Here is a 70,262-nt window from a genome sequence, read left to right as displayed (position 1 = left end):
AGATCTACCACAGTTTTTCACTGTATAAAGTACGGAAACTTTCTTTTAACCGATTAACAGGTTTCCACCGCAGCATTTTTACAGTATTTTACCTTTAAATCGAGATCATTGTTTACAGTGATCGCTCTCATGAACCCGAGCTCTCCCGCGCTCACACTGGGACAGTTCTTCACACAAGGGTCTTTATTTTGGGTTTGTAGCGACAGTGACCTTCTTATCATGTAGAAGTGTTGTGGGATTAGAGATCCACACACGACGCTTCCAGTCCTGAGGGCTGTTCCATAAAACAAGATTAGAATACAAGCCAGGCTTATTTTGGTTAGTCAGACTTATTGTCGGTGATTTCTGTTTCATAAAGCAAACTTAAAATAGTTCAAACTCAGTTACCCTGGCAACTTATGCTGGGAAACTAGCCTGGTCCAGGGCAGGCTAACGGTCAGGCTAAGCCTCTGCTGTTACACAGATCCTCTAACACTGACCGACACTCTCTCACCATTATTGGACTTTATTAACCACTATTAGTCCAAAAATAAATACAGTATACAGAAAATCAACTTAAATAAGGCTACAGTGATAAATTAGACAATATAGACCATATATATATATATACAGGCCTAAATACAATATATATACTACAGGTTTTCTTTTTTTACTGGCTGAATGTTTTGTGCCCAAGATTTAATTAGATTGTTTTAAAGATTTATGAATACATTTCTCTCTGGTTTTGTTTGGCAGCTGTAGTGCATGTTTATGATTAGAAGAACATTAGAACACAATCTAAAAAAAAGCTTTGTAATGTGTAATGCAGAAGTTAAAATCACAAAATTAAAAATAAGTAATTACAAAAGCACAGTATAAATTTTAACTGGTAAGATGATTTATTATGTACTTTATGTCTTTCAATTCAAACACATTTAACACAATTATACAAATTGACAGTTCATCAATACATCATATTTTCCCCCATTAAATATTCCTTATTTTTCCTTCTACTTTTTTTCTTTTGTGATAATACCCACCAACACACATGATTAGAACAATAACCAAAAAGTACATAGTTAGACAATTTTACATATGATTTAAGGGGTAAAAGACAAAAAACAATAAATAAATATATATAAAAATTTAACATTCACATATTTATATCAAACTCTTATAATGACACATAATTCCTAATAGTTGTTCAAGTAATATTATTTGAATATCAAATATTCAATATTAAATAAGTCAATAAATAAAATAACAAATAACTAGAAATAAAAGGGAGGGAGGGTTATATAAAAAATGTAGTTAATGTAGGCTAATATATAATATATTCCTGTAGCCCTCAAACCGTATTCACTTTATAGCCCTTAATTCTGTAATTGTGGACAAATGTGGGCACAGAGGACTCAGATGTGATCCTATTTTTTATTTATTATAAATGTTATATCACTGTCTTCGATAAAATTTTGTCTATCCATTTATGGTGTGTTTTTTTATTTTGGGGGTATTTTTGAATTTATTTACTTCAAAAAGTACCATATTTTTTTTTTGAGTGTGAGTTTTTGCCATGATGAGAATGTTGTACAGGATCAGCCCTTCATTTGTGTGTATGTTAGATATGCATTGTATTGGATCTATTGATTTATTTTTACAAAAAAACAAGAAGAATGCTCTAAATTACAGTTTTTCCCATTCATTTCTATGGGTGCCCATTTTTGACCCAAATACAAGATTAAGGAGTTTGTTTTTTTCACCCACTTAACATTGTAGAATTGAGTCAAAAAAATTGTGTGTGTTCAGGAGGCAAACTTAGGAAAAGTAGCCAAGTCTTGTACCGTTCAGATCAAGGGAAGTATTTTTTTAAAATAAATCAAAATTATTTTGCCCACATTTGTCCAGAATTCGGTTTTAGGGTTATTTTATGGAATATTCTTTGATTTTAGAGTTGCACATATCTTTTCAAAATGAATACATTTGCTCTTAATTTCATGTTATCCTCTCCATAATGTACTTTAGAAACTAAATCTACTCATTTAAAACTGGGGATTCTTGCTTTCTCCATAAGATTATTGCATTAAAAGCTGTAATTCTCAGCATTCTAAATAAGTATACATCATCTTTATTAAGTAGCATAGGTCCTATACCCAAAACTATATTTTGTATCTTTATATATTTAGTTTCTTAAAATAATCTTCCCTGAATTAGGCTACTTCTGTTGACTGAAGTACTTCTGTTCGCTAGAAGTTCACTGCAACTTATCCAACATCCTAAAGATAAATTATTATAATTAGAAGATATTTCTAGTGTTATAAAATATCGCATATTAATTTTCCAAGAAAAATGTATTTTAGTCAGAATTATTGCGCTCCTATTTGGCGCGCATGCGCGCAGCAGCGCTCGTTCAATATGAAGATTAGCAGTAAAATGGATACATTTGCATGACTTTCTAACATTTACAGATGGAGAATATAACTGTAAAATGTAAGTTCTGCACTGAGGGGAAAAAAACATGTTACAAACGCATAAAACAGCACAAAATATACGCTGTTTGATGGTGGATCGATTTGATCCACGATCGACCTCTAGGGCTGCTTAAGAAACGCGTGCACACGCAATTATCTAGACTTGATAAACCTGGATCAAATTAGTGAGATTGCGTGAACTTCAATTACCTTTTATGGAACCACTTTAGCCCCAACTTATTTGTTAGGCTCATTCAAGTCCGGTTTTGGAGTTTAATCCCCGCTTTTCTAAGCGTCTTTTATGGAACAACCCCCTGGGGTCCGTTCTTCGTACGTCGCTAACTCAGTTAGCTGGATTAGATTGTTGGCGATTTGGCATGATCTTGGATTGTTTGGTTCTTCAACGCTCATCCTGGACTTGCTGTCATAGCAACATGTGCGCAAATTTAAACCTAATAACGTGCCCCTGGGGACGTTACTGCAGTAACTGTAACATCGGGCATATTTTGTAGCCTAGTATTAAACACATATTTACACCGACTTCATCAGGCTCCGAAAATTCTTCACAAAGAACACAAAGAATGGCCTTCTCAGCTGCCATAGTTGCAACTCTTGCGTCATCAGAACAGTGTGTTCAACGCATCACCGTTTCTGTTTAAAAAACGTTGTGCAACGTTTTGTCGGGGCTGAACGCAGCCCTGTTAACCCCACACTCCCCCCAGTGTCCAACAGTGGCACTGCAACACATCATACAGAGCAGCATCATGGCTCTCACAGGGTTATTAAAATAAACTCTCACACTCACTCATACACACGCACACACACACACGCACAGACGCGCGCACGCACACACATACACACACACATACACACTGTCCGGTGTGTAACCTGTGTTTGTTTCTGTTTTACACTTCGTTTTTGCTCTGTTAATAACCCTGACCATTATTGTCATGTTGTTGGTTTTGATTATTTTTTAAGAAAACATTTTTAGTTTTCCCCTCATTACAGTTTTTTCCAATTGCTAACACACAATTTTGCAAACTAGGGTGGTTTTATCAAAACACTGAACACAATTCACTAAACCACACACACGTACACACACAAACTGCAGAACGCCTCATATATCCTGCAGAATGAAGCACTGCAACCACAACTACACACAGCATTATCACAATCACACTTTTGCAGGACATGACACACACTTCATTCATATCAGCAGAGTTTTGTCTATCCGACTACACACTGTTGCACAGCACTCTCATCGTCAGTGTGCTTTAGCATAATACTAAAATAGTTCAAACTGTAGTGCAACATATGCAGAAATATTTACATCATTCTGAATGGCAGAGTTTTGAAATGTCAAACATGACGTTATGTCAGATTGTGTGTGTTATGCAGAACCGTGTTCAGTGTGTTTAAGAAGAGCCATTTTTGAACTGCAAAATGTGTGAGAAGAGGTTTTGCTCTGTGTGTGAGTTAATAACTGTGCTGTGTGTGTCAGTTTAGTGTGTTAGCAACTGGGGAAAAAAAAGTAAAATATGTAAACTCATGATGAACGGAAGCTGCGCTGGTCTCTTCTGTCGTATATCCGAGTGAAACACTTCTGGAACAAGAACAAATAATGAACATTAATGATGTGCATCAATAAATAATGTAGGCCTGCAATAAAGACTGCAATATTCCATTAAAAAAAATAGGAAGTGTAAATTTTGATTTCATAAGAGTGATCTGAAGATGATGGTGTTCTCCAGCAGGAGGCGCTATAGACACACAGTTGAACTTCTGATGATCATAATCACTCAGATGATGCGCAGTCTCTCAGAACCAACACACACACCCCGGAACTCAGACATGTGGTGTTCGGAACACAACACGCTCGGAGCGGGACTGTGTGTTTACAGTCTGTGTGTTTACAGTCTGTCCTTGACCTCTTCAGGCGTTATGAATATGAATATGAGCACTTAACGAACACTCGGTGTCCATGGAAACCTGCTCACTCACAGCGCTGTCTGGGTGCGAGGGAGAGAAGAGGTTACGCGCGCGCGCGAGTGTTTTCACGGACACGAGACCAGGGCCACTGGTTGCTAAGCAACAGTCAATGCGAGAGAGAGCAGACAGAAGTTGATCTTCAGATATCAGATTTTCATTATATTCATAATGCAGAAACACTGCAGACAACAACAAACACATCAGATATTCCTGTGAGGAAAGCGATCATGCGTGAACACTAACATCTGTAAGTAAGGAATAATTGACGACAGGCCGTTGAATTATTAGAAAAATAATGCACACCCGAGGTGGTAATGCGGTCACGACGCGAAGCGGAGTGGCCGTTCACCTCGGGTGTGCATTATTTTTCTAATAATTCAACGGCCTGAAGTCAATTATTCCGCTTATACTACAGTTACCACACCTCGAAACATTGTTCAGATTATGTATTTCAAGACGTTTGTAAAGTTTTTGTCATTAAAACGCTCTTGTATGTAGGACTAATTTCTTACGCATCTAGTCCAATGCCTCCGTTGCTAATTCCAAAACGTCATTTTAGAGTTAGTAACGGAGGTTTGAGCCACTGATAGCAGACTAAAGCTGGGGACACACGACTAGCTGACACATTCTCTGACTGTTTTCATCGACTGCAGCAGATTTTAAACACCGACTTTGAACACAGACTGAACGCGCTGAACGCGCGTTTGGGCATTATCAGTCATAAGTATCAAATTGCATTCATAACCGGCCTTAAAGTGTGTCCCCGGCTTTATGCAGTTATTAATGCAGTTATTAGAGAGAGATGTTGCAATAATGAGACAGAAAAGCATGTGCGTCAGTATTATTAGCCTATTTATTTATTAATTTAATTCGTTTTAATTAATTCGTTCATTCTTTTTTCTTTTTTTTTTTTTTTTCATTGACAGATGACAGTAGACTATAGCCAAATAAAAGAAACACAAAGCCCTTTTAACAAGTGGGCCTATAAATAATTATTTATTTATTATTATCTGCAATAAAAATCCGTACTGCAGGACTATCCATTTATTTAGCCTATATTCAGTTTAATTTTCTATTGATTATAATATAGACAGGACTATATACTTTATTTATTAAAATTAAACTGCATGTTTCCATTGATTGTGAAGCTAGACATTGAAAATTGCAGATCAAGCGCATGGGGCTAAATGCTTTTTCTTGTTATGAATTGTATCCTATTTTCCGTTATTACCGTTAACTACGCGAAGTGATTTGGAACTGTAATGCGGTCAAGACCTGCCTGGAACTACTTTAGCCGTGCGTTTCCCTGAAAATAATGCACACCTTAGAACGTTCGTCAACCAATCAGATTCAAGCATTCAACGGCCCTGTAGTATAACATCTTTTAAATGTTACTACTTGTTTGAGAACGTTCAGTTCAGAGAACATTCAAAAGTAACATTCACATAATGTTTGAATGATACAATGGAATGTATCGTTAACGTTCACATAACCAAGAAAAAAAACATTTTAAAAAACGGGTCGTTCATAAATAACGTTATGGGGAACATTAGCAGATTTTCTTAGAACATGTTGTCTTAGCTGGTTAGTTACCCAGCATGCATTACAGCGCAAAGAACTTGTGCATTTGCGTGTTCATTCATATTTAAAGTCATAAGTCAACATTTTCCAATTCATCATTGCATGTCAGATATGTGTGGAATAATAGCTCATGTTTACTGTAATAGCTGTGGATCGTTTTGCATGTAAGGACTTGTTTTGGTTGAGACGAGTTCAGCACTTGTAATTAGCCCTCTCTGCACACATGTGAAAACACATTGTTTAAGTAGTCAATCATTTTATCCCTTAAAACTCATCTTTGATCTCCAAAATTACATATTTAAACTTTTTCCTTGAAAAAAATAATTCATGCCTTAAAATATCTCGACACCCTCGCCTCATTTAGTATGCGCGGTTCTATGAATATGCAAATGAGCCCCGCCTCCACGCACTCCCTCAGCTCAGAGATCCACTGGTTGACGATCACACGTTGATCTGATTGGTTACAAGGTAGTTTGTGACGTCAGAAACACCAGCGATTTCAAAGCGTGTTTTTGAGACTGTCTTTGGTTCACTGCAGTTTTAAGGAGGAAATACTCAGCAATGGAGTCGACTTATGAATTTACACATGGTTTGTCTTAAAGCGTATTAAAAACACCACATAGACACATAAACAACATTAAAGCTGGATTTACACCACAGGGAGACTTTAAATGAAAAGAAAGTAAAATCTGATGTGAACAAGAAACTTGTTCAAACTTGCTCAAAAAATACAGAGATTTGAAATTTAACTCATTTATGAATTAAGCCAAAAACTACTTTGGCATTAAATTGCCTAAATTACCCAAAGTTCATGATGCATTATCAGAGGTGGACAAAGTACACAACTTCCTTACTTGAGTGAAAGTACAGATACTACTGGTCAAATATTACTCCGTTACAAGTAAAAGTTGTAAAGACCGATTCTTACTTAAGTAAAAGTACAGAAGTACTCGTTTTTAAAAGTACTTAAGTATCAAAAGTAAAAAGTAAATGTCAATGCATTGTTTTATTATTGTTGCATTGTTGAATACTTGCAGTACCTTATGCCTCTGAATCTACGCCTGCATACCCTCATATCAATATCACATTTATTTCTAGAGCACAGTTCCAGTAGTGGGACTGAATGTGGGATTGAATAAGTCACTCAATAACGTCTACAATGGTTTCGGACACCCAAATGGCTGTTCCCTCAAATATTGCCCTTGGCTTAGTTTTTTGGCTTTGACGTCAACCCGACTTTCATTTCCAAACCAAAATCATCCCCTGACTGACGTTGCTACTTTTTACTCAAGGACCTTGACAGAAATATAGTGGAGTAAAAAGTATGATATTTGTCTTTCAAATGTAGTGAAGTTAAAGTAAAAAGTTTCCAGAAAAGATAATACTCAAGTAAAGTACAGAAACTCAAAAAGTGTACTTAAGTACAGTACTCAATTATGATATTCTCTCGTCATGCTGCAGATAAATGTTATGAGTCATGAAGATGAGAAACACTCACTGTCCCTCAAAGAGTGTCAGATCTCTCCAGCTCTGCAGGATCTGTGTGAAATACTGAAGCGAGAGATGCGTGTTCATGAGAGACACGAGAACAACACAGGTTTCAGAAGGAGGTTTCACGGCGATGCCATCTAGAAGAACCATTTCTGCACAGTAAAAAACACTGGGTTATTTTTTTTAACCCAACCGTTGGGTTACACTGTTGGGTCACTATGTTGGGTTATTTTCCATAAATGTTAAATGTTAAAATCATTGGGTCATTTCTAGTAATAACCCGGCTGTTGGGTTAAATACCTATGTTGTATGTACACTTGTGTGTTTTGAATTTATGTACACAATTATGTATATTTACATTCAATTCTAGACTCTCCAATATTTAGTTTGTCATTTAAAAATATTTTTGTAGAGACATATTTATTGTTTTATACAAATAAACAGACTGTATTTAAAAAAAACAAGTCTGTCATATCGGCTACATAAAATTATAATAAGAACATTATAATTGTGTGTTTGGAAGTGGCTTTTAATGGTGAAACTTTTGTTTTTGTAATTAGGCTTTTAAAAATTATATCAAAATTTGGATTTAGATTTATCTGCCAATATATCGGTTATCGGCTTTCAGATATAAAGAATTATCGGTTATCGGTCTCGGACAAAATTTGCATATCCGTGCATCCCTACACTCTAAAAAATACTGGGTTGTTTTAACCCAATTTTGGGTCAAATATGGACAAACCCAAACATGCGGTTAAAAATGTATTTGACAAATGTAACCCAATGGCTGGGTTTGTCCATAGTTGACCCAATTTTGGGTTGAAACAACCCAGCATTTTTTAGAGTGTATAGTCTCCCCAGCACTGTAGGACGCAGACACACTCTGCCCGTTTATATCTAAAAACACATCTCTTTAACCTGGCACACACATAACACATTATCAATTTCTATAATTGAAATCAGTTAAATGATTGTTAGGCTGCATAAACTAGTTCATCCGGAACCGGGAACAGATCCTATAACGCCTGATGTACTCGATACATCAATGGCGTCTACACTAACTTGACTGTTAATTTGCATATATTCGACCCGGACAGGTTTAGTGTGAGTTGTTGCTGGAGTCGCTCAGGTTCGAGTGTGTGTAAGACTCATTCACACTCTCAGCAGGATCACACACTCCTCTGTGTCAGCTTTATCAGCAGTGTCCTCCCACACACACTCAGTATTCAGTGTGACCGCCGCTGATCTGCTATTGTTTTCTCAGAACCTCAGAGAGAAGATAGAGAACATCCATGAGTCTCTCACTGCACAAACGCTTATTAAAATGTTCTTCACACTACGACAAATGCTTCTTTTGAGAACAGACCACTGAAAGGCTCTTTGGGAGACCACTCACTCAATAATGCTGGGTTAAAAGCCATCTGGGTTAAAAATAACCCAACAGTTACGTTAACAATTTATTTTTATTTATGACATTATTTTAATTAATAAAATACACTTTGTTTTTGTTTTTTTAAATACAGATTGTTTATTTGTATAAAACAATAAATATGTCTCTACAAAAATATTTTTAAATGACAAACTAAATATTGGAGAGTCTAGAATTTAATGTAAATATACATAATTGTGTACATAAATTCAAAACACACAAGTGTACATACAACATAGGTATTTAACCCAACAGCCGGGTTATTACTAGAAATGACCCAACGATTTTAACATTTATGGAAAATAACCCAACATAGTGACCCAATATGTGTATGGTTTAAAAAAATAACCCAACGTTTTTTACTGTGCACTATATTTCCTTAATGATCCGTTTAATTTGTATACTTTATAAATAATAATAATTATTTATTAAACAAATATCTCTTTAGAAGTTGTATTATAATTGCACCTAGATTTGTTTCCCACATCGTTTCCCCTATTTTTAATGAAATAATGCGCGTACAGATAATATCACATAATTTTAACTGAAGTCAAACAGTGAGTCACTGTATGTGAGTGTGCTCTGGCTCTGGCTCCTGTGCGCGCGGCCCTGGTGTGTCTCTGGCCCCTCCCACCTCTATCGTCATCATCATCCGTGAGCGCGCGCGCTGAACTCGCTCATAAATGCTGAAGATTCGCTCACGCGCACAGACGAAACACATCCTAAACGCGCTCACAAATCCATCGACACACTCTCACACGCTCACACACACACACACACATATATATCTATCTATCACGAGCTGCGAATATCAGCGCCATCGGTCGATATCAGGAGTGTAATCGATCGATCAGAGGAATAAAACAAACCGCGGAATTACTTCACCTATTTCTGCGGGAACTCAACAGGTTAGTAGCATTAAACCGATCAATTCTACATTATTTTCAATATCAGCCATTAACACGATTTACAGACAGCAGTTTGATTCTGTTCATTCTACTTCTAATTCTATTCATTTCATTTCATGTTCTGTTTTGTTTATAATCATTGTGTATTTTGATTCTGCAGTTGTGATGTGAAATATACATGAATAATGTGATTTAGATAATGACTAAATCATGTACTTTAGTGTTATATAATGTATATGAAGCTGAATCGCATTCTGTTCTGCTCGCTCATCAGTGACTCATGAATCATGAATCACTCACGTTTGACTCGCAGAAACTTTGTCAGATTCACTTCTGATCACACATTAATCAGTTTAATTAGACACGTTACAATTTACGCATTTACTGTTGTTGATTTTCAGTTAGATGGAAGAAGAAAATAATGATTATGATAATAATAATAATAATATGTATTTGTTATAAATATTTTCTTGCTTTCTCAGGTCTCAATGTGCAACATGGAGCCTATGTTACCTGGATTTAGAAACACACTAAAGGTAAGATCAGTATTTATACTTTATATAATTTTTTGGATTATTTCTCAGCCAGGTTTGTGTATTTGATGTTACACACCCAGATGTGCTCGTTTGTTATCAGACACACATCTGCTTGTGTGAACGCGCTCTCGATTAGATCTGTGCTGTGATTGGTCGAGAGGAGAGCTGCTGTAAAGTCATTGGAGGTCAGCTATGGTTCGCCCACGCAGTTCACTCTAGCACGGAACCGGAAAGCCATATATGGTCGTGCGCTCCCATTGGTGGAGTGGCTCTAGTGATGATGTCATGCGTAAGGGCGTGTCCTCTGGGTTTTTCCTGCCCGTGCTGGTTTGAACTCAATAGAGTTTTTGTGTGTGTGTGTGTGTGTGAGAGAGAGAGATATTATCTTTAACCTGTTCACTGTCACGCCCACTTTTTGAGCACAGATCTACGACCCAAGAATGGTCTGTTCTTAAAGAAACACTCAGCGGATTATTGCAGAAGTGAAAGCACTTCAAAACTGAAAGTGTATAAAAGTTACAGAAGTTTGTCTACTGTTAAGCAAACTTACTGAACTAAACCTTATATATTACTGATTTTTTTACTAAATAATTTGGCCTAATTTTTTTTATTTTACTAAATAAAAAAACACACAGCCACATGTCCAGGTTGAACCAAGTTGTGTTCCAAATTTAAAGTCCCCCTGTAGTTTATGATTTTATCCCTTAAAACTCATCTCTGATCACCAAAATGACATCTTTAAACGTTTTTTCTTTGAAAAAAAATCTTTATGCCTTAAAATATCTTGAATGTAACTCGACACCCTTGCCTCATTTAGTATGCGCGGTTCTATGAATATGCAAATGAGCCCCGCTTCCACTCACTCACTCGGCTCAGAGATCCACTGGTTGACGATCACACGTTGACCTGATTGGTTACAAGGTAGTTTGTGACGTCAGAAACACCAGCGATTTCAAAGCGTGTTTTTGAGACTGTCTTTGGTTCACTGCAGTTTTAAGGAGGAAATACTCAGCAATGGTGTCGACTTATGAATTTACACATGCTTTGTCTTAAAGCATATTAAAAACACCACATAGACACATAAACTACATTAAAAGCTGGATTAAGTTGGTTCCTGTGATATTTTGTTTATGTACTTTACCGATTCTGATGCGTTCACCAAGATTACGAGGCACATGAATATAAACCGCAGTGATGTCCACCGATACGTCATTGAGAATAAACACTGCAACCTGTCGATGTTTGATGTCATGGTGACTTTAGCTTGTGTGTGTGTTCTCCTCAGCGTCAGGCGGCGTTCGAGATGTTTGAGGACCCGATGTCCCTGTTCTCCAGCTTCTGTCCGCTGGAGGAGGAGCAGGAGGTGCCGTCCGGCCTGGACTGCTTCTCTCAGGGTAAGAACACCATCACTGCGGATCGCTTCAGTTTCAACCATTACGATTTCTATCGATTCCTATTTTCAATTCCAATAAAGTAAAAAAAAAAATACAGGTATCATTCACATTAAGTCTTATTGCAAAACATGTAATTGTATCTGAATATCATGAACAGAAACAGGCTAAAGAACTCTTACACAAGGAGCGTTTGCCTGTGGTTTAAAAACACCATAGAAGAACAACTAGCAGAACTAATATACACTTCAAGCATCATTAAAGACAATAAACACTCAGTGATTAAACAAGAACAAATAAAAAATGAGCAATCGCAACAAACAGACACAACTGAACAAAGATACGATTGAACTAAACAGTGTTTTAAGATTTTCAGGTTCAGAAACTGTAATCAAATCTAAAATAACACTGCAGTTTATAAATACAATATGCATTACAAATATAGTTACAGAAGTTATTCAGTGAAGAACGAGTGGATTTTCTCTTTGTCTTGTGTTGTTTGATTAGTGTTATTATAGCGACGGCAGGAATATTAGTGTTATTATAGAGACGGCAGGAATATTAGTGTTATTATAGCAGGAATATTAGTGTTATTATAGCAGGAATATTAGTGTTATTATAGCAGGAATATTAGTGTTATTATAGCAGGAATATTAGTGTTATTATAGCAGGAATATTAGTGTTATTATAGCAGGAATATTAGTGTTATTATAGCAGGAATATTAGTGTTATTATAGCAGGAATATTAGTGTTATTATAGCAGGAATATTAGTGTTATTATAGCAGGAATATTAGTGTTATTATAGATCAGGAATATTAGTGTTATTATAGAGCGGGAATATTAGTGTTATTATAGAGCGGGAATATTAGTGTTATTATAGAGCGGGAATATTAGTGTTATTATAGAGACGGCAGGAATATTAGTGTTATTATAGAGCGGGAATATTAGTGTTATTATAGAGCGGGAATATTAGTGTTATTATAGAGCGGGAATATTAGTGTTATTATAGAGACGGCAGGAATATTAGTGTTATTATAGAGACGGCAGGAATATTAGTGTTATTATAGCAGGAATATTAGTGTTATTATAACAGGAATATTAGTGTTATTATAGCAGGAATATTAGTGTTATTATAGATCAGGAATATTAGGCTGCTGTCCCTTTAAGAGCTGCCCAATATAGTGACGCACACTGAAGACAGTCGTCTCGCACTTTAAGTCATATTGAAACGCTCACAAAGGAATCGATAAAAGGAATCGAAATTGTAATTTTATAACAAGGATCCGACTCCCAGCCCTCCTCATTACTGGCCAACATGTTCCTGTAAGTTCACAGCAGGTTCTCGTGTGTGTGTTTCAGATGCCGGTGTGTGTGCGGTGCCGCTGCTGACGCCCTGCAGTAAAGCCGTGGTCAGTCAGGCGCTGAAGGACAGTTTCAACGGCTTCTCGAAGGTCCAGCGCATCTGTGGCATCTCCAGCAGTGAGTCCCGTCTCCTAACACTGAACACTAGCGGTGCAGCGGGTCCGAGATTATCCCTGATCCCTTTAAGTAATAAATTATTATTATTATTTTTTTGCTGATCCGAAAAATGATCCAATCTGTGGCTCAAAAACCATAAATGATCCGTGAGTTCTGTGATCCGTTGCACCACCACTGACCACATGTTTGTTTTGAGGACGATGTGTTTGTAATGATCTCTGTCCTGTAGACCCGCGGAAGTGGAGCAAGCAGCACGTGTCCCAGTGGCTGTACTGGGCGTCCGGAGAGTTCAGCCTCACCAACATCAACTTCTTTAAGTTCGACATGAGCGGGCAGGAGCTGTGCGACCTGGGAAAGGACGGGTTCCTGGATCTGGCTCCGGATTTCGTGGGCGATATTCTGTGGGAACATCTGGAGCAGATGATGAGAGGTGACGCAGCGTTCTGCTCTCAGACTAATGTAGAATATAGAATTCTTGTCTGAGCTTTTTCATGTAGAAATTCCAAGTTTTTTCTGTAGTATTTACAGAATAATTTTTATCAGTGCAGTAAATGCATCTTGATCTAAGAATGTTTAGATATCTGTGAAATACAAAGACAGAAACACTGAGGAGGGAAATCATTGACTAAAACTCTAATCAAATGTAAAGACTAGCGATGCACGATATATATATCAGCCACCATATCAGTATCGGCCGAAATATGTTCATTTTTAATGTTATCGTTATCGGCCGGATAAGAAAATTTGGCCGATATATTAAAACAGATAAATAATGTATAATTTCCTTCAACACTTCAGATGCTCACTGTTCAACATGATGATTTTAGAATTGCTTGAAATATGATTGAAATCACTTCAAAAATGGAAATTATCGGTTATCGGCTTTCAAATATAAAGAATTATCGGTTTCCAAAAATAAAGAATTATTGGTTGTCGGTTTTCAAATATAAAGAATTATCGGTTATCGGCTTTTAAATATAAAGAATTATCGGTTATCGGCTTTTAAATATAAAGAATTATCGGTTATCGGCTTTCAAATATAAAGAATTATCGGTTATCGGCTTTCAAATATAAAGAATTATCGGTTATCGGCTTTCAAATATAAAGAATTATCGGTTATCGGCTTTCAAATATAAAGAATTATCGGTTTCCAAAAATAAAGAATTATTGGTTGTCGGTTTTCAAATATAAAGAATTATCGGTTATTGGTATAAGCCAAAATGTTGATATGGGTGCATGCCTACTTTAGTGTGATTCCCGAGCTGACGTCTGATTGGGTGTTTTCTCCCTCAGCCTGTCAGGAGGGCGACGAGGTGAAAGTCTCTGAGTGTGGATGGACGAGCAGCAGCTCCAGCAGTAAGTGTTGTTTCTTTCCATGTCTGTCAGGATGTTTACATGCTCTGATTTCCGTCAATCTTTATTCATCTCAGAATCTCAGAGAGAAGAGAGTCTGTGCATTTTAACAATTCAAGCTGATTCAAGGCGAGACACTACAGGCATTGTTTTTTTATGCATTTGGTCTATTTTGCTTACATAACATTTGCTTCTATTCAGCCTAGTGGAAAGAAAACATGCAAAATGCAAATTTAAGTGTTTATTTTATTGCACTTTATCTCTTTGAATCTGTTGATTTTAATTTCAGTACATAGTTTGAATCAGATATCTCCAGTTCAGCAGCTTTACACACACCAAACTTTAGTTTTATAAACATTCTGTTTGTTTGGTTATATATATATATATATATATATATATATATATATATATATATATATATCCTTGCCTGATTTATACAACATTTTATTCCTAAAAACATGGTGAAAATGTATTTTCCTTCTGTCTGTTGACAGTATTTTCTGATTTATGGAGTGAAAAACTTGGTTTTATTCAATGTTTCCAAAATTTCAGCAAATGGCTGCATGTTTAAACAAAACATTCCAGAAAACTTATAATACAAAACATTTGTCTTAATGTACTGTAATTAATCAACTGTGGAAAGAATGATGACATCTAATTTATTCACCTGTAGTGTCTTGTCATAGAGTCAGAGGTTCAGAACAAGCCCTGAGGGGATTGCTGTGGAACATCAACAGCGATCTTGTAATCTGACTACAGTGTGATGTGTGTTTGTGTCTGAAGGTCTCAGTCTGGAGGAATGTTCTCTGAAAGTTCCTGATAGTCGCATGAGTCTCCTCCGAGAGCTCTTCGAGACGTCTAATGATTCAGTCCTGTTGGCATCGGGTCAGGAGCTCTCTATGTATCCCAAACCTCAGCTCAGCACCGTCAGCATCAGCTACATGAGTCGAGAGTCCTCCGCCGCTAAAGCCACTCAGCGTCTCAATACAACAGGTCAGATATCAGATATCTCACACATCCGTCATCGCCAGTGTTGGGGAAACGCCTTACAACTTATTACATAATAAGAATACTTTTTCGATGTAACAAGTAACGCATTACAAGTAACATGCTTTTCGTAGTCAGATTAATTTTTCAGTGTAACGAGTAAATAACGCATTACAAGTAACATGCATTTTGTAGTCAGATTAATTTTTCGATGTAACAAGTAACGCATTACAAATAACATGCATGCATGCTTACTTTTTTGGTGTAACGAGGAAAGTAATGCATTACTTTACATGAAAAAGAACTAAGTAACATAATTAGATACTTTTTTAGGGAGCAACGCAAGATTGTAACGCATTACTGTCCCAACACCGGTCATCACAGTGAGTTGATGTACTAGAGTGTGTGTAGTAACCGAACGCTGTGTGTCCACAGTCTCGTCCCGGGATCAGACGTCGGTGGAGAGTCTGGAGAACGCTGAGGAGTGTGTTCTCCGCTCATGGGGAAGCCACTCGTCTCTCGCTGACGCCCAGCGTGTCCCGTCCTATGACAGCTTCGAGGAGGAGTTTGGATCCGCTCCGCTGGGTCTGGGCAAACAGGGACTGTCCTTCAAAGACTACGTTCAGGAGAGGAACGAGCCGCTGGAACAGGGCAAGCCTGTGATCGCTGCCGCAGTGCTCGCTGGCTTCACCGGTGCGTTACATCACTGCATTACTCACACTGCACACTCATGCAAACATGCTTTTCTTATTTAGTATTTTTGTCTTGTTTCCGGTCCAAATATCTAAAGATTCTTAAATCAAGATGCATTTACTAAAGTAGTAAAAGACCATAAGATATTATGTTTTGTTTTCTTGGGAAATAAATCAAAATTAAGTGAGTTGTTGCTTAAAAGCTAAATTATCTGCAAATGGGGTCAGAAAAATAATCTTAATTAAAACAGAAACAAAATTATTTTTCTGACCCCATTGGTGGATAATTTTGCTTGTTTTGAGCAACAACTCACTTAATTTTGTTTTATTTCCCAAAATAACAAGACATAATTTTCTTGTGGTCTTTTACTAATTTAGTGTGTGTTGGACAGGTAGTGGCCCCATCCAGCTGTGAGTTTAATGTGTGTGTGTGTGTTGGACAGGTAGTGGCCCCATCTAGCTGTGAGTTTAACGTGTGTGTGTGTGTGTGTTGGACAGGTAGCGGCCCCATCCAGCTGTGAGTTTAACCCGTGTGTGTGTGTGTGTGTGTGTGTGTTGGACAGGTAGCGGCCCCATCCAGCTGTGAGTTTAACCCGTGTGTGTGTGTGTGTGTGTGTGTGTTGGACAGGTAGCGGCCCCATCCAGCTGTGAGTTTAACCCGTGTGTGTGTGTGTGTGTTGGACAGGTAGTCAATGCCGATAAAGCATTAATTGTTGGAGATTTTAACATACACGTAGATAATCCAAATGATGCGTTAGGGGCTGCGTTTACAGATTTATTAAACTCCTTTGGGGTCAAGCAAAACGTTACCGGACCAACTCATCGTTTTAATCATACACTCGATTTAATTATATCACATGGAACCGATCCAACCGATATAGATATCATTCCACAAAGTGATGATATCACTGACCATTACATGGTAACTTGCATATTACGTACTCCTGTAATATATCATGCTGCGGCGTGTTATCGATCAGGCAGAACAATCCTTCCATCCACCATAGATAATTTTTCAAATTGCTTATCTAATCTGTCTCATCTGCTGCCTGAACCCAAACAAACAGATGAACTAGAGGAATTAACTAGCACTATGAGCACCATTCTCTCTAGAACATTGGATATTGTTGCACCCATTAGATTAAAAAAGGTCAAAGAGAAAAGTAAAGCACCATGGTACAACAATACTACGCATGTTCTAAAGAGAGAAACCCGTAATTTAGAGCGTAAATGGAAACAAACTAATTTAGAGGTCTTTAGAATCGCGTGGAAAGACAGTATGTCACGTTATAAAAAGGCCCTAAAAGCGGCCAGGGCTGAGCACCTCCGCAAACTAATAGAAAATAACCAAAACAATCCTAGGTTTTTATTTAACACCGTGGCTAGACTAACAAATAAACAGACGTCACCCAAACAAAATATCCCGTTACAGTTTAGTAGTAATGATTTCATGAAGTTCTTCACTGAGAAAATAGAAAACATCAGAACCACAATTGTAAACGTTCAATCCTCAATCGCGCCTTATAATTCAGCCTCAATTATCACCCCGAAAGAACAATTACAGTGCTTTACAACTATAGAACAAAAAGAGTTAAATAAACTTATCACTTCATCTAAAACAACAACATGTTTATTAGATCCTATACCAACTAAACTACTGAAAGAAGTGTTACCTATAGTGGAAGAGCCTCTCCTCAATATTATTAACTCATCTTTATCTTTAGGTCATGTTCCAAGAACATTTAAACTGGCAGTTATAAAACCTCTCATTAAGAAACCACAATTAGACCCACATAATCTAGCAAATTATAGACCCATTTCCAATCTTCCTTTTATGTCTAAAATACTAGAAAAAGTTGTGTCCGCTCAACTGGGCTCTTTCTTGCAAGAAAATGACATCTATGAAAAGTTTCAGTCAGGATTCAGGCCGCACCATAGCACTGAAACTGCGCTCGTTAAAATCACAAATGATTTACTTTTAGCTTCTGACCAAGGCTGTATCTCAATACTAGTTTTACTTGATCTTAGTGCTGCGTTCGATACTATAGATATATCGATACGTCTACAAAATTATACTGGTGTTCAAGGACAAGCATTAAGCTGGTTCAGATCATACTTATCAGACCGCTACCATTTTGTCTATTTAAATGGAGAAAAATCGATCATAACTTCAGTAAACTATGGAGTGCCGCAGGGATCTGTGTTGGGCCCTCTGTTATTCTCAATATATATGCTGCCCCTTGGAAATATTATGGAATTATGTAACATGGAATTAGTTTCCATTGTTATGCTGATGACACTCAAATTTATATTTCATCACGGCCAGATGAAAATGCTAAATTATCCAAATTTACAGAGTGTGTTAAAGATATAAAAGATTGGATGACGCGCAATTTTCTTTTATTAAATCCAGACAAGACAGAGGTAATACTTATCGGTTCAAAAAACCACCCACAAAACCTCTCACACTACAACTTTAACATAGTAGGATGTCCTGTTACTTTATCCTCTACAGTAAAAGACCTGGGTGTTATACTAGACTGCAACCTGTCTTTTGAAAATCATATTTCATATGTTACAAGAACAGCCTTTTTCCACCTTAGAAACATTGCTAAGCTACGTAACATGCTATCAGTTTCTGATGCAGAAAAGTTAGTTCATGCATTCATGACCTCGAGACTAGATTACTGTAATGCTTTATTAGCCGGTTGTCCTGCATCCTCAATAAACAAGCTACAGTTAGTCCAAAATGCCGCCGCTAGAGTTCTTACTAGATCAAGAAAATATGATCATATAACACCAATTTTATCATCACTACATTGGTTACCTATAAAGTTCCGTATTAATTATAAGTTATTGCTACTGACTTATAAAGCCCTAAACGGCCTAGCTCCAGTCTATTTAACGGATCTTCTATCGCCCTATAATCCATCACGCTCTTTAAGATCATTAAATTCGAGGCTTTTGGTCATACCTAGGATATCCAGATCCACCAAAGGAGGGAGAGCATTTTCACATTTAGCTCCAAAACTCTGGAATAGTCTTCCTGATACTGTTCGTTGCTCAGACTCGCTCTCCCAGTTTAAAACTAGATTAAAGACGCATCTCTTCAGCCAGGCATTCATATAATACTTTTAATCTTACAGTTAAATCCGACCTCTAATTCATAAACGCCAGAGGAGAACTGGCCCCCGACTGAGCCTGGGTTCTCCCAAGGTTTTTTTTTCTCCATTAGGTCACCTGATGGAGTTTTTCGGTTCCTTGCCACTGTTGCCTTTGGCTTGCTCAGTTGGGGATATTTGGGGATATTTAATTTAATTAATCAATCAACAATACTATTGATCAGCATTACCAAACGTGGACGTTTTCCACTAGAAACAAACATTGATGTATTATTTTAATTTAATACTGTGAAGCTGTTTTGATACAACCTGTATTGTGAAAAGCGCTATATAAATAAACTTGACTTGACTTGACAGGTAGCGGCCCCATCCAGCTGTGAGTTTAACGTGTGTGTGTGTGTGTGTTGGACAGGTAGCGGCCCCATCCAGCTGTGAGTTTAACGTGTGTGTTGGACAGGTAGCGGCCCCATACAGCAGTGAGTTTAACGTGTGTGTGTGTGTGTGTTGGACAGGTAGCGGCCCCATCCAGCTGTGGCAGTTCCTGCTGGAGCTTCTGACCGACACGAGCTGTCAGAACATCATCAGCTGGACCGGCGACGGCTGGGAGTTCAAACTCACCGACCCCGACGAGGTGACACACTCATTTTATAGCGGCAATCCCGCACACTGTCAATACTTGCAAACGAGTATCAACATTTTATTAGCAACGTTTCGGTCTCATGACCGTCATCAGGCATAAACCATACTAATGTGTTCTCCCACACACACACACACACACACACACACACACACACCCTGCAGGCTGATCGATATAATGGCAAATATAGAAATATAATAGAGCGGGGGTTTGAGACCCAGTTTGAGATGTGGTGTGTTCCTCAGGTGGCCCGTCGCTGGGGAAAGAGGAAGAACAAGCCGAAGATGAACTACGAGAAGTTGAGTCGAGGCCTGCGCTACTACTACGACAAGAACATCATCCACAAGACTTCTGGGAAGCGCTACGTTTACCGTTTCGTCTGCGACCTGCAGAACCTGCTGGGATACACGGTGGAGGAGCTGCACAGCATGCTGGGAGTTCAGCCGGACACCGAGGACTGAACCCGAACCCAGCGCGTGTGTGTCGGCGCAGACCTCGAGGAGGTCTCGGTTTCTCTGCGGTTCCCCATCTGAGGTCTGATCATCTGATCATCTTGTGTTCAGAACCAGGCCTGTACAGTAGACTAGCGGCGAGGCGGAAACACAGAGCTATTTTCTGCTGTTCGCTCATGCCAGGAATGCCTTTTCTGAGACGTTCCAGCGCTTTGTTCACTGAGAACTGGATTTTCAGGTTTGGAATCACATCATGTGGCCTTTCAAACGGAGAGAGCATTATTAACAATCATTCCGAACTTTACCTGTGCTTTGATTTAATCAGATCTGCTTCTGCTCGCCTGTGTTTCGTGAGCGATTGATTGTACATGAGATGATCCGATGTTTATTTATTTGACTGTGCTGAATACAGCAGGTCACGGACTGGGGGTTTGTTTCGCTCAGGTTAAAGAGACGTGTGAATGTTTACTCGTGTTTACCAAAGTGAAGAGTCGTCTCAGCACGGTAAACTCTGTGTTCGTACAGCGATGAATGTCTCGTTCTCTTCTCACGCACACTTTCAGCGTCAGAACGACTGTGTAAAATACATTTATCTCCTATATCTGCGTTACTGTAGACCCAGCTCACAGAAACATGCTTTACAGGGTTTCTTCAACTGCTTACACACAAAATCCTCACAATTTCTGAAACCTGACACTCAAACACCAGAAACACACACCAGATCTGCAAAACCACACACCAATTCTCGGCCTTCGACTCAGTTTTCAATGACATAAAACAACACACAATTCTCTCTGTAACACACAAACATCTAACAGAGTATCTTAAGTTCCTTTTTCAAACACAACCTATCAAAACACCACAGTAATTCATCAGAGCCTCACACACACTCCTCACATGTGCAAACACTCATCGCTTTACTGAACACACACCAATCATGGCTTTAGAATAGGCCTATTAACAGGTCAAAGGTCGAGTTTGGTTTTGAATAACTGTGTGTATATGATATATCCAAAAATATAATATTATGGCGAAGGTGTTTGCAACGTAAGACAAACGTTTGCTTTTGAGATGTTTGTGATATTCTGAATGCAGAGCTTCATTCAGCGAGAGACGTGAGGCGTTGGGCTTTTTGTTTGCAATTCTTGGATTTGTGTGTAAAGTTTTGAAAAAAAGAGGCAAAGTTTTGAAAATGTGTGTAAGCAGTTGAAAAAAAACTGTAAGAACGTTTTGCTAATGTTCCCATTAAGTTATGAAAGCGTTATTTCTGAATATTCTATCAACATTCAAAATGTCTATTTTTTCAAATGTTTTAAAAATGTTTTTTTGTTGTTGCTATGTGAGCATTACGGGAACATTCAATTTAAAGACATGATAACTCTAAACGAACGTTCTATTATCGTAACTGGAAGAACTTTTGTTCATATCTCTGAGAGAATGATCCCTGGACTATTATTCTCATAATTTATACAGATATCACGTGATTATTCATCACTACTTCTGTAAATGTGTGTATATGTGTGTATTTGATTGTTTTTCTAAAATACAGTTGCTCTGAACTGGGTTCAGACTGGTTTATAGGTTTATTTTACAGATGATCTACGAGCGAGAGATTTATTGATCAGTTAAAAGTGTTTCTAGGGAACGACTGCAGGATCTTCTGAATCACTCAGTCTTTATTATCAAACCTTTATTAGTCATACATGTGATGTTTGTGCTGAACGTCCTCTGAACCGAGTGACTTGCGCTAGTGGAAACATGTTCAGTGTGTGTGTGTGTGTGTGTGTGTGTGTGTGTGTGAATGTTTGAGAGGCATTTGACTCATGAGAATCTGTCCAGACGTGCATCTTCATGTCATCAACGCACTGAACAGTTTAATATCTCTGTGAAAGTCAACAAATAAATTCTCGTTAAATGATGTGACGTGTGGAGCGTTTTCTCTCTGAAATCAACATTTTTGACTCCAAGGCTCAACAACATTTAACAAGTACATACTGTATATTATCATTAATATGTGTCCTCTGGTACATCTGCAAAACAAACAAAAACTATTTTAGTCTATAGACTTATATAGTCTCTGTAAATTTCAGAAAGTCTTAATGAGAACCAAACTATTCTGTTTTTGTCCATTTTCATCTGTCTTTAGTGTGTGTAATGTTCAGAGCACAGTGTGCTTTTCAAAAGGAGGGGCTTCATAAAGACAGGAACTAAACAGAGCGTTACTGACAGACGGGAAGAGAGGAGCTGCAACAATGGAGAATATGAGGAAAATAATCAACATTCAAGCAGGAAAACCTGTTCTAGTAGAGCCTGAAAACATCAAGACTTTGTAAAAGGGCAGAATAGTTCCCCTTAAAGAGCCCAATCTGTTGTATTTTGTTCATTTCCATGACTTTTCCAGGTGTAGAACACACACTTATTGTATTCTTATTCTTATTAATAAGATTCTTATTTCATGACGTCACTAGGATCTGTCATTCAGAAACATGGTTTATCCCATCACTGTTATCATCTAGCTACTGGAGTGCCTCAGGGATCAGTGCTGGGACCGCTTCTCTTCTCCATCTACATGTCATCACTAGGATCTGTCATTCAGAAACATGGTTTATCCCATCACTGTTATCATCTAGCTACTGGAGTGCCTCAGGGATCAGTGCTGGGACCACTTCTCTTCTCCATCCACATGTCATCACTAGTGTCTGTCATTCAGAAACATGGTTTATCCCATCACTGTTATCATCTAGCTACTGGAGTGCCTCAGGGATCAGTGCTGGGACCGCTTCTCTTCTCCATCTACATGTCATCACTAGGATCTGTCATTCAGAAACATGGTTTTTCCCATCACTGTTATCATCTAGCTACTGGAGTGCCTCAGGGATCAGTGCTGGGACCGCTTCTCTTCTCCATCTACATGTCATCAGTAGGATCTGTCATTCAGAAACATGGTTTTTCCCATCACTGTTATCATCTAGCTACTGGAGCGCCTCAGGGCTCAGTGCTGGGGCCACTTCTCTTCTCCATCTACATGTCATCAGTAGGATCTGTCATTCAGAAACATGGTTTTTCCCATCACTGTTATCATCTAGCTACTGGAGTACATCAGGGCTCAGTGCTGGGACCGCTTCTCTTCTCCATCTACATGTCATCAGTAGGATCTGTCATTCAGAAACATGGTTTTTCCCATCACTGTTATCATCTAGCTACTGGAGTGCCTCAGGGATCAGTGCTGGGACCACTTCTCTTCTCCATCTACATGTCATCACTAGGATCTGTCATTCAGAAACATGGTTTTTCCCATCACTGTTATCATCTAGCTACTGGAGTGCCTCAGGGATCAGTGCTGGGGCCACTTCTCTTCTCCATCCACATGTCATCACTAGTGTCTGTCATTCAGAAACATGGTTTATCCCATCACTGTTATCATCTAGCTACTGGAGTGCCTCAGGGATCAGTGCTGGGACCGCTTCTCTTCTCCATCTACATGTCATCACTAGGATCTGTCATTCAGAAACATGGTTTTTCCCATCACTGTTATCATCTAGCTACTGGAGTGCCTCAGGGCTCAGTGCTGGGGCCACTTCTCTTCTCCATCTACATGTCATCACTAGTGTCTGTCATTCAGAAACATGGTTTTCCCATCACTGTTATCATCTAGCTACTGGAGTGCCTCAGGGATCAGTGCTGGGGCCACTTCTCTTCTCCATCTACATGTCATCACTAGTGTCTGTCATTCAGAAACATGGTTTTCCCATCACTGTTATCATCTAGCTACTGGAGTGCCTCAGGGCTCAGTGCTGGGACCGCTTCTCTTCTCCATCTACATGTCATCACTAGTGTCTGTCATTCAGAAACATGGTTTATCCCATCACTGTTATCATCTAGCTACTGGAGTGCCTCAGGGCTCAGTGCTGGGACTGCTTCTCTTCTCCATCTACATGTCATCACTAGTGTCTGTCATTCAGAAACATGGTTTTCCCATCACTGTTATCATCTAGCTACTGGAGTGCCTCAGGGCTCAGTGCTGGGACCGCTTCTCTTCTCCATCTACATGTCATCACTAGGATCTGTCATTCAGAAACATGGTTTTCCCATCACTGTTATCATCTAGCTACTGGAGTGCCTCAGGGATCAGTGCTGGGGCCACTTCTCTTCTCCATCTACATGTCATCACTAGTGTCTGTCATTCAGAAACATGGTTTTCCCATCACTGTTATCATCTAGCTACTGGAGTGCCTCAGGGCTCAGTGCTGGGACCGCTTCTCTTCTCCATCTACATGTCATCACTAGGATCTGTCATTCAGAAACATGGTTTTTCCCATCACTGTTATCATCTAGCTACTGGAGTGCCTCAGGGATCAGTGCTGGGGCCACTTCTCTTCTCCATCTACATGTCATCACTAGTGTCTGTCATTCAGAAACATGGTTTTCCCATCACTGTTATCATCTAGCTACTGGAGTGCCTCAGGGCTCAGTGCTGGGACCGCTTCTCTTCTCCATCTACATGTCATCACTAGTGTCTGTCATTCAGAAACATGGTTTATCCCATCACTGTTATCATCTAGCTACTGGAGTGCCTCAGGGCTCAGTGCTGGGACCGCTTCTCTTCTCCATCTACATGTCATCACTAGTGTCTGTCATTCAGAAACATGGTTTATCCCACCACTGTTATCATCTAGCTACTGGAGTGCCTCAGGGCTCAGTGCTGGGGCCACTTCTCTTCTCCATCTACATGTCATCACTAGTGTCTGTCATTCAGAAACATGGTTTATCCCACCACTGTTATCATCTAGCTACTGGAGTGCCTCAGGGCTCAGTGCTGGGGCCACTTCTCTTCTCCATCTACATGTCATCACTAGTGTCTGTCATTCAGAAACATGGTTTATCCCATCACTGTTATCATCTAGCTACTGGAGTGCCTCAGGGCTCAGTGCTGGGACCGCTTCTCTTCTCCATCTACATGTCATCACTAGGATCTGTCATTCAGAAACATGGTTTTTCCCATCACTGTTATCATCTAGCTACTGGAGTGCCTCAGGGATCAGTGCTGGGACCGCTTCTCTTCTCCATCTACATGTCATCAGTAGGATCTGTCATTCAGAAACATGGTTTTTCCCATCACTGTTATCATCTAGCTACTGGAGCGCCTCAGGGCTCAGTGCTGGGGCCACTTCTCTTCTCCATCTACATGTCATCAGTAGGATCTGTCATTCAGAAACATGGTTTTTCCCATCACTGTTATCATCTAGCTACTGGAGTACATCAGGGCTCAGTGCTGGGACCGCTTCTCTTCTCCATCTACATGCCCATCACTAGGATCTGTCATTCAGAAACATGGTTTATCCCATCACTGTTATCATCTAGCTACTGGAGTGCCTCAGGGATCAGTGCTGGGACCACTTCTCTTCTCCATCTACATGTCATCACTAGGATCTGTCATTCAGAAACATGGTTTTTCCCATCACTGTTATCATCTAGCTACTGGAGTGCCTCAGGGATCAGTGCTGGGGCCACTTCTCTTCTCCATCCACATGTCATCACTAGTGTCTGTCATTCAGAAACATGGTTTATCCCATCACTGTTATCATCTAGCTACTGGAGTGCCTCAGGGATCAGTGCTGGGACCGCTTCTCTTCTCCATCTACATGTCATCACTAGGATCTGTCATTCAGAAACATGGTTTTTCCCATCACTGTTATCATCTAGCTACTGGAGTGCCTCAGGGCTCAGTGCTGGGGCCACTTCTCTTCTCCATCTACATGTCATCACTAGTGTCTGTCATTCAGAAACATGGTTTTCCCATCACTGTTATCATCTAGCTACTGGAGTGCCTCAGGGATCAGTGCTGGGGCCACTTCTCTTCTCCATCTACATGTCATCACTAGTGTCTGTCATTCAGAAACATGGTTTTCCCATCACTGTTATCATCTAGCTACTGGAGTGCCTCAGGGCTCAGTGCTGGGACCGCTTCTCTTCTCCATCTACATGTCATCACTAGTGTCTGTCATTCAGAAACATGGTTTATCCCATCACTGTTATCATCTAGCTACTGGAGTGCCTCAGGGCTCAGTGCTGGGACCGCTTCTCTTCTCCATCTACATGTCATCACTAGGATCTGTCATTCAGAAACATGGTTTTTCCCATCACTGTTATCATCTAGCTACTGGAGTGCCTCAGGGATCAGTGCTGGGGCCACTTCTCTTCTCCATCTACATGTCATCACTAGTGTCTGTCATTCAGAAACATGGTTTTCCCATCACTGTTATCATCTAGCTACTGGAGTGCCTCAGGGCTCAGTGCTGGGACCGCTTCTCTTCTCCATCTACATGTCATCACTAGTGTCTGTCATTCAGAAACATGGTTTATCCCATCACTGTTATCATCTAGCTACTGGAGTGCCTCAGGGCTCAGTGCTGGGACCGCTTCTCTTCTCCATCTACATGTCATCACTAGTGTCTGTCATTCAGAAACATGGTTTATCCCATCACTGTTATCATCTAGCTACTGGAGTGCCTCAGGGCTCAGTGCTGGGACCGCTTCTCTTCTCCATCTACATGTCATCACTAGTGTCTGTCATTCAGAAACATGGTTTATCCCACCACTGTTATCATCTAGCTACTGGAGTGCCTCAGGGCTCAGTGCTGGGGCCACTTCTCTTCTCCATCTACATGTCATCACTAGTGTCTGTCATTCAGAAACATGGTTTATCCCACCACTGTTATCATCTAGCTACTGGAGTGCCTCAGGGCTCAGTGCTGGGGCCACTTCTCTTCTCCATCTACATGTCATCACTAGTGTCTGTCATTCAGAAACATGGTTTATCCCATCACTGTTATCATCTAGCTACTGGAGTGCCTCAGGGCTCAGTGCTGGGACCGCTTCTCTTCTCCATCTACATGTCATCACTAGGATCTGTCATTCAGAAACATGGTTTTTCCCATCACTGTTATCATCTAGCTACTGGAGTGCCTCAGGGATCAGTGCTGGGACCGCTTCTCTTCTCCATCTACATGTCATCAGTAGGATCTGTCATTCAGAAACATGGTTTTTCCCATCACTGTTATCATCTAGCTACTGGAGCGCCTCAGGGCTCAGTGCTGGGGCCACTTCTCTTCTCCATCTACATGTCATCAGTAGGATCTGTCATTCAGAAACATGGTTTTTCCCATCACTGTTATCATCTAGCTACTGGAGTACATCAGGGCTCAGTGCTGGGACCGCTTCTCTTCTCCATCTACATGCCCATCACTAGGATCTGTCATTCAGAAACATGGTTTATCCCATCACTGTTATCATCTAGCTACTGGAGTGCCTCAGGGATCAGTGCTGGGACCACTTCTCTTCTCCATCTACATGTCATCACTAGGATCTGTCATTCAGAAACATGGTTTTTCCCATCACTGTTATCATCTAGCTACTGGAGTGCCTCAGGGATCAGTGCTGGGGCCACTTCTCTTCTCCATCCACATGTCATCACTAGTGTCTGTCATTCAGAAACATGGTTTATCCCATCACTGTTATCATCTAGCTACTGGAGTGCCTCAGGGATCAGTGCTGGGACCGCTTCTCTTCTCCATCTACATGTCATCACTAGGATCTGTCATTCAGAAACATGGTTTTTCCCATCACTGTTATCATCTAGCTACTGGAGTGCCTCAGGGCTCAGTGCTGGGGCCACTTCTCTTCTCCATCTACATGTCATCACTAGTGTCTGTCATTCAGAAACATGGTTTTCCCATCACTGTTATCATCTAGCTACTGGAGTGCCTCAGGGATCAGTGCTGGGGCCACTTCTCTTCTCCATCTACATGTCATCACTAGTGTCTGTCATTCAGAAACATGGTTTTCCCATCACTGTTATCATCTAGCTACTGGAGTGCCTCAGGGCTCAGTGCTGGGACCGCTTCTCTTCTCCATCTACATGTCATCACTAGTGTCTGTCATTCAGAAACATGGTTTATCCCATCACTGTTATCATCTAGCTACTGGAGTGCCTCAGGGCTCAGTGCTGGGACCGCTTCTCTTCTCCATCTACATGTCATCACTAGGATCTGTCATTCAGAAACATGGTTTTTCCCATCACTGTTATCATCTAGCTACTGGAGTGCCTCAGGGATCAGTGCTGGGGCCACTTCTCTTCTCCATCTACATGTCATCACTAGTGTCTGTCATTCAGAAACATGGTTTTCCCATCACTGTTATCATCTAGCTACTGGAGTGCCTCAGGGCTCAGTGCTGGGACCGCTTCTCTTCTCCATCTACATGTCATCACTAGTGTCTGTCATTCAGAAACATGGTTTATCCCATCACTGTTATCATCTAGCTACTGGAGTGCCTCAGGGCTCAGTGCTGGGACCGCTTCTCTTCTCCATCTACATGTCATCACTAGTGTCTGTCATTCAGAAACATGGTTTATCCCATCACTGTTATCATCTAGCTACTGGAGTGCCTCAGGGCTCAGTGCTGGGACCGCTTCTCTTCTCCATCTACATGTCATCACTAGTGTCTGTCATTCAGAAACATGGTTTATCCCACCACTGTTATCATCTAGCTACTGGAGTGCCTCAGGGCTCAGTGCTGGGGCCACTTCTCTTCTCCATCTACATGTCATCACTAGTGTCTGTCATTCAGAAACATGGTTTATCCCACCACTGTTATCATCTAGCTACTGGAGTGCCTCAGGGCTCAGTGCTGGGGCCACTTCTCTTCTCCATCTACATGTCATCACTAGTGTCTGTCATTCAGAAACATGGTTTATCCCATCACTGTTATCATCTAGCTACTGGAGTGCCTCAGGGCTCAGTGCTGGGACCGCTTCTCTTCTCCATCTACATGTCATCACTAGTGTCTGTCATTCAGAAACATGGTTTATCCCACCACTGTTATCATCTAGCCTCAGGGCTCAGTGTTGGGACCGCTTCTCTTCTCCATCTACATGTCATCACTAGTGTCTGTCATTCAGAAACATGGTTTTTCCCATCACTGTTATCATCTAGCTACTGGAGTGCCTCAGGGCTCAGTGCTGGGACCGCTTCTCTTCTCCATCTACATGTCATCACTAGGATCTGTCATTCAGAAACATGGTTTATCCCATCACTGTTATCATCTAGCTACTGGAGTGCCTCAGGGCTCAGTGCTGGGACCGCTTCTCTTCTCCATCTACATGTCATCACTAGGATCTGTCATTCAGAAACATGGTTTATCCCATCACTGTTATCATCTAGCTACTGGAGTGCCTCAGGGCTCAGTGCTGGGGCCACTTCTCTTCTCCATCTACATGTCATCACTAGATCTGTCATTCAGAAACATGGTTTATCCCATCACTGTTATCATCTAGCTACTGGAGTGCCTCAGGGCTCAGTGCTGGGACCGCTTCTCTTCTCCATCTACATGTCATCACTAGTGTCTGTCATTCAGAAACATGGTTTATCCCACCACTGTTATCATCTAGCTACTGGAGTGCCTCAGGGCTCAGTGCTGGGACCGCTTCTCTTCTCCATCTACATGTCATCACTAGTGTCTGTCATTCAGAAACATGGTTTTTCCCATCACTGTTATCATCTAGCTACTGGAGTGCCTCAGGGCTCAGTGCTGGGACCGCTTCTCTTCTCCATCTACATGTCATCACTAGGATCTGTCATTCAGAAACATGGTTTATCCCATCACTGTTATCATCTAGCTACTGGAGTGCCTCAGGGCTCAGTGCTGGGACTGCTTCTCTTCTCCATCTACATGTCATCACTAGTGTCTGTCATTCAGAAACATGGTTTATCCCATCACTGTTATCATCTAGCTACTGTAGTGCCTCAGGGATCAGTGCTGGGGCCACTTCTCTTCTCCATCTACATGTCATCACTAGATCTGTCATTCAGAAACATGGTTTATCCCATCACTGTTATCATCTAGCTACTGGAGTGCCTCAGGGCTCAGTGCTGGGACTGCTTCTCTTCTCCATCTACATGTCATCACTAGTGTCTGTCATTCAGAAACATGGTTTTTCCCATCACTGTTATCATCTAGCTACTGTAGTGCCTCAGGGATCAGTGCTGGGGCCACTTCTCTTCTCCATCTACATGTCATCACTAGATCTGTCATTCAGAAACATGGTTTATCCCATCACTGTTATCATCTAGCTACTGGAGTGCCTCAGGGCTCAGTGCTGGGACTGCTTCTCTTCTCCATCTACATGTCATCACTAGTGTCTGTCATTCAGAAACATGGTTTATCCTACCACTGTTATCATCTAGCTACTGGAGTGCCTCAGGGCTCAGTGCTGGGACCGCTTCTCTTCTCCATCTACATGTCATCACTAGATCTGTCATTCAGAAACATGGTTTATCCCATCACTGTTATCATCTAGCTACTGTAGTGCCTCAGGGATCAGTGCTGGGGCCACTTCTCTTCTCCATCTACATGTCATCACTAGGATCTGTCATTCAGAAACATGGTTTATCCCATCACTGTTATCATCTAGCTACTGGAGTGCCTCAGGGCTCAGTGCTGGGACCACTTCTCTTCTCCATCTACATGTCATCACTAGGATCTGTCATTCAGAAACATGGTTTATCCCATCACTGTTATCATCTAGCTACTGGAGTGCCTCAGGGCTCAGTGCTGGGACTGCTTCTCTTCTCCATCTACATGTCATCACTAGATCTGTCATTCAGAAACATGGTTTATCCCATCACTGTTATCATCTAGCTACTGTAGTGCCTCAGGGATCAGTGCTGGGGCCACTTCTCTTCTCCATCTACATGTCATCACTAGGATCTGTCATTCAGAAACATGGTTTATCCCATCACTGTTATCATCTAGCTACTGGAGTGCCTCAGGGCTCAGTGCTGGGACTGCTTCTCTTCTCCATCTACATGTCATCACTAGTGTCTGTCATTCAGAAACATGGTTTTTCCCATCACTGTTATCATCTAGCTACTGTAGTGCCTCAGGGATCAGTGCTGGGTCCACTTCTCTTCTCCATCTACATGTCATCACTAGATCTGTCATTCAGAAACATGGTTTATCCCATCACTGTTATCATCTAGCTACTGGAGTGCCTCAGGGCTCAGTGCTGGGACTGCTTCTCTTCTCCATCTACATGTCATCACTAGTGTCTGTCATTCAGAAACATGGTTTATCCCACCACTGTTATCATCTAGCTACTGGAGTGCCTCAGGGCTCAGTGCTGGGACCGCTTCTCTTCTCCATCTACATGTCATCACTAGTGTCTGTCATTCAGAAACATGGTTTATCCCACCACTGTTATCATCTAGCTACTGGAGTGCCTCAGGGCTCAGTGCTGGGACCGCTTCTCTTCTCCATCTACATGTCATCACTAGATCTGTCATTCAGAAACATGGTTTATCCCATCACTGTTATCATCTAGCTACTGGAGTGCCTCAGGGCTCAGTGCTGGGACCGCTTCTCTTCTCCATCTACATGTCATCACTAGTGTCTGTCATTCAGAAACATGGTTTATCCCACCACTGTTATCATCTAGCTACTGGAGTGCCTCAGGGCTCAGTGCTGGGGCCACTTCTCTTCTCCATCTACATGTCATCACTAGTGTCTGTCATTCAGAAACATGGTTTTTCCCATCACTGTTATCATCTAGCTACTGGAGTGCCTCAGGGCTCAGTGCTGGAGCCACTTCTCTTCTCCATCTACATGTCATCACTAGATTTGTCATTCAGAAACATGGTTTTTCCTATCAATCTTATGAGTTACTGTGGTGCCATCATCTCAAAGAGTCACTTTCATGGACCTTCACCTGGACTGTTCCCTGCTGAAGGAATGACCTACCAATACTCAACCCATTAATACTAACACTTACTATTCTATAGCTATGTATAATAATAAACAAAATTAAAGCTGCAAGCAGCATTTATTGGAGTTCAAGCAGTTAAGGCCTTTAAGCACAAAAGCATCAAAAGTTATTAAGTTTTATTTAGCAAGCATGTAACCACTGACATAATAGATGAAAAAGACAATTTACAGCCAATATAGGCAATGTACCATAGGAAATATATGGTTTTAAAGCTTTTTAACAGTTATAGCACCACCTATCGTCCGATCTCCATAAAATTGGGCATGCTTGTTAATGATGTTATGTCACATATGCTCACCAATTTTTGTGAAGTTCTGAGTTTTACGATTTATAGGCTTTTTAATGTATTTTGCCACGCCCATTTTATAAATGACCCTGTTACAGCCACCCAAATGCAAAAGTTCAACTTTTTTGCGATAATTATTGATCTAGAGAGTCCAGAGAATTGTCCTAGACTGGTCTGGTTCCGATCGGGCGAAAAACCAGGGACTAGTTCACAAAAGTAGGTTTCGGACAAAATGCGACATAGCGGAAAATTTTTCCTAAATCGAATTTGGTAGCCATTGTGTCCGCCTTGAGCCAGGGATCACAGTGGTGTAAGGCACTTGAGTCTAGGTCAAACGGCCTAAGAGTTATGAGCGATTTTGTACTTTTGGTCGCTGTAGCGCCACCTATGGGCCAATCGGGGTCATACTCTGATAGGTTGTCCCCAAATTGAGGCCTACCATCTGGCCAGGTTTCACGTCTCTAGGCCTTACGGTTTGGCCTGCACGATGCATTTTATGAATCCTTACAATTACAATAGGGTTTCAGCATTTCATGCTTGAACCCCTAAAAACAAAACAAAAAAAACATTGTACTGTGCTGGAATAACTGGGACTGGTCACAGCACTTGCAGACTGTTGCCCTATTATTGATTTGACTGCGTCTATTGCTCTCCTCATTTGTAAGTCTCTGGATAAAAGCTTCTGCTAAATGATTAAATGTAAATGTAATGTTGAGCGTGTTTAACCCGCAGCTCTCAGACATTAAACACACACACAGCTGAGTCAACACTCAACTGATGCTCTCGATGCACAGCTGCCCCTCTTCATACAACCTTCACACACCCAAACACACACACACTTCCCTGATGTTGTGTGTGTTAGAGAAGAGAGAGAGTGTGTGTGTGTGTGAGAGAGAGTGTGTGTGTGAGAGAGAGAGAGAGAGTGTGTGTGTGTGTGTAAGAGAGAGAGAGAGAGAGAGAGAGAGAGAGAGAGAGTGTGTGTGTGTGTTTGTGTGTGAGTGAGTGTTAACAATTAATCTCTACATTCCTAAACCCTGGTTCATTCTTATTTGCGTGTCTTTGATTGGACGAATGCAGCACGTAAAGGCTCTAGCATTGCCATCCTCATATTATATATTATCAAGTTTTTATACCATCAAGTCTTTCCTGAATAGACTTTTCGGACTATAAAAGTAAGAATAAAACTCTTCCTTCACTCTAACTGACGCGTTTTCCATCATCATTTGACATTTTGTCCCTCATAACATCGACGCGAATATTTTAATGTGTTTTAATTGCGGATTTAGTCGTATATTTAATATTGACCAGTAATGAATTTGTAATATATTTATCAAAACCCTGCTCTCCCTAGAGTTAATTTTCTAGCTGACTATCGAGTAAATAGCGGTTGAAACACTGATTGATGGACAAAAAGAGCGCCAAAACGACATCGGTTGATCAAAAATGAGAATCGATTCAAATCGAGAATTCAATATTTTAAACCCAGTCCTAGTGCTAATCAAGCTTTTAAATTACAAGTGTGAAACTTTTCTTCCACACAGGGTTAAAAAGCGCGGTTTAAAAGGACGATAACCCGGGGTTAAAGCCCTTATGAATGTGAGGCAGTTACAGTGCGGTTATAATAAATTAATAAACAACTGTAAAGTCAGACAGCTGTCTACTGTACTCTACTGTTCATCAGTGACTCATGAGTGACTGAGGAATCAACCAGTTCCTTCAAGATCACCGAGGTTGTGTTTATATATGAGCGTTGTTAGGAGAAGTCCAGCAGACACACACACACACACACACACACACGTTTGTTTAGCTTGTGAGGACATTCCATAGGCGTAATGGTTTTTATAAACTGTCTAAACTGTATATTCTGGCCCCTTATACTAACCCTACCCCTAAACCTACCCATCTCTCTCACACACACACACACACACATCACAGAAAACTTTATGCATTTTTACATTTTTAATAAATGAAACACTGTTTAGTGTGTTTTTAAAGCCATTTTGAGTACTCAGGAAATGTCCTCATAAATCACGTTCAGGTTGTAATATTTGTGTAATACTCAAGTCATTATGCAAATTCCTGTATATTCCATAAAGCACAAAAACAAACACACACTTTTCCCTGTAATGTAATAAAGTCCTGACGTCACGCTGCCACGGAAACCGCCCTGCACTAAAGCTGAAGCTGGTCCAGCGAGACTGTATTTCTTTAATCTTTATTACTCTGAGCAGGAAAACACAGAAGATCATCCAGAGAAACAGAATCAGCTGACGCAACATCAGGGAGAGTATAAACACAATATATCAATAGCACATGACAACATTACTATTATATAATGTTTTAATTTTAGTTAAAGTTTTAGGAATTTTGTTGTGCATTTTTGTAATTTTTATTATTTTTTAAATATGTCCATATAGTTTTTATAATGTTTTTTTCAATTTTAGTACATCAAGATAAACTTAAAGAGAAATGTTGTGTTTGCAACGAGCTGAAATAAAACATCTTTTTAAACGGACAGTTTTTTAAGTGCTGTCAAAGTGATTAACTGCATCTAACATAAAAGTTTATAAAGTGTATAAATACACACACACACACACACACACATATATATTATATGTTTACAAACTTTTATGTTAGATGCGATTAATCAGTTTGACAGCGCTGGTTTTTAAATATGGGTTTCCCATGGATTGCCCTGAGTTGCACTGGCTCAAACCCGTGGACCTGCGTCGCGAGTTCATGAGGACTAACACAAGATCATCTCTGAGTCAGACTCGCAGAGCAGCGAAGTGTGTGTGTGTGTGTGTGTGTCGACAGGCCAATCCTCTCACAGGTATCTGATCCACCTACGCTAAACACCCACACACCCACACACACACTAACCAGACCCCTAAACCTGCCCATAACGCACACACACACTCTCTCTCTCTCTCACACACACACACACACACACACACACACACACACACACACACACCTGATCGGACCTGCTGAACGAGATGAGACACAAACAGAGCAAATGATTGACAGGCTGTTTCTTGGGAAATACTGGAGCCTCATTTACAGTCAGTGTTGGGCTGGAGGCGGAGCCCCACACACACACACACACACACACACACGATTTACAGTCGTGTTGATATGTCTCTGAGTTCTGATGTGGGTAGTTTATGAAAGGACTATGTTTGTAAGACAGGAATGTTGTTATATTCACACAATCACAGGACAGCCTTGAGCTCCTGAAGTGAACTTCCTCTGCTCAGATTCAACACACACACACACACACACTCACACACACACACACACACACACTGCGAAACCATGAAAACCCCAACAGTGCTGCTTGGAGAACATTTGCGCAATCTGAGAGACATGAGTTTCCCGGCGGGTTTATTGCGTCCAGCGTGTTGAAACGGCAGCAGAGGATCATGGGAGTTTGGTCAGATTGACGCATGTTAATATCTCACACACACACACACACACACACACACACACACACAGATATGAATGAAGTCGTCATACGCTGATATGGGTTTATGATTATCTATGAGATGACCTGTGCATCTGTGAATGGAGCACTAGTCAATGATCAGTAAACACACACACACACACACACACACACACACACACCCCTGCGTTTATGAGCTTTTATGACAGACAGCAGGTGCTCCATGAAATCAGCAAACATGGGCTTCTGAACACACACTTCCTGTAGAGAAACACACACTTCCTGTAGAGACGGTAAACACTGACGATCAGGCTTTACCTATTAAGGTGAGATGCAGTATCTAATGTGTGTGTGAGAGAGTCAGTGTGTGTGTGTGTGTGTGTGTGTGAGAGAGTCAGTGTGTGTGTGTGAGAGAGAGAGTCAGTGTGTGTGTGTGTGTATCAGATGCATCAGCACTGGGAATTCCCCCTCAACACATATATACACACACACACACTCCCAGTGTTTGCTAAGTCAACCGTCACTGTTTCTCATTCTGACCTGAGGCCATTAAAGCTCTGAGATCCGAACACAACATGAACACACACAAGAACACAACATGAACACACACAAGAACACAACATGAACACACACAAGAACACACACATGAATCAGTGTGTGTTTAGGGTGGAGTCACATTATCAATGTTGAGGAACTCTGGAATTCCTCTTTCGGTTCTGAACATGCTGACACAAGCAGGCCTGCGTTAGCAGAAGTGTGTGTGTGTGTGTGTGAGTGAGTGAGTGAGTGAGTGAGTGAGTGAGTGAGTGAGTGAGTGAGTGAGTGAGTGTGTGTGTGTGTGAGTGAGTGAGTGTGTGTGTGTGAGTGTGTGTTCATTAGCAGCATCACAGGACGTGGGAAGACCTGAGATCTTTGACACGGACACTGTGAGCTTCTCACCGTCTTCACACTCGCACAGTCACTGTGAAACATCTCGCTGAATCCTGTCACACACACACACACACACACACACACACACACACTCACTCACTGAAGATGGTGAAACGACTGAAGCTACACTAGAGAGAGTCTCAGCTAATGAATCTTAATGGTGGAACTGTGTGAATATTTAAATGGCTTTTGTTGAGGTTTTTCTGCTTTTGTTCTAATATAATATTTTCTAAACTACAAAAAGAGTTTTTCAAAATTATATTAAAATATTCCAGGCATTAAAATCTGCAAGTATGTGTGTGTATCAGTGTCAGCAGAAGTGAAGGACGCAGTTTCGGTTTCTGATGTTTTGGCGCCACCAGGTGTTCACGCTCAGACACACACACTCTTCACACCAGCGTTAAACAAAACCCCGTCTTTAATGTGTTACAGTAGAAATGAAGACCAGTGTTTCTTCCAGAGCTCGTGTGTGTGTGTGTGTGTGTGTGTTCATGTGTAGAGGTTACTCTGAACCGCACACACTCTTGTGATCTTCTGCAGAACTTCAGCTCCAGGACTCTGATCCAGCTGGAATGAAGAGAGAGAGTCAGTCAGTGTAGAGAGCTGTCACACACACCTTCAACACTACACACACACACACACACACACACACACACACACACACACACCTTCAGCACTGCACACACACACACCTTCAGCACTGCACACACACACACCTTCAACACTACACACACACACACCTTCAACACTACACACACACACACACACACCTTCAACACTACACACACACACACACACACACCTTCAGCACTGCACTCACACACACCTTCAGCACTACACTCACACACACCTTCAGCACTACACACACACACACACCTTCAACACTACACACACACACACACACACACACACACACACCTTCAACACTACACACACACACACACACACCTTCAGCACTACACACACACACACACACACCTTCAGCACTACACACACACACACACACACACCTTCAGCACTGCGTTCACTGTCTCTCGATACGCCTGCATGTTGAGGGAGTCTGGGTGAGGGACGTCACTGTAGAGCTGATAGAGAACGGCCGGGATCCGCTTCACCTCACAGTGGGTTAGCACTGTACACAAACACACACACACACACAACATCATGATCACACACACACACTGAACATCATGATCACACAAACACACACTGCACATCATGATCACACAAACACACACTGCACATCATGATCACACACACACACTGCACATCATGATCACACACACACACTGCACATCATGATCACACACACACACTGCACACAGACTAGGGCTGGGCAACGATTAATCGCATCTCTTCTGAACGTGGAGCTGCAGCTCATTTGCATTTAAAGGGACACACAAAAATGGCGCATTTTTGCTCACACCCAAAAAGGGGCAAATTTGACAAGCTTTAATACATGATCTGGTATTTTGAGCTGAAATTTCACAGACACATCCTGGACTCCATAGATTTATATTACATCTGGTGAAAAGGGGCATAATATGTCACCTTTAAATATATACATGCATGTGTGTGTATTTATTTATACAAAGTAATTATACACAGTACTCACACATATTATGTCAACACAAACTTTTATTTTGGATGCGATTAATCACGATTAACACACACACACACACACTACCTGCAGCTGCCAGGCCACAGCTGATGTTGGGCGGCTCCAGCAGTGGACAGGCGACGGCACTGGTGTGTGTGCTGGTCTTCAGGCAGCGCAGGAAAGGTGTGCTGCTCCCACTCAGGTAGTCTGATGTTTTATACTCCGCCACAGAGCAGTCGGAGAGCACCGTCACACTCAGACCTCGGGCCTGAACACAGCCCAACACCTGCACACAGAAGTACAGAGCTCTGTGTGTGTGACAGAGTGTGTGTGTGTGTGTGTGTGTGTGTGTGAGAGAAAGTGTGTGTGTGTGTTAGAGCTTCACCTTCTCCGTCCACTGGAACAGCTGGTCTTCAGCGACGTAACAGGAGCACTGGCATATCAGCACCTGCACACACACACAGACACACACAGACACACACAGACACACACACACATGCTTTACAGGGTTCATTTTGCATTTTTTTTTCAAGATTATGTATTATGTAATGACAAGTGCAATAATTGTGCAGTTTAAATTATATTGCATATCTTATTCTAAAATAATTAAGCACAAACTTGATGATCTTGACAGGTTTAGTTAGATCATGACCTTGTGATTGCTGAGGTTCTGTGATATGTAATGTGTGGTGAGTAAGTGTGTGTGTGTGTGTGTGTGAGTGTGTGATCTCCTCACCTGCTTCTGCTGGTACAGGACACATGATGGCTCTCCGTCAGTTCGGCTCCGCTCGTTCCACAGGGAAACCCGGGCCACGGGCCGCCAGCCTCCAGAGCTCAGCACGTACGCCGAGACGAAGCCTGGGAAAACAGGAGAACATGGGAACAGGAGAACAGGTGAACGGGAGAGCGGGAGAACAGGAGAACAGGTGAACGGGAGAGCGGGAGAACAGGAGAAAAGGGGAACAGGAGAACAGGAGAACAGGAGAAAAGGGGAACAGGAGAACAGGAGAAGAGGAGAACAGGGGAACAGGGGAACAGGGGAACAGGAGAACAGGAGAAAAGGGGAACAGGAGAACAGGAGAAAAGGGGAACAGGTGAACGGGAGAACGGGAGAACAGGAGAAAAGGGGAACAGGAGAACAGGAGAACAGGAGAAAAGGGGAACAGGAGAACAGGAGAAGAGGAGAACAGGGGAACAGGAGAAAAGGGGAACAGGAGAACAGGAGAAAAGGGGAACAGGTGAACGGGAGAACGGGAGAACAGGAGAAAAGGGGAACAGGAGAACAGGAGAACAGGAGAAAAGGGGAACAGGAGAACAGGAGAAGAGGAGAACAGGGGAACAGGAGAAAAGGGGAACAGGAGAACAGGAGAAAAGGGGAACAGGAGAACAGGAGAAAAGGGGAACAGGAGAACAGGAGAAAAGGGGAACAGGTGAACGGGAGAACGGGAGAACAGGAGAAAAGGGGAACAGGAGAACAGGAGAACAGGAGAAAAGGGGAACAGGAGAACAGGGGAACAGGAGAAAAGGGGAACAGGAGAACAGGAGAAGAGGGGAACAGGAGAACAGGGGAACAGGAGAACAGGAGAAAAGGGGAACAGGAGAACAGGAGAAAAGGGGAACAGGTGAACGGGAGAACGGGAGAACAGGTGAACGGGAGAGCGGGAGAACAGGAGAAAAGGGGAACAGGAGAACAGGAGAAAAGGGGAACAGGAGAACAGGAGAAGAGGAGAACAGGGGAACAGGGGAACAGGAGAAAAGGGGAACAGGAGAACAGGAGAAAAGGGGAACAGGAGAACAGGAGAAAAGGGGAACAGGAGAACAGGAGAAAAGGGGAACAGGTGAACGGGAGAACGGGAGAACAGGAGAAAAGGGGAACAGGAGAACAGGAGAACAGGAGAAAAGGGGAACAGGAGAACAGGAGAAGAGGAGAACAGGGGAACAGGAGAAAAGGGGAACAGGAGAACAGGAGAAGAGGGGAACAGGAGAACAGGGGAACAGGAGAACAGGAGAAAAGGGGAACAGGAGAACAGGAGAAAAGGGGAACAGGTGAACGGGAGAACGGGAGAACAGGAGAACAGGAGAAAAGGGGAACAGGAGAACAGGTGAACAGGGGAACAGGAGAACAGGAGAAAAGGGGAACAGGAGAACAGGTGAACAGGGGAACAGGAGAACAGGAGAAGAGGAGAACAGGGGAACAGGGGAACAGGAGAAAAGGGGAACAGGAGAACAGGAGAAAAGGGGAACAGGAGAACAGGAGAAAAGGGGAACAGGTGAACGGGAGAACGGGAGAACAGGAGAAAAGGGGAACAGGAGAACAGGAGAACAGGAGAAAAGGGGAACAGGAGAACAGGAGAAGAGGAGAACAGGGGAACAGGAGAAAAGGGGAACAGGAGAACAGGAGAAGAGGGGAACAGGAGAACAGGGGAACAGGAGAACAGGGGAACAGGAGAACAGGAGAAAAGGGGAACAGGAGAACAGGAGAAAAGGGGAACAGGAGAACAGGAGAAAAGGGGAACAGGAGAACAGGTGAACGGGAGAACGGGAGAACAGGAGAACAGGAGAACAGGAGAAAAGGGGAACAGGAGAACAGGGGAACAGGGGAACAGGAGAACAGGAGAAAAGGGGAACAGGAGAACAGGTGAACAGGGGAACAGGAGAACAGGAGAACAGGGGAACAGGGGAACAGGAGAAAAGGGGAACAGGAGAACAGGTGAACAGGGGAACAGGAGAACAGGAGAAAAGGGGAACAGGAGAACAGGTGAACAGGGGAACAGGAGAACAGGAGAACAGGAGAACAGGTGAACAGGGGAACAGGAGAACAGGAGAAAAGGGGAACAGGAGAACAGGTGAACGGGAAAACAGGAGAACATGGGAACAGGAGCACAGGAGAACAGGTGAACGGGAGAGCGGGAGAACAGGAGAACAGGTGAACGGGAGAGCGGGAGAACAGGAGAAAAGGGGAACAGGAGAACAGGAGAAGAGGAGAACAGGGGAACAGGAGAACAGGAGAAAAGGGGAACAGGAGAACAGGAGAAGAGGAGAACAGGGGAACAGGGGAACAGGAGAAAAGGGGAACAGGAGAACAGGAGAAGAGGAGAACAGGGGAACAGGGGAACAGGAGAAAAGGGGAACAGGAGAACAGGAGAAGAGGGGAACAGGAGAACAGGGGAACAGGAGAACAGGAGAAAAGGGGAACAGGAGAAAAGGGGAACAGGAGAACAGGAGAACGGGAGAACGGGAGAACAGGAGAACAGGAGAAGAGGAGAACAGGAGAACAGGGGAACAGGAGAACAGGAGAAAAGGGGAACAGGAGAACAGGTGAACAGGGGAACAGGAGAACAGGAGAACAGGAGAAAAGGGGAACAGGAGAACAGGTGAACAGGGGAACAGGAGAACAGGAGAAAATGGGAACAGGAGAACAGGTGAACGGGAGAACAGGGGAACAGGAGAAAAGGGGAACAGGAGAACAGGAGAAGAGGGGAACAGGAGAACAGGGGAACAGGAGAACAGGAGAAAAGGGGAACAGGAGAAAAGGGAAACAGGAGAACAGGTGAACGGGAGAACGGGAGAACAGGAGAAGAGGAGAACAGGGGAACAGGGGAACAGGGGAACAGGAGAAAAGGGGAACAGGAGAACAGGTGAACAGGGGAACAGTTGAACGGGAACAGGAGAACAGGAGAAAAGGGGAACAGGAGAACAGGAGAAGAGGAGAACAGGGGAACAGGAGAACAGGAGAAAAGGGGAACAGGAGAACAGGAGAAGAGGAGAACAGGGGAACAGGGGAACAGGAGAAAAGGGGAACAGGAGAACAGGAGAAGAGGAGAACAGGGGAACAGGGGAACAGGAGAAAAGGGGAACAGGAGAACAGGAGAAGAGGGGAACAGGAGAAAAGGGGAACAGGAGAACAGGAGAAAAGGGGAACAGGAGAACAGGTGAACGGGAGAACAGGAGAACAGGAGAAGAGGAGAACAGGAGAACAGGGGAACAGGAGAACAGGAGAAAAGGGGAACAGGAGAACAGGTGAACAGGGGAACAGGAGAACAGGAGAAAAGGGGAACAGGAGAACAGGTGAGCAGGGGAACAGGAGAACAGGAGAAAAGGGGAACAGGAGAACAGGAGAAGAGGAGAACAGGGGAACAGGGGAAGAGGGGAACAGGGGAACGGGAGAACAGGGGAACAAGAGAAGAGGGGAACAGGGGAACAGGAGAACAGGAAAACAGGAGAAGAGAGGAACAGGAGAACAGGTGAACGGGAGAACAGGGGAACAAGAGAAGAGGGGAACAGGGGAACAGGAAAACAGGAGAAAAGGGGAACAGGGGAACGGGAGAACAGGAGAACAGGAGAAGAGGGGAACAGGGGAACAGGAGAACAGGGGAACAAGTGATGTTTCTCACCAGTGGCGTTTGGACCCGTAGCAATGATTAGATCCGAACACGACAGGGACCCACTGTCTGTGTGTGAGAGCCAGAACACATCTACACGCCTGAGAGACACACACACACTCAAATATTTTCATTATCAACCGCAGCTCAGATGAAGCCCTAAATTATATTTCTAAATCATAATTATGATATAAAATGTCAAAATAATGACAGACTGTCATATTATGAGAAAAAAGTAGTAAATTTACATGTATGCATGGCAGACGCTTTTATCCAAAGCATTTCAAGGTACACATTTACATTCTTATCAGAATCCTGTTCTCCTGTTCATTCATTCTTATCAGTTCTTGCTTTCCCTGGGAATCGAACCCCTGTCCTGTTTTTGCCGTTGCAAGCGCCAACGCTCTACTGTTTGAGCTAGAGGAAAACCAGTAATTATATAGAAATTCCTATTTATCTCAGAATTTAAAACTTTTGAGTCTGCTGTCTATAATTAACTTCATAATTATGACTGTCACATAAGAATAAAAAACAACCTTTTGTAAATCATTCATAATTATGACATTAAAAGTAGAAATTAGCATACTAAGACGAAATCAAGACAAAATGTTGAAATTGTGACATTAAAAGTCATAGTTATGACAGAGATTCATAATTTCAGCTTTTTATTACATAATTATAACATTAAAAGTAGAAATTGACATTGTAATTATGACAGTCATATAATTTCAACTTCTCATAATTTAAACTTTTTAATATCATAATTATGACTTGTATGTCAATTTTGAGTTTTTGTGTCATATTTAAGATATAATCATATGGAAACCCACATTAAGATACTGTAAACATGAACATGCTGCTTTGAAACTGTGTGTGTGTGTGTGTGTGTGTGTGTGTACTGATTGATATGTGACGTGATCAATACAGTGATGATCCATATTGATATTCACGCTCAAAATTGCTTTATTGGCATGACTGTAAATAATACAACAATGCCAAAGCTGGGAATATATGTACATAAAATAATATTAAATAATAAAATAATATTTATTTCACAGCAGCTTGACAGAAACGCACGCGGCTGAAGTGAAACCGAAAGGATAGTGTTTTCATTTAGTCTCTTAAAAAGCTGATGAAATAAGACTATAAATCAAATGTTACGTACGGACACAGTTTATTGCATTATGAATAAATATAAATATAATGCATGATTTTACCTCTTCTCCTCTATTTCCCGTCGGATCTGTTCATCTTCCTCGTTTTCCCTCGTCATATCATCATACTCATCCTCCTCGACAGCTCTCGAGTACACCGACAACACCTCGCCGAAGAAAGTCGCCATAATAGAAGATTATTAAGATTAATAACAATGCGAGTCAAACCCGCTGTGTAACGATCGATGCTCCGCTACTAGCCCGACATACACCGGAAGCAGAACGGCAAAAGACTTTTATTTTGTTTTCAGTTCTTTTATGAGGGTTACGGGGTTACCAGAGCCCTTATTAGACATTCTCTGGGGTTACTGTTTTTATTAATGCAAAAAATAAATAAAAATAAAAATACAGTTTACATATTTATAATACAAAACGTGTGTGTATAATACACACAATTTAACAACAACACGCCCATTGTCAACATAATACACAAAAAACTGCTATAACGTTTCTGCTAACGAGAAAAAAAGAAACAAGAAAAAGAACATGAGGGTATAAAATTAATTTATAGACATCAACAAGAGTATACAAATAAAAGGTTTTTAGAAAGTCGTTCTACTTGGTTTCTTATTACTGAATTCACATTTGTGGATACACAGTTTGCAGAGAAGATAAATATTAAGGGAAATATTGTGTTATTCCGAAAGAGTTGTGAAACAATTATGAATAATAATAATAATAATAATAATAATAATATATTAGCAATAAAATATGTTAGTATTATCAAAACTGAGAATCACAGACTTTAGTGTGAAAAGTTTATTTTTTATTACAATTCTTGCGACAAAGGTCAGAATGCAAAGCAAATGTATTCAAATCTTTATTATAACCAACATTAAAATACTGTTTACCCAATATCCGCTCTGAGATCAGTAGTTCATCACATTCGGTCCATCAGAGCTGATCTGAGACCAGCGGAGTGTGTTCGGCACAGCAGTGCTGACGTCACTGAGTCTGACCTGAGATCAGCGGGCACCTCCGTCGGTCTGATGCTGTAAACAAACACGGAAGCTCCGGTACTCGGGCGATATTTATGAAATCTAAAGGATGGAAATTAGGCTTCCGATTTCCACACACAGTTATGTTTCAGTGTGTGTCTCTGTGGTGTTTATTATCGCGGGTAAGCTCTGTTTGATTTATCCGAGTCGTTTTGACGTCATATGTGAGCGTTAGCGCTGCTCCGTGCTAACATGCTAGCTTCAGTTAACAGCAATAATTATCTGGTGATTTTATTTTAATATCACATGAAGTGAGTCTATAAAGAACAGCTCTTGTTTTGTGTTAATTTAATGTTCTGAAGCAGCTCGTTTAAATACATCCAGTGTGCGTGTGTTTAAAGTGTTTCTCAGATCAGGAAGTTTAGCTCGTATTGTTCTGTTAGCACATTAGCCTCCCTCATATTACATTATATCATTTTTTTCTCACGAAAACGTTCCTTTGATTAATTAATTACTCACATAATTTAATCGCGTACTATTGTATTTTTAAACGTTTTGTGTTTAATTTGATCAAACCTGAATTATCAGCTTGAGTTTCCTTTAATAAACCAGGAGAGACGAACAATAAAGACTCAAATCTGAATTAATTATTTTATTTCGTGTATTTTAATGAGCATCTGGTGTAAATCCTTAAATAACACCATTTACATGGTTTGTTTTTATATAGAGTGCTTTATGTCTGGGTTTAAAGTGATTGTTAAGTACTAAAATATACCATGGTATTGTTTGAAGAGGTCACGCCTGTATTATTCATTGACGTGTTATATAAATATAATATTAATAAGCATGTAGGCATTGACACAAATTTCACGGTTCGATTTCGATTCACAAGCTTGCAATTCAATTCCAGTTTCGATTCATTTGGATTTTATTTCAAGTACAATACATGTCCACTTTTGCAAAATAAATTGCACATTCGTTCATTTTTATTGTACTAATAACATTATAATAACTTTGTAATGACATAATTATGTTCCTACTTCAATTCAGTATTTGAGATCTAAATATTTAACCCTAGGGTGCTCTTCGCGTGGTGGTCAGAAATGACCGAATTATTTATTTTTTTATTTCAATGAAAGGTATGTACTATATTTTAGTTTGATAATGTTTTTTATTTGGTATTTTAGGGGATTTTATGGTACTAAATTATATTTACGCTGTATAATCCAAATTCACTTTTTGAGCATAGAACTGAAAATTAAATTTCCAACTTAAACTGTGGTAAATATTGAATACTTTAGAGCAGGGTTCACCAATCTCGGTCCTGGAGGGCCGCTGTCCTGCAGAGTTTAGCTCCAGCACACCTGTTTGAAAGTTTCTAGTATGCCTAGTGAGAGCTTGATTAGCTGGTTCAGGTGTGTGTAATTGGGGTTGGAGCTAAACTCTGCAGGACAGCGGCCCTCCAGGACCGAGATTGGTGAACCCTGCTGAAGTTTGATCTCTTTTCAAAGACGACACTTGGCAGATTATTGCTGAAGGGAAATTTTTTATAAGAAGTGCACAAAAAGTTACAGAATTTTACGTTTATTGTCATGAGAAATGCACAATTTTTTATATGAAATCTATATTTTCTAAAACTGCAAGAAAATCAAAGCCATAAATCTAAACAAGTTGAGCTTGATATCTCAACAAATGATCTTTCAGTGAGATGTTGTTCGGCTGCAGTTCCAGACGCTTCCACTAGAGGAAACTCGCCTCATTCATTTACAATGCGTCATTTCTGACCGCGAGGAGCTCAAGTGTGACTGTTGTTCACAGGACCATTAAACTTGTTCGAATCATGTCCATGATTTTTATTTTTTTCTTCACACAGCAAGTGCCAAAACCTTTACCAAGATCCATACCATTCCCATGAAGTAAAAAAATAATAATAATTTTTTTCGGTAAAAATATGACAGAATATTTTTTATCAATGAAAATATTTTTAACCCAGCCATAATAGCATGAAAGAATACCAGCTTTAGTGTTCCACCGTAGTGTTCCTGTAAGAGCTGTGGATGTGTGCCTGACGGGTGTGTGTCTGTGTTTCAGGCGTGTCGGCGATAGACGTGTTCACTCCTGCCGAGGTGTTCGTGGAGAACGGGACCACAGCGACTCTGAGCTGCAGCTTTAAGTCTAAAGAGGTGGTCGGAAGTGCGGCTTCAGTGACGTGGTATTTCCTAGCGGAGGGAGACACGGGACAGCCCACCTCAGTGAGTCTTCATCTATCATGTGTGACTCTGGACCACGAAACCAGTCACGAGTCGCACCGGTATATCTGTGGCAATAGCCAACACAGTATGGGTCCAAATTAGCGATTTAAGGAAAGATCATGTTCCATGAAGATATTTTGTAAATTTCCTACTGTAAATATATAAAACATTTACTTTTGTCAGTGAATGCAGAACAATCATGAACACAAATGGACAACTTGAAAGGAGATTTCCTCAATGTTTAGATTTTTTTGCACCCTCAGGTTCCAGATTTTCAGATATTTGTCTCAGCCAAATATTGTCCTATCCTAACACACCACACATCAGTGCAAAGCTTATTTTCAACTCAGTTTCAGTGACCCATGTGACTGGTTTTGTGGTTCAGGGTCACATATGTATGTCTAATAATGTCAGGCATCATATGATCATCATGGATGTTTTCGTCCTCCACAGATCTTCTATCACTCCGGTGGGAGGCATTTCCCGGGCACGCTCCCGCAGTTTAAGTCCCGTGTGGAATGGGCCGGAGACATGAACAAGAAGGACGCGTCGATCCGCGTGATCCAGATGCAGTTCAAGGACAACGGGACCTTCAGCTGCGACGTGAAGAATCCACCGGACATCACCGGACAGATGTCCATCATTAAAGTCAGAGTGGTCATGAAAGGTGAGCGAACAAGAACAAATGTGGGCGGGGCTTGATTTGTGTCTGTGGACAATTGATTGGATGGTTGTGGTTTGCTATTGGCTGATCTCATGTGAGTGACAGGTTGCCCCGCCCTCGTCATCAGAGAAGAGATGCTAAAGAGGAACTTATTCTGATTCAGAATTGTGAACAGTAGTGTGTGTGTGTGTGTGTGTGTGTGTGTGACGATGTTCCTCTGTGTGTGTGTGTGTGTGTGATGGTGTTCCTCTGTGTGTGTGTGTGTGTGTGTGTGTGTGACGGTGTTCCTCTGTGTGTGTGTGTGTGTGTGTGTGTGACGGTGTTCCTCTGTGTGTGTGTGTGTGTGTGACGGTGTTCCTGTGTGTGTGTGTGTGTGTGTGAGAGACGGTGTTCCTCTGTGTGTGTGTGTGTGTGTGTGACGGTGTTCCTCTGTGTGTGTGTGTGACGGTGTTCCTCTGTGTGTGTGTGACGGTGTTCCTCTGTGTGTGTGTGTGTGTGACGGTGTTCCTCTGTGTGTGTGTGTGTGTGTGTGTGTGTGTGACGGTGTTCCTCTTTGTGTGTGTGTGTGTGTGACGGTGTTCCTCTGTGTGTGTGTGTGACGGTGTTCCTCTGTGTGTGTGTGTGTGTGACGGTGTTCCTCTGTGTGTGTGTGTGTGTGTGTGTGTGTGTGACGGTGTTCCTCTGTGTGTGTGTGTGTGTGTGTGACGGTGTTCCTCTGTGTGTGTGTGTGTGAGACGGTGTTCCTCTGTGTGTGTGTGTGTATGACGGTGTTCCTCTGTGTGTGTGTGACGGTGTTCCTCTGTGTGTGTGTGTGACGGTGTTCCTCTGTGTGTGTGTGTGTGACGGTGTTCCTCTGTGTGTGTGTGTGTGTGTGTGTGTGTGTGACGGTGTTCCTCTGTGTGTGTGTGTGTGTGTGTGTGTGTGTGTGTGTGTGTGACGGTGTTCCTCTTTGTGTGTGTGTGTGACGGTGTTCCTCTGTGTGTGTGTGTGTGACGGTGTTCCTCTGTGTGTGTGTGTGTGACGGTGTTCCTCTGTGTGTGTGTGTGTGTGTGTGTGTGTGTGACGGTGTTCCTCTGTGTGTGTGTGTGTGTGTGTGTGTGTGTGTGTGACGGTGTTCCTCTGTGTGTGTGTGTGTGTGACGGTGTTCCTCTGTGTGTGTGTGTGACGGTGTTCCTCTGTGTGTGTGTGTGTGTGTGTGTGTGACGGTGTTCCTCTGTGTGTGTGTGTGTGTGTGTGTGTGACGGTGTTCCTCTTTGTGTGTGTGTGACGGTGTTCCTCTGTGTGTGTGTGTGTGTGACGGTGTTCCTCTGTGTGTGTGTGTGTGTGACGGTGTTCCTCTGTGTGTGTGTGTGTGTGACGGTGTTCCTCTGTGTGTGTGTGTGACGGTGTTCCTCTGTGTGTGTGTGTGACGGTGTTCCTCTGTGTGTGTGTGTGTGTGTGTGTGTGTGTGTGTGACAGTGTTCCTCTGTGTGTGTGACGGTGTTCCTCTGTGTGTGTGTGTGTGTGTGTGTGTGTGAGACGGTGTTCCTCTGTGTGTGTGTGTGTGTGTGTGTGTGAGACGGTGTTCCTCTGTGTGTGTGTGTGTGTGTGTGTGTGACGGTGTTCCTCTGTGTGTGTGACGGTGTTCCTCTGTGTGTGTGATGGTGTTCCTCTGTGTGTGTGTGTGTGTGTGTGTGTGACGGTGTTCCTCTGTGTGTGTTCAGAGGCTCTTCCTCACACCAGCACTGCAGTGATCGTGGGTGGTGTGATCGGGGCCGTGATCGGCATCATCATCATCTCTGTGGTCACGTACCTCATCATCCGGCGGCAGGAGCACACTCACGACTACGAAGGGTATGTGGCTTCATCACACACTCTGGGGTCGTAGGTCATATGGGTTAACCGGTTAACGGTGTGTGTGCATGGAGCATGACGTCAGGACTGAGAGGTTTTGACACTAAACCAGATTCTAGTCCAACGGTGTGTGTGTCGGACCGGTGAACCGCTCCTCGAGTTTAACCCGCATCAGATGAACCTCACTAACCTCTCAACTCGTATTTCACACACACATCATTGCATAAAAAATTTTTTTTGGTGAGTTAACATCAGTTAATGTAAAAAATGTTTTTTTTAAAACAAAAACTTATTCTGTTGATATATAATATAATGAACCTCCTCTAACATGAACTAACAATAAACAGATTTTTTTTTTTTTTACATTTTATTAATGTTGACAAAGATGAATAAGTACCGTAACAAATTTATTACTCATTGTCATTTAAAGTCCCCCTGTGGTGTAAATCCAGCTTTTAATGTTGTTTATGTGTCTATGTGGTGTTTTTAATATGCTTTAAGACAAAACATGTGTAAATTCATAAGTCGACACCATTGCTGAGTATTTCCTCCTTAAAACTGCAGTGAACCAAAGACAGTCTCAAAAACACGCTTTGAAATCGCTGGTGTTTCTGACGTCACAAACTACCTTGTAACCAATCAGATCAACGTGTGATCGTCAACCAGTGAATCTCTGAGCTGAGTGAGTGGAGGCGGGGCTCATTTGCATATTCATAGAACTGCACATACTAAATGAGGCAAGGGTGTCGAGTTACATTCAAGATATTTTAAGACATGAAGAAATTTTTTAGAGAAAAAAAAACGGTTAAATATGTCATTTTAGTGATCAAAGATGAGTTTTAAGAGATAAAATTATTGACTACAAGGGGACTTTAATGCATTAACTGATGTTAACTATGGGACTGTACTGTAAAGTGTTATGTGACATTATTAAACATTTTCCTTCAATTTCTCTTTAATGTAAAAAAAGTACTATGTGGTGCTGTTTTGAATTTACAATGATTTAAATAGGCTAATTGTATTCTTGTAAAAAGGATCTAATGAGTCATTATGGAGATTATGGAATTGATGTGTAAGTGATCACGATAGATACGTTTACATGCACTCAAATGATGGACGGTTCAGTCGGACTGAAAAGCTTCATGTGAACATGATTCGGCTGGATCTCAGTGACATGAATGTGTAGATCTGAAATAATCCCATCAACAGGGAACAATGAAGCAAATGCTTGAATCCGACTATCTTATCAAAAAATAGTCGCATATGTTTTCATTTGATTTACATCTTATGAACGCATACGTTTATTTATGTCTTTCAAACTGGTCAGTGGAGGAGACTGATGTTTACTAAAAGATCTTTTGACTTATACATCAGCCTTTATGTTTCAGATATGTCATCAAACAATTATTGCACGGCTCTCTGGAATACTTGCTTCTGATTGGTCAGTCGCGAGGTCGTAACATCGCCACCCTCTTGCGTCTCTGTTATATTTATCGACTGTACTGAAAGTGATATCAGAGGACTTCAGCACTGTAATATGTTGCTGTGTTCGTCTTCTCACCAGGACGCTGTACACTACGGTGGATTATATGATAAAATAAAGGTAATGTTTCATCTCAGATCAATGTATCTTGTATTGATGTGGTTAAAAGCGTGTAATAAGTGCTATTTGTTCAGTCGTCTCGACTAAAAGCCGCTTGCTTGCTACTGTTTTCTTCTTCGTTTCTAGTCGCATTCATCGGTTTAGATGGAAATGAGTGCATGTAAACATACCTAGTGTGAAACATTATGAAGCAGATTCACGGTAATAAACAGAAATAATGATGCAAACTTTATTAAATATGACAAAAATCATGATTTGTGTGTGAAATACGAGACGTCACGTGTCCGCGGTGTTGTGTGTGTGTGTGTGTGTCATTAACCCGTCTGCCGGTCATCCCTTCTGTGTGTGTGTGTGTGTGTGTGTGTGTTTGATCTGAGCAGCTGGTGTTGTGGCGTTTGTATCTTATTGCTTGTCATCTGTCATCTCATTTGTGTCTGCGTCCATCTCTCCGTGTGTGTGTTTGTGTGTAGCTGCACCTCTTTAGAGAGTGTGAGCTCACAGAACACTCGGGTGGGGAAGAAGGCGGAGTCGAGTAACGACAACTCGCGCTGCTCCAGCCCCTCCGCACCCGTACAGGTACGACCCATTCACTGTGTGTGTGTGAGTGAGTGAGTGAGTGAGAATGAGTGAGTGTGTGTGTTTGAGTGTGTGTGTTTGAGTGTGTGTGAGTGAGTGAGTGTGTGTGTGTGTGTGAGAGTGAGTGTGTGAGAGAGAGAGAGAGTGAGTGTGAGAGTGTGAGTGAGTGTGAGAGTGTGAGTGAGTGTGAGAGTGTGAGTGAGTGTGAGAGTGTGAGTGAGAGAGAGTGAGTGTGAGTGAGAGAGTGAGTGTGAGAGAGAGAGAGTGAGTGTGAGTGAGTGTGTGAGAGAGAGAGAGAGAGAGAGTGAGTGTGAGAGAGTGAGTGAGAGTGAGTGTGAGTGAGTGAGAGAGTGAGAGAGTGAGTGTGAGTGAGTGAGAGTGAGTGAGAGTGAGTGAGTGTGAGTGTGTGTGAGAGAGTGAGAGTGAGTGAGTGAGAGTGAGTGAGAGTGAGTGAGAGTGAGTGTGAGTGAGTGTGAGTGAGTGAGTGAGTGAGTGTGTGTGTGAGTGTGAGTCTGTGAGTGAGTGAGAGAGTGTGTGAGAGAGTGAGTGTGTGTGAGTCTGAGTGAGTGAGTGAGTGTGTGAGTGAGTGAGTGAGTGTGTGTGAGTCTGAGTGAGTGTGTGAGTCTGAGTGAGTGAGTGAGTGAGTGAGTGTGTGAGTCTGAGTGAGTGAGTGAGTGAGTGAGTGAGTGAGTGTGTGAGTCTGAGTGAGTGAGTGAGAGTGAGAGTGAGTGAGTGTGAGAGAGTGAGTGAGTGTGTGTGAGTGAGAGAGTGTGAGTGAGTGAGTGAGTGAGTGAGTGTGAGAGAGTGAGTGTGTGTGAGTGAGTGAGTGAGTGTGAGAGAGTGAGTGTGTGTGAGTGAGTGTGTGTGAGTGTGTGTGAGTGAGTGAGTGAGTGTGAGTGAGTGTGAGTGAGTGTGTGTGAGTCTGAGTGAGTGAGTGAGTGAGAGTGTGTGTGTGAGTGTGTGTGAGTGAGTGTGAGTGAGTGTGTGTGAGTGTGTGTGAGTGAGTGAGTGAGTGAGTGTGTGAGTGAGTGAGTGTGTGTGAGTCTGAGTGAGTGAGTGAGTGAGTGAGTGAGTGTGTGAGTGTGTGAGTGAGTGAGTGAGTGAGTGAGTGAGTGAGTGAGTAGAGTGAGTAGAGTTGTGTGTGTGTGTGTGTGTGTGTGTGTGTGTCATCAGTGCTGATCCTGTGTTTATATGAATAGTCTCCTCTCCTCATGCATCTCGTGCGTGTGTGTGTGTGTGTGTGGACGGTGATTAGATCTCGAGCTCGACCGATTATTCGCACAGACTGATATTTATTGGCCGATAGTTGAAGTGTTTCAGTTTGAAGCAGGACTTTTATTTTGACACATCCAAGCTTTCATTCATGTTAGTTGACAGTGCATTAACTAATACAAGTTTTGCTTTTAATAATGCATTAGTAAATGTTGAAATGATCATTTCCCAAGTGTTTTCCTTTCATAGTTCATGTTACCTAATGTAACCGTATTGTAAAGTGTTACAGCATTATTTTTATTAGCAGTAGTAATTTATTGTATAGTGCAACAGTAATATATTTATTTATTGATTTGTTAAATGTTTGTAATAAAATATTTTGAATAAGAATAGTAAAATACATAATACACACAAAAAATATAATTATTGATTTTTTTTTGGTATTATTATTGTTGTTTCTGCTGCAGTGTTTTCATAATAAATGAGAAACAGGTTTTCCCTCTTCTTCTGCTCTCTGAACTCTCCCATAACCAGCAGCATATTGTTTCTATATCATATTTCATCTGGAGTAATTGATGTTGTGTGTGTGATCAGGTGTGTGTGTGTAACTCATGTTGTGTGTGTGATTGGTGTATCAGGGGCCGGTGATCTACGCTCAGCTCGATCACTCCGGCAGCAAGAACGCCTCGATCCACAAGATGGAGCCGGTGGTGTACGCCGACATCAGGAAGAACTAGAGCTGGGCTAATACTGGACTGATGATCGCTGCCGAGACTCGCTCTTCTGCCTGTGTGTGCGTGTGTGTGTGTGTGTGTGAGAGAGAGAGAGAGTTTAGCTATAGTTCTGAGGACCAAATGTCCCCACAAGGATAGTAAAACTTGACATTCCCTACTTTGTGAGAATTTTCTGCTGGTCCTCACAAGGAGAAATTCGGGTTAGTGTGTGTGTGTGTGTGTGTGTGACGGGTAGGTTTAGGGATCGGGTTAGTGTAGTGGAATATAAAATACATGTTGGACAGTATAAAAACCATTACGTCTATGGAGGTCCTCACAAGTATAGTTAAACAAACGTGTGTGTGTGTGTTGATGTCCATGTCTTCTGCGAGTTTCTACGGTTAGTAACACAGCAGCGAGGATGTAGAGGCTGAATCTCACCACAAAACCAAACTTATCAGATGTTGCATAGAGAAAATGCAGTTCTGTGACATTCCTGTCCGCCAATCACACACATATCTCAGTAGATTCTCAGTACTGTACTACAGTATACATGTTTTACTTTATGTTAGAAATTACTGTCATGCAATGTTTATTCAATGCATTTAAATCAACTTAAACACTAACATAATGCATAAATATTGCATTTTGCATAATGATTCATGAGAGATGTGGGGGGAAATGTGCTTATTTTACCTTTGACTATTCAGTTATTCTTCATTTAAGTTGACGCTCAAGCTTCAATTTTTTTTTTTGCACATTTCAGCACAAAATCAATCAAACAAAGATTATAATTTTCATAGAGAAAATGGAGCCCTTCTTTAGGAGCATAGTTTTTTTGTTTGTTTTTTGACTGCAAAGTTTTATTTTTAAATGCCATGATGTATAAATACTTAAATGGCCATTTATGTTACATGTTTTGTAAAATGATCAAAACATAAGTAATATGTTTTGTAAATGTATTATTGATTTTCATTTTATTTATTTTCTTCATTTTTTTGCATGCATCCATGTCACATTTCACCACAACATCAAACAAACATCTTGTCATTTGTGTCCAGAACTGAATTACTTTCAAAAATATTAGTTGTAGTAGTTTTATTTTTTTATAAACTATGGTATATTATTTTTGCAGTTTGTTATGATTTTCAATGTTTCCCAAAGATGGTTTGGTTGTGTGGTGTGATTGACAGCTTGGTTTGCATGTGACGGGATCATGATCAGGGAGCATGATGGGTAATCCAGAAGCTGCCGAACTGAGCATGTGTGACTCTAGTTAGACTAATGTTCCTTCAGTGTTAGTGTAGTGTGTGTAAGCGCCTCAAACACTCCGCACTCATTCCACTTTTATGTCTTACAGTTTTTAAACTGGACATTTGCTGCGTCATAACTTCAGTGTTGTTTTTATTTGTGAAAGTTCTGACACTTTTGAACACTATTGAGTGGAGCCAGAATCAGGATCATTCCTTAAGTTTCTGACGCTGGAGTCGCTTTTGTTGGATGTTTTTGCATAGATGATTTTTTTTTTTTTTTTTTTTGGAGATAAACATTACATTCCTGTCGGCACAGATCCTGCACTGTTTCTGACGACAGCACTGTTGATCACATGATCACATGTTAACTGGAACACTGTGGATGAGAGTGCCTTCGTCTACTAACTCTTTCACACTTCCTGCTTTTATTGGCCTTTTGTATATGAAAACAGCTGTATCTGTTTAATTTTATACATGCATATATATATAAATATATCAAACTGAATGAAACTGTCTGATGTGTGTGTTTGTGTACATGCGCACTGATGATGTCATCAGAGGAAAGGCGGAGCAAAATCACTCGCGTCGAATTCAAAACATTTCTATGGACGTATTGCATTTTTTTACAAACTTGCCTAAAATGCAGATGATTTCGACAGCAAATTTTGATTTAGTTTTAGTCATAGTCTTTGGACTAAAATGCCTTTTAGTCATATTTTAGGTGTTTTTGTTTTAGCCATCTAAATATCATAAGATTTTAGTCAACAGTCTACAGAAACTCATCATATACTCCTGGAGAAAACATCTATTAATAACCTCTGGTGCTCTTCTGTCATTTTTGACCAAATAAACTAAAATATAGTACATTAATTTCATTGATTTTTTTTGGGGGGGGGGGGGGGGGGGGTCATTTTTGACCGAGACGCGAAGATCACCCGAGGGTTAACCTGGTAATATGAGTGATATTAATGTTTGTGCGTGCGATACACACACAGATTGACCTGCTGTGACATAACATGTCTTTATTTATCTTACAATTAAATAAAACCACTTCTCATGAAGAAACAAGAACATGGTCTTCTTTTTATTTAATGATGCATTCTTTACAACTTGCATAAAACATTCTTCATTCTTTCAAGCAGACTTATGTATTTCTATGAATTAAATATAGATTGAATGACTTTAATAGCTTTAATAAGGATAAGTCAAAAACACTGATTTTCTCTTCTGATGTTTGATCGGGTTTATTAGGCTGCTGTCACTTTAAGAGCGAATACTCCAATATACTGATACACATCCGATATTTTTCATATTTTTTCTGCAACGCATTTTTTAGCGTTTTATGAGACATGTCCCAGGACATCATTCTGACAGGATCTCTTCCCGAATCCCTCCTTAACGTCTTCCTCTCGTTTTTATTCGTTGATGAATATTTCAATAGATTTTCGTCATAGTTTTTGTCATTCAAATTTTGTCATTTTTATTTAGGTATCATATTTTATTCAGAAAAAAATATATTGTTGGCACAAATTATGATGAAAATTATTCCTCGACGAAATTAACACTGCTAAAATGTCTTCGTTTCAATGTTGTCAGCCATAAATACATTAATACATACATAAACACAATACTACATTATATACGCGTTACACCTTGAGAGGGCAACCGGGTCCATTTTCCGACTAAGAATCTCCCATTAGTGTTTACTCCAGTTCTGAGCGCGTGAAGAGCATACATCGATCAGTCTGATTGCAGTGTTGTGTTTACATCAGGTAAAGTTTATGCATCTCATTATAATCTCATTCTGAAGGTGCATCCTGTAAACGTGAAGGGTTTCTGAATCATTTGAATGTCATTTGGGGAAAAACTGAATTTGGATACAGCCGGAAATGTTCCTGCTCTGATGAAAGACTGTGTTGAAAAGACCCTTCAGATCGTCCGGTTGATCGTGTTTTTACATGGAATCTCTTGATTCTCCAGAGCTCTTAAAGAAACACGACACTCACTCATGACGCATTCGCACGCGATCAAACGCTGACCTTCAGCTCGAGTCTCCGTGAACAGTGTTATCTAGAGTTAGAGACGTGATTGTAATACATTAAACACATTACAGCTGCTCGAATCTCCTTCTGAAGAATGATGTTAATCTGAGGCGCATTCATCAGTGTTTACTCGCTTTCCTTTAAAAAGGCATCAGAATGTCAAGAATGTGTCGTCATATTTATATCTAGTGTTTCTCTGGAAACTTCCATCATCGGGTCTGTTCGCCTCTTTCATTTAAAGCAGGAACTGCAAAAAACAACAACACAAAATCTGCAAATTAACCAAGAAAATGTCAACCTCTTTTAGCTCAAGCTGTAATTTAACAAAATGTAATGTTCACGATTTTGTGATTTCAGTTAGTTTATTTTATTTCATGTAATGATTTTTTTTTATGGTTTTAGTTTCTTCGCTTTCGTTTAAAAAGGAAGAATAATTCAGTGGAAGAATTTGGACTGTAATTATATGACATTGTGCTTCTATAGACTGCAGTCTTTCTCTAGAAACTCCAGTCTGACACGAGCCCAAAAGAAAAGAAGTTAATATTTCAGTAATTTAACACCACATTCTACCCGGCAAACACATCTACGTTGTGGAGACGTCTGTGGCACGTTGCATTTCTGCTATGGCATCGTCGCTGTCTTCGTGCTCGCAACATTGTAACAACGTAGAATTGTAAGACGCGACAGTAGCAACATTGTTGCGCGACATTCAGCAACTTCGAGATGACGTTCTGACAATATTTAGTTTTTATGCTAGATAGGCCTATAGATATCCCCCAATTAGCATTTTATGTTTTGACGTTAATTTTTAATTAGTCAGATGTTAGATAATTATATATATTTTTAAATATTGTTTATCCTTATTATTATTTAATGGGGCTATCAGTAAATTAGCCTAATTTAATCAACACCTGCAAGTGTACACTTTGAAGAGTAACAATTACAGAAGGTTACGTTAATTCAACTTTATTAAAACTAACTGCATATATGGTAATTAAATTGCACTTCCAAAAGTCATACATTTGTGAAAAAAGAAAAAAACGAAATAAATGAATATATATGAAATTTAAAAGGCTGATTTTCGCGCTTCAGTGACGAGTAGTCAGGTGGTTGTCAAGACACCGTTGGCACAACCTTAAGCAATGGCCCTGAACGGTGGTTTAATGTCAACATTGTGACAACGCTGTAACAACCTTCACCACACAACGTATTTATAGCAACCTTTTGGCCATGTTGATCATGTTGATAAAACGTTGTTAGAAGGTTGTGCCAACGTTATGGTGTTTGCTGGGTTATCATCACGATTCATTCATTTCATCTGCTATCACGTCATGTCATAATTACTGTATTTAAGAGATTACGACTTGAGAGATCACTGTCCTCGCAGAACTCGTGAACTGTCGTTGATCGTGTTGCCATAGAAACGCATAATTCCGAGTCCGAGATCTCCGAGTTGGCGTGATGCAACATTTCATTTTTCAAATAAATAGCTACATAAATAAATATACGATTAAATGTAATAAATAAAATAAACATAAATATACAAAGAAATGTAAAAAATAAACATAAAAAGAAATGTAAAAAACTAAAATAAATGAGTATTTATACTTTTATTTCCTTAGGCTATTTATTTATAATTGTATTATTTTTTTACATTTCTATGTACAGTACCGTTCAAAAGTTTTGGGTCAGTAAGATTTTTTAATGTTTTTAAAAGAAGTATCTTCCGCTCACCAAGGCTGCATTTATTTGATAAAAAACAATAAAAAAAACAGTAATATTGTGAAATATTATGACAATTTAAAATGACTGTTTTCTATGTGAATATACAGTAAAGTGTAATTTATTCCTGTGATCAAAGCTGAATGTTCAGCATCATTACTCCAGTCTTCAGTGTCACATGATCCTTCAGAAATCACTCTAATATGATGATTTGATGATCAAGAAACATTTATGATTGTTATCAGTGTTGAAAACAGTTGTGTAAATTTTTTTCCCAAATGCTTTGATGAATAGAAAGTTCAAAAGAGCAGCATTTATTTAAAATAGAATATTTTCTAACATTATAAATGTCTTTACTGTAACTTTTGATCAGTTTAACTCATCCTTGATGAATAAAAGTATTGATGTATTTTATTTATTTCCCCCAAAAATAAAAAATAAATTCTTACTGACCCCAAACTTCTGAACGGTAGTGTTTAATGTTACAAAAGCTTTAGATTTCAGATAAATGCTGTTCTTTTGAACTTTCTATTCATCAAAGCATCATGAAATAAAAATGTAAAAAAACTGTTTTCAACATTGATAATAATCATAAATGTTTCTTGAGCATCAAATCATCATATTAGAGTGATTTCTGAAGGATCATGTGACACTGAAGACTGGAGTAATGATGCTGAACATTCAGCTTTGATCACAGGAATAAATTACACTTTACTGTATATTCACATAGAAAACAGTCATTTTAAATTGTCATAATATTTCACAATATTACTGGGTTTTTTTTTATTGTTTTTTATCAAATAAATGCAGCCTTGGTGAGCAGAAGATACTTCTTTTAAAAACACAAAAAAAAGTTTTTTTCTATTTATTTTTTACAGTTCTTCGTATATGTATTTATTTTTGTATTTATTTATTATTTTGGCAGCTTTGGAATTCCATAGTAAAGACAGTAAAAAAACTCAAGCAACATAAAATGATACAAACTTTATTTAAACGCATATAACACTACAAACACAAAGCAATTCAAAAAATCACAGTATAATTTGATTCCGATTCACATTGGGATTTCCAGCAGTGAGCGATACAGAGTTCATAACCAGATAATAATGCATATCAGATTACAGTTCATAACTCACATGACAACTAAATTAATGTGCATTCCAGAGTTTTGCATGTTTGTCTGAGGAGCGAGATCATGTCAGAACCTCTGAAGATGAATCTAGTTGGACTAGATGCCAGTTTTAGTTGATGTGGAGTGTGTGTGTGTGGGTCCGACTCGCTGTAAGACGCTCACACACCCGTGGTAACTCAGGCATCGGGTCAGTGGCTTCTCCTCGGTCAGTTTTCCACTCGCTGGATCAAACGCCCAGATCAGATCAACAGCAGAAGAAGACTCGTTCCGACCCCCGACAACATACACCTTCCCTTCACACGCCGTCAGTCCACAGCCCTCCTGAAACACACACACACACACACACACACAGGTCTGGTTTACTATCTTTGTGAGGACTCTCCATAGACATAATGGTTTTTATACTATACAAACTATATATTTTGTCCCCTTACACTAACCCTACCCATCTCACACACACACACACACACACACTAACCCGACCCCTAACCCTAGCCATCTCACACACACACACACACGCACACAAATACACACACACACTAACCCGACCCCTAAACCTACCCATCACACACACACACACACACACACTCACTAACCCGACCCCTAAACCTACCCATCACACACACACACACACACACACACTAACCCGACCCCTAAACCTACCCATCACACACACACACACACACACTAACCCGACCCCTAAACCTACCCATCACACACACACACACACACACACACACACACACACACACACACACACACACACTAACCCGACCCCTAAACCTACCCATCACACACACACACACACACACACAGACATACATACACACACACACACACACACACACACACACACACACACACACACACTAACCCGACCCCTAAACCTACCCATCACACACACACACACACACACACACACACACACACACACACACACACACTAACCCGACCCCTAAACCTACCCATCACACACACACACACACACTAACCCGACCCCTAAACCTACCCATCACACACACACACACACACACACACACTAACCCGACCCCTAAACCTACCCATCACACACACACACACACACACACACACACCACACACACACACACACACACTAACCCGACCCCTAAACCTACCCATCACACACACACACACACACACACACAGACATACATACACACACACACACACACACACACTAACCCGACCCCTAAACCTACCCTTCACACACACACACACACACACACACACACTAACCCGACCCCTAAACCTACCCATCACACACACACACACACACACTAACCCAAGAACATGTCTTAATGGTGACATGTTGCGCCGCTGTGCTTCGGGCGACCCGAGTTCAAGTCCCGGCTCGTGGACCTTTACCGATCACAAAAATCTAAAATCTAAAGATAACGCTAAAAATAAATCTTTAAAAAAAGAACATGTCTCGAACGGGCTGGATCTACTAATGCAACGTAAAAATGCTTTTCGGAAGTCATTCCTACAGCTTGGTGGATTGTGTGTCTCCATAAAACAAATGCATATTATAGAAAAATGTTAATCAACTTTCATGTCGCATGGTTTTGTAAGCATAGATGTTCCCGAATTAACAAAAACTCGTAATTAGTACAGAAAAATACTTTTTGACAGGCAAATTTCCATGCGCCCAATCATGTTTTCTAAACTTCTCTTAGATGTAACCTATGTTTCAAACTTAGCATTTGTGAGTATTAGTATATAAGTTTACTTCTCTCAAACTCCAGTCCACCGTTACATTGGGGTACTTGCCCTAAGCATGTGCACATCTCTGAGGGAAAATGGTTTCTGGTCCAGTGCAGTGACTGTGTGTGTGTGTGTGTGTGTGTGAGAGAGAGAGTCATGACGTGTGTGTGTTTCTCTCACCACTCTGACGGGCAGCACCGCAGCAGAACTCCAGGTGTCTTTACTGGGCGAGTAACAGAAGATCTGGTCCAGCAAGCCTCCGGTGACGTAGATGCAGCCGTTGAGTGTGACGGCGCTGATGGAGCGGTGAGAGAACGGGCAGTTCGACACAAACGACCATTGGTTCGTCACCGGGTCATAACACTGCACCTGGGACAGGAATTAATACTTCATACATGGGCTTTAAAACACACAAATGAACAAAATTCAATTTGTGGAGAAAAAAAAAAACCCCGGACAAAATTCAGTAATATTATTGATTCGGCTGCACTGTTTAGTGTTGGCGTGTTAACTAGTCTCACCTGTTTAGTGTTGGCGTGTTAACTAGTCTCACCTGTTTAGTGTTGGCGTGTTAACTAGTCTCACCTGTTTAGTGTTGGCGTGTTAACTAGTCTCACCTGTTTAGTGTTGGCGTGTTAACTAGTCTCACCTGTTTAGTGTTGGCGTGTTCACTAGTCTCACCTGTTTAGTGTTGGCGTGTTCGCTCACGTGTTGGCGTGTTAACTAGTCTCACCTGTTTAGTGTTGGCGTGTTAACTAGTCTCACCTGTTTAGTGTTGGCGTGTTCACTAGTCTCACCTGGTTAGTGTTGGCGTGTTCGCTCACGTGTTGGCGTGTTAACTAGTCTCACCTGGTTAGTGTTGGCGTGTTCGCACATGTGTTGGCGTGTTAACTAGTCTCACCTGGTTAATGTTGGCGTGTTCACTAGTTTCACCTGGTTAGTGTTGGCGTGTTAACTAGTCTCTCCTGGTTAATGTTGGCATGTTCACTAGTCTCACCTAGTTAGTGTTGGCGTGTTAACTAGTCTCACCTGGCTAGTGTTGGCGTGTTCACTAGTCTCACCTGGTTAGTGTTGGCGTGTTCGCACATGAGTTGGCGTGTTCACTAGTCTCACCTGGTTAGTGTTGGCATGTTCGCACATGAGTTGGCGTGTTCACTAGTCTCACCTGGTTAGTGTTGGCGTGTTCGCACATGAGTTGGCGTGTTTACTAGTCTCACCTGGTTAGTGTTGGCGTGTTCACTAGTCTCACCTGGTTAGTGTTGGCGTGTTCACTAGTCTCACCTGGTTAGTGTTGGCGTGTTTACTAGTCTCACCTGGTTAGTGTTGGCGTGTTCACTAGTCTCACCTGGTTAGTGTTGGCGTGTTCACTAGTCTCACCTGGTTAGTGTTGGCGTGTTCACTAGTCTCACCTGGTTAGTGTTGGCGTGTTCGCACATGAGTTGGCGTGTTCACTAGTCTCACCTGGTTAGTGTTGGCGTGTTCGCACATGAGTTGGCGTGTTCACTAGTCTCACCTGGTTAGTGTTGGCGTGTTCGCACATGAGTTGGCGTGTTTACTAGTCTCACCTGGTTAGTGTTGGCGTGTTCACTAGTCTCACCTGGTTAGTGTTGGCGTGTTCACTAGTCTCACCTGGTTAGTGTTGGCGTGTTCACTAGTCTCACCTGGTTAGTGTTGGCGTGTTCGCTCACGGCTCCTCCGATGGCGTACAGTTTCCCGGCGCAGCTGCTCAGAGCGGCAGAACTCACAGGTATCAGCAGGTCAGAGACGCTCGTCCAGGTGTTCTCATGCGGACTGTAACACTCTACGCTGGACAGACGCTCACGACCGTTATAACCGCCGGCCACATACAGCTACACACACACACACACACATTAGCACATGAACCACAGAACACCTGCTGCTGTTGGGCAGCGAACGAGTCAAATGAGTCAAATGAATCAGTTCGTTTGTTCGTTTGATGCTGAAATGAGCCTCACCTTCCCACACATGGACACCATCTTATGCCTCCATCTGCCTTTGTTCAGCCCGCGGACTCGGACCCACTGGTTGAGCTGCGTCATGTAGCGCCACACGTCTGCGCTGTTCAGCTGTCCGCCTGCACACACACAGATCACACACAACACACACCTGTCAGCACAAGCCCTTAGACATACAATACGCTCCTGAAGATTTTAAGTCAATATTTTAACAACACTTTTGCATGTTCACATTTCTTCTTTATGGTCACATGCAAGTTAGATCAAATGTTGAATCTTTTATTTTTGGTAAATGTTTAGTGATTAGTGTTATTTTCAAAGTTTTATATACAGGACTGCACAACTTGGCCGAAAATTTATATAGCGATCATTTTGTCATTTATGGCGATACAACATTTAGTTTTATAAGTAAATCATATTCCTGCTGCTGCTGAAACATCCACACACAAAGAACACAGACTCTTAAAAATAAAGGTTCCAAAGTATTATAATGTATTATATGATATTATAGCCTTTCAACAACTCACAAACACCCATTTTGGAAACTGTATTGTATGGACAGAAAACAACAACTCTCAAAATAAAAAAGAAAGTCATGCATGTTTGATGTTTGGAGTAAGCGAGTAAATGGAGCATGACAAGCGGGTGACAGTGTGATGTTTTGTCTGAACTAACAGATGGCCATGAGATCACAATCACACACACACGTTCATCTCCTGATCTGATCCAGATAAGATTCTCTGGAATCACGTGTCAAAACATTCCATGCTGATGCCGGAGCTGATAGAGTAACACTGAAGACAGACACATGCTGACAGACCTGATTCCAGCACGAGAAGCGCAAGAAACATCTGTTATACCTGAGAGATAAATGTCGTTCTGAAGTTCACAGGCTGCAAACTCAGATTTGGAGTATCCGGGCAGAACGTTGGCCGAGAGCCATTCCCTGGACTCCATGTTCAGCTTCTCCATGAAGGACAGTCTGGAGAAACCGTGCTTATCACAGCCACCGATTACGAAGATCATCTCGGCCCAGCCAGAGCTCCTGAAACACACAGGCATGCGGGTTTTATTCAGTGATGTTATTGATTTACAAAACCAGCAGAGACTGCATTTGTTTCAGCTTTGTTTTCCTGTGCTTCTGCTGTGAAACACTGTATAAAGTGGCGGGACTCACCAATCCTGGAATCAAATACTTGAGATCAGGAATTAGATACTTGTTATAAAATTTAAATTTGATTCCTCTTATCGATTCCTTTGTGAGCATTTCAATATGACTTTAATCCATTCAAGCGTGAGACGACTTCTTTTTCATGTCTATCAATATATTGGATCCGTGCAGCTCTATATTCCCGCTCTATAATAACACTAATATTCCCGCTCTATAATAACACTAATATTCCCGCTCTATAATAACACTAATATTCCTGCTATAATAACACTAATATTCCCGCTCTATAATAACACTAATATTCCCGCTCTATAATAACACTAATATTCCCGCTCTATAATAACACTAATATTCCTGCTATAATAACACTAATATTCCCGCTCTATAATAACACTAATATTCCTGCTATAATAACACTAATATTCCCGCTCTATAATAACACTAATATTCCGCTCTATAATAACACTAATATTCCTGCTCTATAATAACACTAATATTCCTGCCGTCTCTATAATAACACTAATATTCCCGCTCTATAATAACACTAATATTCCTGATCTATAATAACACTAATATTCCTGCCGTCTCTATAATAACACTAATATTCCCGCTCTATAATAACACTAATATTCCCACTCTATAATAACACTAATATTCCTGCCGTCTCTATAATAACACTAATATTCCTGATCTATAATAACACTAATATTCCCGCTCTATAATAACACTAATATTCCTGCTATAATAACACTAATATTCCCGCTCTATAATAACACTAATATTCCCGCTCTATAATAACACTAATATTCCCGCTCTATAATAACACTGATATTCCTGCCGTCAATAACACTAATAATCCCGCTCTATAATAACACTGATATTCCCGCTCTATAATAACACTGATATTCCATTCTATAATAACACTAATAATCCCGCTCTATAATAACACTAATATTCCCGCTCTATAATAACACTAATATTCCTGCCGTCAATAACACTAATATTCCCGCTCTATAATAACACTGATATTCCCGCTCTATAATAACACTAATATTCCCGCTCTATAATAACACTAATATTCCCGCTCTATAATAACACTAATATTCCCGCTCTATAATAACACTAATATTCCTGCCGTCAATAACACTAATAATCCCGCTCTATAATAACACTGATATTCCCGCTCTATAATAACACTGATATTCCATTCTATAATAACACTAATAATCCCGCTCTATAATAACACTAATATTCCCGCTCTATAATAACACTAATATTCCTGCCGTCAATAACACTAATATTCCCGCTCTATAATAACACTAATATTCCCGCTCTATAATAACACTGATATTCCGTTCTATAATAACACTAATATTCCCGCTCTATAATAACACTAATATTCCCGCTCTATAATAACACTAATATTCCCGCTCTATAATAACACTAATATTCCCGCTCTATAATAACACTAATAATCCCGCTCTATAATAACACTAATATTCCCGCTCTATAATAACACTAATAATCCCGCTCTATAATAACACTAATATTCCCGCTCTATAATAACACTAATATTCCCGCTCTATAATAACACTAATATTCCCGTTCTATAATAACACCAATATTCCCGCTCTATAATAACACTAATATTCCCGCTCTATAATAACACTATTATTCCTGCCATCTCTATAATAACACTAATATTCCTGATCTATAATAACACTAATATTCCTGATCTATAATAACACTAATATTCCTGCCGTCTCTATAATAACACTAATATTCCTGATCTATAATAACACTAATATTCCCGCTCTATAATAACACTAATATTCCTTATCTTTAATAACACTAATATTCCCGCTCTATAATAACACTAATATTCCTGCTATAATAACACTGATATTCCTGCTCTATAATAACACTGATATTCCCGCTCTATAATAACACTGATATTCCCGCTCTATAATAACACTGATATTCCCGCTCTATAATAACACTGATATTCCCGCTCTATAATAACACTAATATTCCCGCTCTATAATAACACTAATATTCCTGCTATAATAACACTAATATTCCTGCTCTATAATAACACTGATATTCCTGCTATAATAACACTAATATTCCCGCTCTATAATAACACTGATATTCCCGCTCTATAATAACACTAATATTCCCGCTCTATAATAACACTAATATTCCTGCTATAATAACACTAATATTCCCGCTCTATAATAACACTGATATTCCCGCTCTATAATAACACTGATATTCCCGCTCTATAATAACACTAATATTCCCGCGCTATAATAACACTAATATTCCTGCTATAATAACACTAATATTCCTGCTCTATAATAACACTGATATTCCCGCTCTGTAATAACACTAATATTCCCGCTCTATAATAACACCAATATTCCCGCTCTATAATAACACTAATATTCCCGCTCTATAATAACACTAATATTCCCGCTCTATAATAACACTAATATTCCTTATCTTTAATAACACTAATATTCCCGCTCTATAATAACACTAATATTCCTGCTATAATAACACTAATATTCCCGCTCTATAATAACACTAATATTCCCGCTCTGTAATAACACTAATATTCCCGCTCTATAATAACACTAATATTCCCGCTCTGTAATAACACTAATATTCCCGCTCTATAATAACACTAATATTCCTGCTATAATAACACTAATATTCCCGCTCTATAATAACACTAATATTCCCGCTCTATAATAACACTAATCAAACAACAAAAGACAGAGAAAATTCACTCGTTCTTCACTGAATAACTTCTGTAACTATATTTGTAATGTATATTGTATTTATAAACAGTGCAGTGTTATTTGATTACAGTTTCTGCACCTGAATACCTAAAAATCTTAAAACACTGTTTAGTTCAATCGTATCTTTGTTCAGTTGTGTCTATTTGTTAGGATTGCTACTTTTTTATTTGTTCATTTTTAATTACTGAGTGTTTATTGTCTTTAATGATGCTTGAAATGTATATTAGTTCTGCTAGTTGTTCTTCTAGGGTGTTTTTAAACCACAGGCAAAAGTTCCTTGTGTAAGAGTTCTTTAGCCTGTTTTTGTTCATGATATTCAGATATGATTTCACGAGTTCCTTTGCCCATATAATCTTTAAGCTAATAAGGTTAAGCGTATTTGGCTTGCTGTCCGCAGTGGAGGGTTCGAGGAAGAGCTGAGATAAACCCCCCAGTGGGACTACTAATGCTTGGATGAGGAGTCTGGTAGCGAGATGCCTAAATGATGCAGGTGGAGCTGGGGAGGTGGAGGGACGCCAGAGCAGCCGATAAAGCGATCTGGACTCACCGGCGGGGTCTGGTTCGCGCCGACTGCACCTCCCGCCCGTACGCCCTGTACACGCGCGCCTCCTGAAGCAGCGGCCGGATCTCCGGGGACTCCAGCACCAGCTCGTCCGCCTCCAGCGTGCCGGCGAAGAACCCGGGATCCAGGAGCGGCAGACGCAGCGTCTCCAACAGCTCCCGGAGCGCTCCCGTCCTCTGGTCCGGTCGGTGGTGGACCCATCGGAGCGCAGCCGTCACCAGAACCTCCTCGCTCACCAGCATCCGTTCGCATCCCAGCAGCTCCAGCACTCGCTCCCGGTCCAGATCCAGGAACTCCTCGTGTTGGAGCACCTGCTGGAAGTCCCGGTACAGGAGCGACTGGCACTGATCCTGCAGCGGCTTCAGGGAGTACGAGCCCGCGAAGTCCATGAGCCCGAGGCAGTTCGAGTGGCAGACGCGCTCCTGGAGGAACTGCACGCAGGCTCGGGAAAGCTGGGACACTTGCAGCTGGTCGGCGGCCTGGAGGTAGGGGCGTAACAATAGTCAAGTCAAACATTCATATATCGCTTTTTACAATATAGATTTGGGAAATTAAAGTAACAGAGATAGTTTTGGCTTCACAGCAGAGGTGTAAAGTCCAGGTTCAGAAAGTAAAACTCCTCCTCAGTATTTTGTTCCAATCACATGGATTTGCTAATTAGCACAGTTTTTCAGACAGAAATAATTAGTGAAATCAGCTGGTTGAGTTCATGGGTGGAATGAACATATGGCAGGACTTTTACTTTCGGACCCCTGGACTTTACACCTCTGCTTTACAGCAGATCTAGAATAAAGTTATTGTCCAGCTGAAGTTAGTTTTGATTGATTCACTTCCGTTGCGAAGATCATTAGTTATTAACTTAGGGGCCGCTAACACGACACCGTTCTAACAGAAAACCCTTCATGCGATCCGGCCACTCATTCGCACATTAACAGTGTTTGGGGCTCGAGAACGCAGTGGAATAGGTTCCGAGGTGCAAGCGTTGAAAAATTTGAAAAACATTATCATCCCCGTTCAAAATAAAGGGATGTAACTTTGCTTTTCATTTATTACTCAAAGCTCACTTGAAGTTCTTCGATACCACATCAAAAACTACTAGCCTAACTGATAAAGTTCAAACATTAATAAAAACAAGTGAACAGTCAGTAATAAAATAAGAACAAACACACAAATTACAAGCAGAGATGAGCACTAAATAACAAAGTTACAGTCTGACAGTAGTATTCAGGTACAGACATTAATAATTAAGCCTAAATGTAAAATAACACTATTTGCTCACTGTAGAAATTAAATATAGTTTCATCTTTGTTAAAGCTGTATTTTGTTGTTTTATTAACATTACTGACAGACGACAGCGGGAATATTAGGCTACTGTCACTTTAAGACTGAATAAACTGACACACATCCAGTTTCTTTCTCAACTGTTCACTTCTGACAGAACACTCGCCGAGACGGGTGTATAGACGGGCGTATAGACATCATTTTGTGTAAAAAGTGCCGAACCGTGGGGGAGCTGATCCATACGGATCACGATCAACTGCGATCTGTTGCACCCCTACTGGCTGAGAGAATCGATATCATATCGTGATGAACTGTCCGATTTACACCCCTACCTGGAAGACGCTCTCCACGTTCTCCTCGTCCAGCGTCAGCCGGCCCTCGTACATGAAGTCCAGCAGCTGATCCATGGCCTTCCCGGAGATTCCCGTGAGCGTGACCACGGCCTGCCGGCTCTCCCGGAAGCCGTTGCTGAACATCGAGCAGAAGAACTCGCTGCTAGCGCACAGGGATGCGCGGTGACACGGGAACTCACATCCATCCACTTGCAGAACCACGTCTGTGAAGGTGCCGCTCCGTCTGTATCCGTTCAGGACCTGCAGGATGTGCTCGGCGTGACACGAGCCCGAG

General features: G+C 41.1%; 4 protein-coding genes across 5 annotated transcripts in view; 2 read left to right on the top strand and 2 right to left on the bottom strand.

The window, feature by feature from the left end:
• The first annotated feature begins 9,642 nt into the window (after positions 1-9,642).
• ets2 (v-ets avian erythroblastosis virus E26 oncogene homolog 2) lies at positions 9,643-22,413 on the top strand. The gene is made up of 10 exons (XM_084104908.1): positions 9,643-9,845; positions 10,328-10,381; positions 11,667-11,775; positions 13,133-13,252; positions 13,482-13,682; positions 14,546-14,608; positions 15,389-15,598; positions 16,028-16,285; positions 19,919-20,037; positions 20,289-22,413. Exons 2-10 carry the CDS (start codon positions 10,334-10,336, stop codon positions 20,502-20,504), a joined length of 1,344 nt encoding a protein of 447 aa, XP_083961034.1. The 5' UTR covers positions 9,643-9,845; positions 10,328-10,333; the 3' UTR covers positions 20,505-22,413.
• A 14,964-nt stretch (positions 22,414-37,377) lies between these two features.
• On the bottom strand, positions 37,378-44,401 carry psmg1 (proteasome (prosome, macropain) assembly chaperone 1). The gene is made up of 7 exons (XM_084104303.1): positions 44,177-44,401; positions 42,972-43,060; positions 39,314-39,435; positions 38,963-39,025; positions 38,665-38,863; positions 37,988-38,109; positions 37,378-37,544 (listed from the first exon to the last, which is right to left on the bottom strand). Exons 1-7 carry the CDS (start codon positions 44,299-44,301, stop codon positions 37,467-37,469), a joined length of 798 nt encoding a protein of 265 aa, XP_083960429.1. The 5' UTR covers positions 44,302-44,401; the 3' UTR covers positions 37,378-37,466.
• Positions 44,402-45,138: 737 nt separating this feature from the next.
• mpzl1l (myelin protein zero-like 1 like) lies at positions 45,139-55,717 on the top strand. Its single transcript, XM_084104223.1, has 6 exons — positions 45,139-45,293; positions 47,203-47,363; positions 47,817-48,030; positions 49,731-49,860; positions 51,934-52,039; positions 53,890-55,717. The coding sequence occupies exons 1-6, from the start codon at positions 45,221-45,223 to the stop codon at positions 53,986-53,988; spliced, it is 783 nt and encodes a 260-aa protein (XP_083960349.1). The 5' UTR covers positions 45,139-45,220; the 3' UTR covers positions 53,989-55,717.
• Positions 55,718-59,945: 4,228 nt separating this feature from the next.
• klhl35 (kelch-like family member 35) overlaps positions 59,946-70,262 on the bottom strand; it is a 14,175-nt gene continuing 3,858 nt past the window's right edge. For both annotated transcript variants that reach the window (XM_084103940.1, XM_084103941.1), the window contains 7 exons: positions 69,968-70,262; positions 68,340-68,833; positions 64,675-64,859; positions 63,815-63,933; positions 63,500-63,688; positions 62,019-62,207; positions 59,946-60,434 (listed from right to left, as the gene is read on the bottom strand). The exon at positions 69,968-70,262 is cut by the window's right edge and continues 57 nt beyond it. In XM_084103940.1, coding sequence (XP_083960066.1) covers positions 60,210-60,434; positions 62,019-62,207; positions 63,500-63,688; positions 63,815-63,933; positions 64,675-64,859; positions 68,340-68,833; positions 69,968-70,262 — 1,696 coding nt within the window. In that variant the 3' untranslated portion in view covers positions 59,946-60,209. The remainder of the gene's footprint in view (positions 60,435-62,018; positions 62,208-63,499; positions 63,689-63,814; positions 63,934-64,674; positions 64,860-68,339; positions 68,834-69,967) is intronic.

Source organism: Abramis brama, assembly GCF_963993115.1.
Source record: "Abramis brama genome assembly, chromosome: 25".
NCBI classification, from domain to species: Eukaryota; Metazoa; Chordata; class Actinopteri; order Cypriniformes; family Leuciscidae; genus Abramis; species Abramis brama.
Note: the sequence above shows the minus strand (reverse complement) of the source record. Positions and strands in the feature narration are given on the sequence as shown.

Excerpts from the sequence above, each read along its gene's own strand:
- mpzl1l (XM_084104223.1), top strand. The coding sequence starts at position 45,221 with ATGGAAATTAGGCTTCCGATTTCCACACACAGTTATGTTTCAGTGTGT. Across the intron at positions 45,294-47,202 it reads TGTGGTGTTTATTATCGCGG|GCGTGTCGGCGATAGACGTG; the intron begins GTAAGCTCTGTT and ends TCTGTGTTTCAG. Across the intron at positions 48,031-49,730 it reads AGTCAGAGTGGTCATGAAAG|AGGCTCTTCCTCACACCAGC; the intron begins GTGAGCGAACAA and ends GTGTGTGTTCAG.
- psmg1 (XM_084104303.1), bottom strand. The coding sequence starts at position 44,301 with ATGGCGACTTTCTTCGGCGAGGTGTTGTCGGTGTACTCGAGAGCTGTC. Across the intron at positions 39,436-42,971 it reads TACGGGTCCAAACGCCACTG|GCTTCGTCTCGGCGTACGTG; the intron begins GTGAGAAACATC and ends CTGTTTTCCCAG. Across the intron at positions 39,026-39,313 it reads TCCTGTACCAGCAGAAGCAG|GTGCTGATATGCCAGTGCTC; the intron begins GTGAGGAGATCA and ends GTGTGTGTGCAG.
- ets2 (XM_084104908.1), top strand. The coding sequence starts at position 10,334 with ATGTGCAACATGGAGCCTATGTTACCTGGATTTAGAAACACACTAAAG. Across the intron at positions 11,776-13,132 it reads CCTGGACTGCTTCTCTCAGG|ATGCCGGTGTGTGTGCGGTG; the intron begins GTAAGAACACCA and ends TGTGTGTTTCAG. Across the intron at positions 16,286-19,918 it reads AGTGCTCGCTGGCTTCACCG|GTAGCGGCCCCATCCAGCTG; the intron begins GTGCGTTACATC and ends TGTGTTGGACAG.